Source organism: Brachypodium distachyon, chromosome 4, assembly GCF_000005505.3.
Source record: "Brachypodium distachyon strain Bd21 chromosome 4, Brachypodium_distachyon_v3.0, whole genome shotgun sequence".
NCBI lineage: Eukaryota > Viridiplantae > Streptophyta > Magnoliopsida > Poales > Poaceae > Brachypodium > Brachypodium distachyon.
Genome location: NC_016134.3, coordinates 16,259,984 through 16,331,739, shown reverse-complemented (window position 1 = coordinate 16,331,739; position 71,756 = coordinate 16,259,984). Strand labels below are relative to the sequence as shown.

General features: G+C 51.7%; 1 protein-coding gene across 1 annotated transcript; it reads right to left on the bottom strand.

The window, feature by feature from the left end:
- Nucleotides 1-34,284: 34,284 nt before the first annotated feature.
- Nucleotides 34,285-58,994, bottom strand: LOC112268646. The gene is made up of 4 exons (XM_024454562.1): nt 58,746-58,994; nt 50,973-51,075; nt 50,031-50,093; nt 34,285-35,378 (listed from the first exon to the last, which is right to left on the bottom strand). Exons 1-4 carry the CDS (start codon nt 58,992-58,994, stop codon nt 34,870-34,872), a joined length of 924 nt encoding a protein of 307 aa, XP_024310330.1. The 3' UTR covers nt 34,285-34,869.
- Between the last annotated feature and the right edge of the window lie 12,762 nt (nt 58,995-71,756).

Genomic DNA, 71,756 nt, shown 5'->3' with positions numbered 1-71,756 from the left:
TCTTCAATGTTTACTCTGGGAGAAACCGGCGGTGAGGGCTCAGGCGTTGAGTCAAACCGGTACCGTTCTTCTCTGTCAGAGTCATTGCTGGAGTGGGTAGAATCAGACATGGTGACACCTGTGAAGTAGAGGATACAAAGAATAGGCAAGAAGTACACAAATTCTCAGCAACAAAACGATTTTGGCAAAGGGTTTTTAGTTGAAACAGATTTACTACGTTTGGAAAGAATGACAGCTCTGTCCTTCAACGAAAACAGCTACACAGATCTAAACTGTAAAACTTCTAAAGCTTCAATCTAGATCTGTTTAGCTAGAACTTCCGAAATACGGAGCACATCAACCTACGCAAACATAGCGATCTACTGGAGTGAGAATTTATCTAATGAAGATTTGAAGTGTACCTAGGATGAGCTTGGTGAAGAACAGAGGAATCACCAAAACCCTAACCGCAAAGCCCTAACTCGGCGAGAGCGATCAATCTATTACAGCAAACGAGGATTTTAGATGCGTTTGCTACGCGGAATCGATCTAAGTGGGGAAAAACGACGCTTGCCTAGAATTCCCGACTTGAATCGATGTAGAACAGCGACGGCGCTGAAGATCCGAGCTTGAAGAATGCGTCCGGGCGTTTGCGGTGAGGAGGAGGTCGCGAAAGCTTTGAGCGCGAGAGCGGTGGATTTTGGGGGCTGAGGTGAGTTTACCGAGGAGGGGTGGAAATCCTTATATAGGGAGGTGAAAAAGGAGGATCTTACCGGTATCTTTTTATCCCAAAATTTCCGTTAGGATTTCCTCGTACGGTTTAAATTTCCTTAGGGATAAGATTTTACCGTTCGGAAAGATTCGTGAAGACTACGGCTAAAACAAAGATTCCGTGAAAGTTGTATTCTTCAGAACTTTGAAGACTAATGGTTTTACAGAAAACAAAACTCATTTTGAAGAATGAAAATTCTTGCATCACCGACAAAGATTTTGACGATACTTGAATTAAGATAAACAGATTTTGTGTACAGACAAGAAATAGATAAGATAGATAGGTTCTAAGGTGTCCTTAGGTTTCATTTTCATCTGTCAGCAAGAGGCAACAGTAGTGAAGAACAACTGTGCAGATGAATTTGAAGAAAGAGACAAATAACAGGCTTCTAAACCTACTGAAGACAAACGAAGAACGAAGAACAGATAGCACAAACTGAGGAATAGAAAAACTGAAGACAATGCAGGTGAAGTAAACATGAATGCGAGAGTATTCACAAGTATGCAAGTCTTCAAGAGACATTCCGGAAATCCAAGATGTTTAATTCACTCCTCAGCTTACAGAATCTGATTTTGTCAAGTGGTTTGGTGAAGATATCTGCGAGTTGTTTGTCTGTCCTCACATGGTTTAGGCTAATTTCTACTTTGGACACATGATCTCTGAGGAAATGGTGTCGAATGTCAATGTGCTTCGTGCGAGAATGTTGGACAGGATTGTTGGCAATCTTTATGGCGCTCTCATTGTCACACAGAAGAGGAACGGCATCCACTGAGATACCGAAGTCTTTGAGAGTTTGTCTCATCCAGAGAAGTTGGGCACAACAACTGCTTGCTGAAACATATTCTGCTTCAGCTGTCGACAAAGCAACAGAGTTCTGCTTCTTTGAAGACCAACTTACTAAGGATCTTCCGAGGAACTGGCAAGTGCTGGAAGTGGATTTTCTATCAACTTTGCAACCGGCATAATCTGAGTCAGAATAGCCAACAAGATCAATAGAAGCTCCTTTGGGATACCAGAGACCGAAGAATGGGGTGTGAACTAAATATCTGATGATTCTCTTCATAGCCATAAGATGACAGTCTCGGGGATCTGCTTGAAACCTTGCACACATGCAAACACTCAACATGATATCTGGCCTAGATGCACAAAGATAAAGCAATGAGCCGATCACTGTCGCACCAGCGGCACCAGGGGTACCACCGCTGCGCGACGCGTGGGCCCCTCCCCCGGGTTCCCGGGAAGGTCTCATCCCAGGGAGTGCCGACGAGCTTCCCGGCAAGCTACCAGCCCAAAAGGGGCTAGCGGGGCTTCGGGGAACATCCCCGCTTAGGCACCTCCCGGGAAGCGGCTTCCCCGGAGGAGGTTCCCGGGTGCGCTGGTGCCGGGTGCTCCCTGGGTCGACTTGCGGGGACTGGGGGTTCCCGGTCGTGTGCCCCCGCCTCGGGTCGTGGGGCCCACTGGACAGCGCCGCGCGGGCGCGTGGCGGGCGCGGAACGCGCGGTCCCACCAAGGCAAGGAGTAAGGCGCGCGGCTCAGTAAACGAGCCGACCGACGGGTAGTTACCCGTCCGATCCAAGAAACAGTGGTTGTCCAATCCTACCCTAGGGTCTTAGGCCCCTAGCAGCGGAGGTGGCACCCATGCATGCCCCCAGCTCACCGGGGAGAGTTGCGTGCCTTCCCGTTGGACACTTGTAGCCCATGCACCGTGGCACATGTGGCATCCCCTTGTGTATAAAAGAAGGACCCATGCCAACGGTCAAGGGGGTTAGAGGGTTGACGGGTCAGACAGTTGGGAGGATAGTGAGTTGGTCATTTGATTCCTGTAGACAGCAAGCAGAGAATAGTAAGAAGTACTAGACATTGGGAGGAAGCCCGGGAACTGGTCCGGAAAAAAACTTGTAAATGCTTGATCCGCAATCAGTATCAGTTCAGACAGGCAGGACGTAGGGTTTTACACCTCCGGGTGGCCCGAACCTGGAAAAAAGAACGGGTGTGCATTTCTTCTGGTACTAGCGCGTCCTCTTGGCACTTGGTCTCACCGCCCCCATAGGGCCTCGTCGGCCGTGCCGGCGATAACCGGGTCTCCGCCTCAGACGCCCCTACCGAACCTAAAAGGGGGACGTGGATGCACGCCCCCGGTGTCGGAGCACCGAGCGACGACATCTGACGCGCCAGGTAGGGGGCGCGGGAGTGGACAACGCCGGAGATCGCCGGTAGTAGAAATTCCCATCGGCATCGGCCTCACTCTCCTCCGTCGACGAGCCTTGTCACCATGCCCCCCAAGCGGGCTGGTGATTCACGCATAGACCCGCGTGAGGCCCCAGCGGTGCACACGCGGTCGCACGACGTGCGACCCGAGTCGGGAGCTCAAGAGAATCCCGAGCCCTCGAGGGTGCAGGAAACGCAGCTGCCTCCGCCGCCTCCCCGACCGTCGACCGACAATCGGCCGAGGGGACCACCTGCCCCCAGCACCGGGGGCAGTTGGGTGAGCACGCATGGCGTTGCCCAGGCGAGCCAACGGGTTGAGTCGCGACCCGAGGATGCCCCGCGGCAGCGGCACCAGGAGCACGCCACGTCACGGGCGACCCCTGGAGGTTCGCACCCTGCGCACCTGGAGGCGTCCGGGGCCAGGGCGGGAAGCAGCCGTTCAGGAAACCGGTTGCCCCCCGTGCGAACCACGGCTGAAGCCATCGTCGCCGCGTGCGTCATGGTGCGGTACGACCCGCAGCAGGGCACGCCGGCGCACGAGACGTGAGGCGAGGAGTTGGAAGGGCTTCTCGCCCTGGCCGCCCAGCAGCCGCAAGGCGAGGGCGCCCCGGGAGGCTCCGGCCACGGGCCGAACTCAGAGCGCGAAGGCACGCCGCCCGCCTCGCGACAGGGGGAGAACCCTCCCCCTCCTCAGCGGGGCCTGGTAGACAGGGGCCCGGAGGGGTCCTCAAGTTCATCGCCCATCGTCCCGGGGGGCGATGCGCGTGGCATCTTGAATGCCCGACAACAGGAGGATCTGCGCCCGCGCCTGGAGCGCCCGCGCAGGCGCGAGGTGGAGCACCAGCGCCCACTGGAGCGAGAAGACGCTCCCATGGGCCCAGACGACGGCTGCACCGCGTTCACACGCGAGCTGCGGCGGGTGATGTGGCCCCGTAAGTTCCGAGCGCCTACGCTCGGTACGTACGACGGGACCGCTAACCCCAAAGATTTTCTCCTGACCTATACGCTGGGCATGCATGCCATCGGCGCTGACGACAAGGTCAGGGCGAACTGGTTCCCGATGGTCCTGAAGGGATCAGCGCGAACCTGGTTGCTCAACCTGCCCGCCGGTTCCGTCGCCACCTGGGCAGACCTGCGCGAGCAGTTCGTGAGTGCGTTCTAGGGCGGCTATAAGCGCCCGGGGACCATGGCGGAGCTGCACACAATCGTGCAAAAACCAAGAGAGACGTTGCGGGCCTTCGTCAACCGCTTCTCCAATCTCTCCTATTTTATCCCGGAGGCGGAGGCGGCCGCCATCATCAACACCTTCGCCATCAACGTCCGCGATCCCAAGATGCGTGAGAAGCTGAGCACGCATCGGATCCGGACGACGTAGGACTTGTACGTCTTGGCGCACAAGTGCGCCATGGCCGAGGAGGGGCGCCTAGCACCCGAGCTGGCAGCCCAGGCTGCCGCGGGCCCTGGCGAGGGTTCGCAGAAGAAGGGTTCACGTAAGCGCAGCGGGAAGCAAGTTCTCGCTGCGGACTCGGGGGCTCCTGCCGCGAGGCCCACGAAGAAGGCCTTGCCAGGGGGAGAATCTGGCGGGAAGCAGGGCGACGTACCCCACTGCCCTATCCACAACAATTCCACCCACGACGCGCAGAGTTGCCGCGTCCTGCAAGGGATCAAGCAACGGCGGGAGCAGCGCCACGAGGAACGCCGTGCCGCCGGCGCCTGCTTCAATTGTGGCGACATTGGGCATCTCTTCCGAGATTGCCCGGACGACCCCAGAGCGGGTCCGAGTCCGGCCAACGGTGATGCCGGCAGGGTTGAACCCCAAGGGGGGCGCCGCCAGCCCCTCGCTGCGCGGGAACACCCTCCTCGGGGGCGTGACAGGGCGCGCGCCGAGGAGCAGCACGAGTCTGACTATTCCGGCGGCGACGAGCCGGGCTTCCAGGAGCCTCGTGGCGTTGCCTGCATCCATGGGGGAGCATACGCTCTCCCATCCCATGCCGCGGTGAAGCGCCTCACCCGCGACGTGTGCGCGCTGTTGCCCGATGCAGAGCCGCAACAGCCGCTGAGGTGGTCGCACGTGCCGATCACCTTCAACGCCGACGATCACCGACGCGACAGTTGGGTTCCGGGGTAATACCCTTCGTCGTCTCGCCGATCATTAGCAATATGACGGTGACCAAGGTGCTGGTGGACAACGGATCGGGGCTTAACCTCCTGTCCGCTAGGCTGGTGGAAAAGCTCCAGCTGCCGATGGAGCAGCTGCAGCCCACCGAACCTTTCCGGGGGGTGAAACCCGGGATCGTGCGCCCGCTAGGACGCATCACGCTGCCGGTCACCTTCGGGTCCCGGGAAGCGTTCAGGACCGAGCACATAGTGGTCGACGTGGCGCATACCCCGTTGCCCTACAACGGGATCCTTGGTTGGCCGGCGCTGATCAAGTTTATGGAAGCTACGCATTACGCCTACGGCGTGATGAAGATACCGTCCGTCTACGGAGTCCTCTCCATCTGGTACGATCTCAAAGACGCAGCTTGGTGCGTTGGCGAGGTCGTCCGAGCCGCTGCTGCAGCTGAAGCCGGCGACGAAGGTGTTGTCGAGGACGACGCCTTGCCGGGTGACGCCCCGGCAACGAAGAAGGCCCGCGCCACCCCGCAAGGGCTAGCCGGAGGAGGCGCAGCCTCGAGCTCGCGCCCCGGCAAGGGGCGGGGGTTCCGGGAGGAGTCCGCCAAGGTGAAGAAGCTGCCCTCCAAGCCGGTGACAAGGAGCGCACCGTTACCGTCGGTGCGAACCTGACCGCCGAATAGGAAAGCGCCCTCGTCACCTTCCTCCGGGAAAACGTCAACGTGTTCGCCTGGGAACCGTCGGACCTTCCCGGAGTCCCCAGGGAGGTGATTGAGCATCGGCTCACGGTGCGCCCGGACGCGCACCCCGCCAAGCAGAAGATCCGGGCAAGAGGTGGGCAAGCTCAGGGCTGCCGGGGCGATCAGGGAAGTTTTGTACCCCACTTGGCTGGCTAACCCTGTAGTAGTGCCCAAAGCAGGGACTAAGCTTCGCATGTGCGTAGATTTTACCGATCTCAATCGTGCATGCCCCAAGGATCCCTTCCCTGTATCCCGTATCGACCAGATAGTTGATTTTACTGCTGGTTGTGACCTGTTGAGTTTTCTGGATGCTTTCTCCGGTTACCACCAAATCAAGATGGCGGTCGAGGATGAGGAAAAGACAGCGTTTATCACCCCGGTTGGCTGCTACTGCTATACATGCACGCCTTTCGGGTTGAAGAACGCGGGCTCCACATTCCAGCGCGCCCTGCGAGAATGTTTAGGGCCCCAGCTAGGCCACAATGCGGAGGCCTACATGGATGACATCGTCATCAAATCAAAGCGTAGGGACTCGCTGATTGATGACCTGCGGGAGACATTTGACAACCTCCGTAGGATCAAGCTCAAGCTGAACCCTGATAAGTGCACCTTCAGTGTCAACTCCGGGCAGCTTCTAGATTTCTTGGTTTCACACCGGGGGATACAGGCCAACCCGACCAAAATAGAAGCCATCGAGAAGATGGAGGCCCCCCGCAAGGTGAAAGATGTCCAGCGCCTCAACCGCTGCGTTGCCGCACTGGGACGCTTCATCTCCAGGCTGGGCGAGCGTGCCCTGCCTTTCTTCCGGGTGATGAAGAAGAAGGGTCCAGTCGACTGGACTGCCGAGGCTGAGGCGGCGCTCCAGGAACTCAAGCGATACCTGAGGTCACCGCCCATCCTCGTCGCCCCCAAGTTGGGCGAGCCGTTGCTACTCTACTTAGCGGCGACTGACCAGGTGGTCAGCTCGGTGCTGGTTGCCGAGAGGGAGGAAGACGTCCCGGGGACTGGCGGCCGCCGCCAAGACAGGGGCCGCCGCCAAGGCACTCGCGGCCCTTGTTGCCGCGGAGGCCGTCGTGGTACCAACGGGCGCCCCAGGAGCGGCGGCCGCCGCCAAGTTGGGGGCCGCTGCCGGGGCGGACGTCGCGGTTGAGGAGGTGGCTGCGGCCGCCGCGAACGCTCTCGACCTCCTCACGATCAGGGGCGCGCTGTCGCTGCTTTCCTCATCGTCATCCTCTACGGCGACGACTTCCGGGGACGCAGCCACCTGGCCCGCCTCGTCTTCCAGCGACCGGAGGGAGGGCTAGCTGGGCTCGGACCCGCCCCCGCTCTCCTCGAGCACCTGCTTCCCACGGGGTGCTTGCGGGGGAGCGTGTGGGACATGGGTGGGGGTGTCGTCCATCAGCCCCCACTCGTTGCAGGGCGGGAAGGCGCCGATGATGTCGCTGAGCACCCTGACGCCGGCATGGAGAGCGGAGACCCCCGGCGGGAACTCCGTCGACTGGAAGACCTCACCAGAGATCCCCTTCACCCACGTCCTGAGGGACTCCAAATCCATGCCGTCCGCCTGGAGGCGTGTCCTGTCCCCGGAGCTCATGTACATCCACACAGGCCGGTAACGCAGCTACAGCGGGGCTATGCGCCGATGGACAAAGGCGCGCGCCACGTCGACATCTGTGAGCCACGCTAGCCGCAACGCCTTGATCTTCTCCACGATGGGGAGGAGGTCGGCATCGCGGTGGTACGTATCCTGCCAGCCGATCTGTGGCACCGGCAGCTCCGTCGGCGGCTGGATGAACTCCTCTACTCGGACCCAGCACCAGCCGCCCCGCCACTCCTTTTCGATCTTCTTCCCCGATCGGACGATGAACTCCGACTTCATCTGGTCGCGGGCGCGGAAAACCACCCCCGACGACATCGCCTTCGCGTTGTCGATGCGCGGGTACAAGTAATGCCGGAAGAGCCCCACCGACGGCATCACCCCCACGAACGCCTCGCAGAGGAACTAGAAGGTGGCGAGGAGGAAGAGCGAGGTGGGGTGGAGTTGCGCCACCCGCAACTGATAGGACTCCATCAGCGCGTGGAGGAACAGAGAGAAGGGCGGCACCATGCCGCAGAGGAGGAAGCACGCGAACACCCGGAAGTCGTTATCCTGGTGTTCGACACCCGCCGGGAAGATCCGCGTCTCCTCGTGCTCGTTGAAGTTGGAGGCGACGGCGTGCCGAAGCTTCCCCACCGCCTCGCCGTTGTAGCCGGGGCAGAAGAAGGCGACTGTGGCGCGCATCTCCCGCCTCTTCTGGTCCTTGGTGGCGGCCGCTTTGAGTGCCGCCTCGGTCTTGCTGGTCGCGGGCTTCTTCGAAGACTGGACCTCCTTCCCCTTCCTGGTGGTGGGGGGTGCCATGGGGAGCGAGGGCGAAAACTGGCAGGAGCGCAGGGATGCGAGATGCGGAAGAGGATGGAGGCGAAAGGGCAAAGTGTTGCTCCCCTGTTGGCAACAGTGGAAGATTTATGATGCCCGGTCGTTTGGTAACGGCCGGTTCCGTACCCTACGGGTGCGCGGGGATAACTCCTAATCACTGGGAGTAATGCGCGGAGTGGCCTTAACTACCCTATTTAGGGGGGGAGTTAGGGCGGAAATCTCGCGCCCACTACTCCGCTTTTAGCGGCGCCGTACACGGGGCAGCGAAGGGACGCAGGCCCGCAACTGATCAGGGGCCCATGCGTCGGTTAAGGGCGTAGCCCGGCAACCGACTAGAGGGAGACCCTTTTGGGAACAGGTGATGCCGGCCCACGCCCGGGGGCTACTGTCGCACCGGCGGCACCCGGGGTACCACCGCTGCGCGACGCGTGGGCCCCTCCCCCGGGTTCCCGGGAAGGTCTCATCCCGGGGAGCGCCGACGAGCTTCCCGGCAAGCTACCAGCCCGAAAGGGGCTAGCGGGGCTTCGGGGAACATTCCCGCTTAGGCACCTCCCGGGAAGCTGCTTCCCGGGAGGAGGTTCTCGGGTGCGCTGGTCCCGGGTGCTCCCCGGGTCGACTGGCGGGGACGGGGGGTTCCCGGTCGCGTGCCCCCGCCTCGGGTTGTGGGGCCCACTGGACAGCGCCGTGCGGGCGCGTGGCGGGCGCGGAACGCGCGGTCCCACCAAGGCAAGGAGTAAGGCGCGCGGCTCAGTAAACGAGCCGACCGACGGGTAGTTACCCGTCCGATGCAAGGAACAGTGGTTGTTCAATCCTACCCTAGGGTCTTAGGCCCCTAGCAGCGGAGGTGGCACCCATGCATGCCACCAGCTCACCGGGGAGAGTTGCGTGCCTCCCCTTTGGACACTTGTAGCCCATGCACCGTGGCACATGTGGCATCCCCTTGTGTATAAAAGGAGGACCCATGCCAACGGTCAAGGGGGTTAGAGGGTTGACGGGTCAGACAGTTGGGAGGATAGTGAGTTGGTCATTTGATTCCTGTAGACATCAAGCAGAGAATAGTAAGAAGTACTAGACATTGGGAGGAAGCCCGGGAACTGGTCCGGCAAAAAACTTGTAAATGCTTGATCCGCAATCAGTATCAGTTCAGATAGGCAGGACGTAGGGTTTTACACCTCCGGGTGGCCCGAACCTGGAAAAAAGAACGGGTGTGCATTTGTTCTGGTACTAGCGCGCCCTCTTGGCACTTGGTCTCACCGCCCCCATAGGGCCTCGTTGGCCGTGCCGGCGATAACCGGGTCTCTGCCCCAGACGCCCCTACCGAACCTAAAAGGGGGACGTGGATGCACGCCCCCGGTGTCGGAGCATCGAGCGACGACAATCATGGAACGAAAAACCTTTTGATCTACAGGTTTACCGGTGGTGTTGAGGTCTAGATGACCATTTGTGTGCATTGGAGTTTCAATTTCCTTAGCAGATTCCATCCCAAATTTCTTCAGCATGTCTCTGATGTACTTCGTTTGAGAGATGAAGATTCCATTCTTCATTTGCTTGATTTGAAGACCGAGGAAAAACTTCAATTCTCCCATCATAGACATCTCAAACTTCTCCGTCATTATCTTTCCAAATTCTTCGCTGAAATCAGGGTTAGTGGAACCAAACACAATATCGTCCACATATATTTGACACACAAAGAGATCATCATTCAATTTCTTTGTAAAAAGTGTTGGGTCAATTTTACCAATTTTGAAAGCCTTTTCTATTAAGAACTTTCTGGCTCGAGGTGCACTTTTCACATCCATTTGATATAAAGTTATGTCATGATGATTTGCATATGTAAGAAGAATTCTAATGAATTCAAGATGTGCAACGGGGGCATAGGTTTCACCAAAATCCAAACCTTCAACCTGAGTGAAGCCCTGTGCAACCAATCGTGTTTTGTTCCTCACAACGATTCCATCTTCATCTTGCTTATTCCTGAAGACCCACTTGGTGCCGATGACATTTTGTCTTGGCCTTTCCACAAGGGTCCAGACTTCATTTTTCTTGAAGTTGTTCAGTTCTTCATGCATAGCCATTACCCAATCCGGATCCGACAATGCTTCATCCGTCGTCTTCGGCTCAACTGAAGACACAAAAGAGAAGTGCTCACAAAAATTTGCAACACGTGAGCGAGTTTGAGTACCTCTTCTGATGTCTCCAAGAATTTGATCGACGGGATGATCCTTCTGAATTCTTTTGCAGATCTTTGGATGAGGTACGTCACCACCAGAAGTGCTAGGTTGTGCTTCATTTGAAGCAGCAGGTCGTTTTTTAGCTGGGGTGGAAGTTTCGGTTTGGTTAGGTTCTTCAGCTTGTGAAGCGCTTTCCTCATTGTTGTTTCCGGATTCACTTTGCTTGAATTCTTCTGGACGAATATCACCGATGGCCATCTTTTGGATATTTCCTGAAATTTCTTCGATATCTACAGACATTGGCAATTGCTCTTCTTGGGAGCCATTAGCTTCATCGAACTGCACATCCTTAGCAATTTTAACAACTTCGGTAGTGTTGTTGAAGACTCGATAAGCATGTGCATTCGAGGGATAACCCAAGAAGAAACCTTCGTCACATTTAGAATCAAACTTAGCTTGTCTATTCTTCTTGTTGAGGATGTAGCATTTGCTTCCGAAGACTCTGAAGTATGATACATCGGGCTTGCGGTAGGAAATGAGCTTGTATGGAGTTTTCTTCAAAAGTCGATGAAGATACAGGCGATTTGAAGCATGACAAGCGGTATTAATGGCTTCAGCCCAGAAGCGGTCAGGAGTCTTGTACTCGTTCAGCATTGTTCGGGCCATTTCGATCAATGTACGGTTCTTCCTCTCTACCACCCCATTTTGTTGAGGAACATGAGGTGCAGAGAACTCGTGCTTCATGCTGTACTCATCGAGGAATTCTTCCATTTGAAGATTCTTGAATTCTGTTCCATTGTCACTTCGCACGCCCTTGATGGATACTTCAAACTCATTTTGGGCTCTTCGTGCAAACTTCTTGAAGATCTCAACTACTGTGCTCTTATCATTCAAAAAGAACACCCAAGTGAAACGTGAATAATCATCAACAATCACAAAGTGAATAATCATCAATAATCATCAATAATCATCAATAATCATCAACATGAACACCCAAGAGAGGTCTTGAAGTAGACATGACGTTCTTCACAGGATGAGACGCTCCGATTTGCTTCCCAGCTTGGCACGCACTGCATAAACGATCTTTTTCAAAGGAAACGTTTTTCAAGCCTCGGATGTGGTCGCCTTTGACAAGCTTATTCAAATTCTTCATGCCCACATGACCGAGTCTTCTATGCCAGAGCCACCCTAGTGAGGATTTTGCAACTAGACACGTAGGGGGTGAGTATGCGGAGTCTTCAAAATTTACAAGATAGAGGTTACCCTTTCTTCGCCCTCTGAAGACAAAAGAGTTATCCTTTTCTGAAGTAACATACACATATGGTCTCGTGAAGCAAACGATTAGTCCATTATCACATAGTTAAGCAACTGATAGAAGATTATATCCAAGTGATTCAACAAGAAGTACTTCATTGATAGACAGGTCATTTTCCTTGGAAATAGCAATTTTGTCGAGACCGATTACCTTTCCCTTACCACTGTCACCAAAAGTGATGTTCTCATGATGTTGAGGACCAAGTTCTAAAGAGCTAAACATTTTCTTCTCACCGGTCATGATTCGTACATCCGGAGTCCATGACCTATTCTCTTCCTCCAGATGCATATGCCTACGAAGAAAGTTAGGCTCGTTTAGGAACCCATGTTTTCATGGGTTCCTGCATGTTAGTAGAACTTGAAGAACACAGGGCATTACGGAAAAATGTAATGACAGATTTTGGCACCCAGATTTAAGGTTTTGCATGTTCTCCACGCATTATGGTTCCAGTGAAATTAGCTCTCACTTTATTATCCTTAACCATCTTCAGAATGTAAGATTCATTAACATGGAATATCGGGTAAGCACGTGAAGTATTGGGACGCTTTGAAGCATCCTTACGGGGATTCAGATTTCCCACAAATGAAGACGGGGGCGCGGTCGGCGGTAGTCAGGGACGGCGGGGTCGGTGCCTAGGATGAAGACGGGCGGGCGGCGCGGTCGGCGGACGGCGGCGCGGCGTCGGGCGTTCGTCGGCGGGGAGCTACAGCGCACGAAAAGGAAAAAGAAGCACGTCATCTTGACCGCGAGGGAGAGAGAAGAAGAGAGAGATGGACGGCTTCGAGGAAGGCTCACCGAACGTCGTCGGTGAGAGAGAAAACGGCGGCGCGGGTGGTCGGACTCCGGTGAGAAATCGGGGCGGCCTGGCGGCGTGATAGCAAGGGGGAGCAGAAGGGAAGAAGAGAGGGGGTCGCGGGGCTTAAAAGGATGCACTCCAGCGTGCAAAAGGAAGGGCGGAGCGAGGGGAATCCGGCGGTGAGCGCGCGGCGGCGAAGAAGGAAGGCGCCCGGCGGACGCGGGGCTTTCCTTCCGGGGAAGAAGCCCCTGACAGGTGGGCCCCACCTGTCAGCAGGTGCGGGCGCGCGCGGGGCGGCCGGGCTGGCGGGGCCGGCTCGCGTGCGGTCGGGCGCGGTCGGACTGGGCCGGTTCGGCCCAAAGTGGCCGAGGCCGGTCCGGTTTACCCTTTTTTTTTCTTTTAGACCTTTTCTTTTTCTGTTTTTCTCATTCCTTTGACATCTTTTGAGTTTGAACTCCAAATTGGCCAAATAAATTCCAAAAAAATTGTAAAATCATGTTCTACCATGATACAACTTTTGGAAGTAGTTTCTCTTCAAAATAAAATATATAAAAATACATTTTCCCTATAAATGCTTTTAGGGCCATATATCTATTTAAATAAAATACTTTTTCAACTCCAAATAATTACCCAAAAATTATGGGATAGCTCATATGTGCAATAAACCCCTTTTATTTTAGAAACCTTAATGGTTTGAAGATCCAAAGCTCAAATAGGTGTAAACAAAATCTTTTAAAGTCTTTTATGATTCAAATTTGAATTCAAACATGCAATTGTGGCATGATGCTTATGGATGTAATGCTCATGTAAAAGTTTGAAATTTTGGGATGTTACAGACCTAACCCCCTTAAGATGTATCTTGTCCTCGAGATTCGGTGTGGCTAGCAAAGAGGTGTGGGTGGTCCTCTCGAAGATCATCTTCGCGTTCCCAAGTGGCTTCTTCTTCTGTATGATGGTCTCACTGGACTTTGCAAACTTGATGGTTTTGGATCGGGTTTGTCTCTCAGTTGTGTCCAAGATTCTGATCAGTTTCTCCTCATATGTGAGGTCACTCTGCAATTGGACTTCTTCTAGAGGTATCGTATCCCTCAGGGGTGTGTCGGCCATCTCGGGGTGACACTTCTTCAGCTGCGATACGTGGAAGACATTGTGGACATTCGACAGTGCTTCCGGTAAATCCAACTTGTTGGCTACCTCTCCTTGTCGCGACAAGATCTTGAAAGGTCCAATAAAACGGGGTGCTAGCTTTCCTTTTATACCAAATCTTTTGACACCGTGTATCGGTGAAACTCTGAGATACGCTCTATCTTCAGCCTCGTAGATGACTTCCCTACGTTTAGAATCTGCGTAGCTTTTCTGCCTTGACTGGGCTACTTTCAGCCGGTCTCGGATGAGTCTAACCTTTTCTTCGGCATCCTTTATCATATCCGGCCTGAATAGGCTACGGTCTCCTACACCATCCCATAACAATGGTGTTCTGCATTTCCTTCCATACAAGGCTTCAAACGGTGGCATTCCAATGCTGGTTTGGAAGCTGTTGTTGTATGAGAATTCTGCATACGGCAGATTGTTATCCCAACTAGACCCATAATCTAGAGCGCAAGCTCTCAACATATCTTCAAGGATCTGATTTACGCTCTCGGTCTGTCCATCCGTCTGCGGATGAAAAGCTGTGCTGAATTCTAGTCTCGTTCCTAGAGACTCATGTAGTTGTCCCCAAAATCTTGAGGTAAATTGAGTGTTGGGAATATGCCCTAGAGGCAATCATGTATGATGTAATTCCCAATGTATTCATAAATATTATTAAGTTGTCCTTGTTTGAACATCTGATATGTATCATTGAATATGTGATTTGATTGTGGAACTATGTATTCATGTTGTTCATACTAAATTGTCCTTAGTCATTGAGGTTGTGCTGGACACATAACCTAGACTAATGTGAAAGTTGGCTGATGACTCGGTTCCACTTGTCATGGGCATGGTGATGTCATTCCAGCTTACACGGACTCGGCTAAAGAGTTTAGCGAGTCGGACTGACCCATATTGAGATGCAACGAGTAGGTCGTCATTTGCATGTCTCAATCAATGTAATCCTTAGACCTGAGGTTATCGCACAATCCGAGTTGTGGATCACCAACTTAGGTTCTGTCAAACGTTGTTCCGTAACAGGGCAGTTATAAAGGCAGAGTTCGGGTTGACTGAGAATCAAGCTGTGTGATGTGGATAACCAAGATGGGATTTTGCCCCTCCGACTGGAGAGATATTCTCTGGGCCCTCTCGAGTGATATGATTCGGGAAGCATGGCCATGCGCGACTTGGTTAACTGTTAACCGGGTCGATCGACTAAGAGTTAGTCGGATGAATCGTATATCACGGATCGAGAAGAGAGTTGAACTATTAAAGGGATGACAATTAATCGCCTATAGTTCGACAAGGTATATCGTGAGGCAAAAGGGACTAAGACGTATGTCACATTGGAAGGTACGTCGTCATGACTCGATGGTACTTGGGAGTCGGCACGTTCTGCTAGGAGCCGCTACCGATTGATCGATTGTGAGTCGGACTCCAATCGTGTCCAAGTCGCCATGAGCCTGCGGGGTCACACACTTAAGAGCGGGAGCAAATATTTGGTCGGGTTGGACCCGAACTGGAATTGGGCTGACAATGCGAGTTGGACTCGCAGGGTGGATGGGCCACAAGGCTTGGAGCCCACTTCCACTCGATATATAAGCAGGGGCGTGGGATGCCTAAGGGGCACGGTTTTTCCACTCTCATGCGTTGAGAACCCTAGCCCGATTCAGTTCAACCGTCGCACCGGACCTAGCAGTCCGCCGCCGGAGCTCCTCCTCGCACGTGTGGATACCGGCAGAGGTGCTGTACGTTCAGCACTTCGACGATCGCGGGATTTGATCGGCTGGATCGGATCGAGGGACTGCACTGCATCAAGGCGCCGCATCGATAATCCGCAACTGCGCGTCTAGTGGTAATCCTCGTGGCCTTCTACCTCGGCTAGATCTTGGGAGTTCGCGTAGGAAAAGTTTTTTGTTTATCTCTACGCGCCCCTTCATTGAGTACCTCTGTCTGAAACTATTTCCTTGGGTACTCCGTGTAAACACACTATTCTGGATATGTAGTGCTTCGCTAACTGTGCACTGGTGTATGTAGTCTTCACCGGTATAAAGTGGGCAACCTTGGTCAAACGGTCAACCACTACCCAAATGGAATCAGATCCTGATCTGGTCCCGTGTAACCCGGTGATAAAATCCATGCCTACTTTATCCCACTTCCATTCCGGTATTGGCAGTGGTCTTAGCAATCCTGCTGGTTTCTGGTGTTCAACTTTAACTCTACTGCACACATCGCACAAGGCAATGAACTCAGCGATGTCTCGCTTCAATCCGGACCACCAAAATGTTTCCTTGAGGTCCATGTACATCTTTGTGTTTCCAGGGTGGATTGAGTACGGTGAATCATGGGCTTCTTGCAGAATCAACTTTCTGAGTCCTGGATCCTGCGGTACGCAAATGCGTCTTCCGAACCATATGGTACCCTGGCCGTCCTCTCGAAAATCCTTGGCCTTTCCTATAAGCATATTCTCTTTTATTTCTTTTATTTCTGAGTCATCCTTCTGTGCTTCTCTAATCTTATCTAGCAGTGTGGGTTGCACTTCCAAAGCGGCTAAGTAACCTTCTGGTACTATTTCCAGTCTGAGGTCTTTGAACTGTTCGCACAACTCTGGTGGTAATTTTCCAGCTGTTAGTTCATTTAAATAGCCCTTGCGGCTCAATGCATCGGCAACTACATTAGCCTTGCCTGCATGATTTTGTAAATTCAGGTCATAATCTTTTATCAGTTCTAACCATCTTCTCTGCCTCAGATTCAACTCCTTCTGAGTGAAAATGTACTTCAGACTCTTGTGGTCAGTAAACAGCTCACAATGCTTTCCCATCAGATAGTGCCTCCAAGGCTTCAGGGCATGCACTACCGATGCTAACTCCAAGTCATGAGTGGGATAGTTGCCTTCGTGGCTCTTTAGTTGCCGCGATGCGTACGCTACAACTCTTTCTCCTTGCATTAACACTCCTCCCAATCCTTGACGTGAGGCGTCACAGTATACTTGAAAATCCTCTTGTAGGTCAGGCAAAACAAGGATGGGCGCAGACACTAGTCTTTTCTTCAATTCCAGGAAGCTCTCTTCACAAAACTCATTCCAGGCAAACTTCTTCTCTTTCTTTAAAAGCTCTGTCATGGGTTTCGCTATTTTGGAGAAATTCTCAATGAATCTCCGATAGTAACCAGCAAGTCCAAGGAAGCTGCGGACTTCTCCGACATTCTTCGGTGCCTCCCATTCCGTAATTGCTGAAACCTTTGCTGGGTCAACGGCTACTCCGGCTCCTGACACCATGTGTCCAAGAAAGCTGACTTCTGATAACCAAAATTCACACTTACTGAATTTGGCGTACAGCTGGTGTGCTCTCAACTTCTCCAAAATCATGCGCAGATGCTGCTCATGCTCTTCCTTGCTCTTGGAATAGATCAATATGTCATCGATGAATACCATGACAAACTTGTCCAAGAATTCCATGAACACCTTGTCATCATGTTCATGAAGTATGCGGGTGCATTGGTCAAACCAAAAGGCATCACGGTGTACTCATACAGTCCATACCTAGTGGTGAATGCCGTCTTGGGTATATCCTTCTCTCGGATTTTCAACTGAAAATACCCTGATCGCAGATTGATCTTTGAGAACACTTGAGCTCCCTTCAATTGATCGAAAAGATCATTGATTATGGGTAAAGGATACTTATTCTTTATCGTCACTTCGTTTAGTGAGCGATAGTCAATGCACATCCATTGGCTCTTGTCCTTCTTTTCCACAAACAGGACAGGTGCTCCCCATGGTGATGAACTGGGGCGGATGAAGCCTTTCGCTAACTGTTCAGCTAGCTGCTTCTTCAATTCCTTTAATTCATCCACAGCCATCTTATATGGTCTCTTGGCTATGGGTCCACTTCCTGGCATTAACTCAATAAGAAACTCCACATCACGGTTCGGTGGCATGCCTGGTAATTCCTCTGGAAACACGTCCGGGTATTCCTTCACTATTGGTACATCGTCCACGCTAACCCCCTTAAGAGCATTAATCTTAGGTTTCTTAAGCTTGTGAGTTGACTTGTACCGGATGCGTCTCTTGTCTGGGGTTGTGAGTGTGACAGTCCTTTAGGCACAGTCTACTAATCCTTCATATAAGGTCAACCAGTCCATTCCCAGGATTAGGTCCAGTCCTCGGGAATCTATAACTATGAGATCAGAGGGAAAAGTGTGTCTCCCAATACTTAGGGGTAGTTGGCGACAGTGTCGGGTTGCTAGGATTGTTCCACCTGGTGAGTTCACTTTCATGGGTCGAGCCATGGTCTTAGAGGGTAATTTGCCTCTTTCTACTAATACTTTTGAAATGAATGAATGCGATGCTCCAGTGTCAAACAGAACTAGTACTTCAAAAGCATTATTGTGGAAGGTGCCAAGTATAATACCTGGTTCCTCGGTGATTTCTTCCACATCCACGTGATTCACGTGGCCCTTCTGGAATGGATTGGGCTTGTTCCCAGTGCCATCTTGGTTGTCCGGGCAGCTGGTGGCGTAGTGTCCCATCTTGTGACACTAAAAGCATTCCACCTTGCTGTAACACCCAAAATTTCATTTTGGCTGTAATAGCACCATGCCTCATGCATATTTAGTTTCTCATGCATTTTTGAATTTCTAGACATATTTTATTTCATTTCCAATTGTGTTTGAGAACGAGAAGAGGGTAACATGACATGACATCCTCAAAATGGGAATGATTTAATTTATGTCACCAATGCATATTTGGAGTTATAAAATATTTTGGGAAGTATAAACTCTATAAATTAATTTTTATAAGATACTTAAGCTCGTAGCGGAATATTTTGATACAAGAATTATTTTCACATGGTATGTATGGCTGGAAATAATTTTCCTAGGCCCAAAGCATTTTGTTTGCATCTCTGGAATTTTATGGACAAGGTTTGGTGTTATTTTGAATACCATAACCAAATCCAGAATTTATTAAAGAGGAAACAATTTGGAAAAACCAGAAAACAAATTATCGAAGCCCATCTCGGTGGCCCATCTCTCCCCGAGCGCCACAGCCCAGCCCAACCCCCACAGGTGCTCGTCTTCCTCCTTCTGCACGAACACGAACAGACACAGGCACAACGCCGTCGCCGGCGCAATCTCCTCCGGCTCCCCTCACCTGCCCTCACCGTTCCCCGTCCAGGTGCTCTGAATCGAATCCCACGAGCCTCCTCTCCCCAATCCCCTCCTCAGTTTCCCAAATTACAGCCCAATGGTCTCCCCACAGTTCTCCTCTCCATTAATGGCTAGAGCCATTGATTCCGACGAGATAATCTCTTGACCCTGCTCTCCCCTTCCCCTATAAAAGGCGCCCAGGTCCTCCTTTCTTCTCACCTCGCCACCCCACGGGCTACGCCCAAGCACTGCCCTATTCCCACGCTGTTTTCCTCAACTCCGGCGGACTTCCTCCGGTGAGAAACACTCAGCACGAGCAGTTTTGATTAGCCTTTTTCGATAGCTTGTAACTTTTGAACCGTAGAACATTTTTAGCCAATTCTTTCTGCTATTGTTAGGGCAAACATTTATCTACAGATTAGTTCACTAGGGATACCCCGTATCCATGATCTCCTGTAGTGCATCTTCGTTGGTATTAGCTATCCACAGCATGTGTCTTCTGGAGTAGTCACCTTCTAGAATTCGTATAGACTGTTTTGTAGAACCTGCTGGCGTAAAACCTCCTTTAGAGCGTAGAATAGATCTTTGTCCAAACATTAGTTCACTTGTTGCACAATATCAGATCGGTTCACACCAGTATATGATCTTTGGAAAACTGTATTCACAGCACCTCTAGTATAGGTTAGTCAACTTCTGAAAAGCATATCTTTTGATTTGTTAATCCAAACTTTGCAAGTTACACCTTTCTGGAAAGCCTAGAACGTGTAGGATTTAATGAACCTGTTAGATTCTAGTTTCTAAAAACTTTCTGCAGTGGTAATTACAGGTTAAGTTTCGGCCTAATCTGCCCATAACCTAGTTAAAACCAAACCCCTTTTTGGTGTAACTCTCGGTGAAGATATTTAGCAACAGTAAATCTTCAATAAAATTTGCTAGCACTTGTTTAGACATTGGAACAGTAAGTTGGTCTAAGCTTAGATTAAATAGGTGTAGTTGAGAAACCATCAAATTATTATTACTATGCTTATGTTGGTTTTGGAGTTTTTCTTTAGTAGTACCTTTGCACTCGAACGTGTTTACAATGGTTTGGAGTTTCATGCATGCATACCGACATCTTGCACTTGTGTTCTTGTGGAGTTGTTTATTTATTTCGGTATCGCTTCTTTTAACGTTAGATTGCACGGAGTGTGACGCGGAGTGCTATCAGGAGTGTGATTCTTGCTGCGAGTACTCAGAAGGCAAGTTGCTTTGACCATATTTATCCCATTATTTTCCTAAGCATGTTTTACTTATTTTCTTAGAAATGCATGTGTAGGAAAATGCTATATGCTTTTATATCCTAGTAGTGAACCATAGGTTCTTGCCATTTATCCTTGTAGCCCTATTATCTACTTCACAAAATATATATACTTAGCAGTGGTTGCATAAGGGATTATGGGGTTTTGAATAAAATTGTTTTATGAAATTATGAGCCCATTATGGGGCAGTTTTGTGAAAAGTATTTTCTAAAACAAAACCCAAAATGTTTTTCTCTAGGCGGAGTGGTATGACAAGAGCCACCAGTGATTGGTGTCTACAAGAGCTGCATCTAGTGATTGGCTCTGCGGATGCTCAGGATTTTGGTGGGGACCGCTGCCCAGGAACAAAGAGAACCTTTTAAGTTTCATTACCAGAAGCTTCATGTACAACCACATGCTACATGGGCTCTGGCTTGGTCAAGTAGGTGGATGAGAACTCGTGCATTGGCATGGCCCTAGGAGAGCGTTCTTCGGATCAGGGTCGTGGGCGTGCTGGCATTATGTACGGGGGACTCCATCAAAAGACCTCGGCACAATCTTTACCTGTTGCGCACGCTTGTCGTTAGGCAACACTTTGGACTGATTGTGTCATGTGGGAAAAGTGTACAACCTCTGCAGAGTGAAATCTAATCGATTAGCCGTGCTCCCGGTTATGAGCAATTTGAGCGACTGAAGATTCGAAGCCAGTGAAGGATCTCCTCTGTTTTCAAAATGTTTTAAAAAAAAAGGTTTTGGCAAGTTACGTCATCTGACTAGCGGTTGCCCGAAAAGCCTAAGCAGCTGGCTCTACCCAGTGATTGGCTGGAGTCAGTTTAGCTCGTATTTTGACATGGGGATGTACCATGGGAAGATTATTTTGACTTAAGAAATCCTTAAAAAAAAAGCTTTTGAAAATGTTTGCGAAAGAAAATTGGCTTTATGCAACAGAACCCCTCAGTCATCTCTTCCTTATCCATGCATATACATTTGTTATACTTCCCTTGGCAACTTGCGAGTACATTCCATGTACTCGCCTGCTACATATCACGTGCAGATGACGAGTGAAGACTTAGGGTTCACGGGGCCTATACTCAATAAAGCCATGTGGTGTTGATGGAGCCCAAGTTTTATTTGCTTTATTTTGCTTCCGTTGTAAAGTGAGCCAGTCACTATAGCTGTGCAGATTGTAATAATTAAAACTCTGGATTTGTCGTTGATTAATAAAGATGATATATGTTTTCTTGGTATCCACTTGTTACTGTGTGTGCTAGCTATGATCTAGGGATAGCGCTGTGAGCACAGAGATTCGAACCTTACCGGGTTCGGGTCGTTACACTTGCTCATGTCTTTGTTGGCATTGTGGTTCTGACCATTGTTGTTCTGGCCATTGCCGTTGTTCCTGCCATTGCCATTGCCATTGATGGGTCTTGGGCGAGCGAACTGATGCTGCTGCTGGTGTTGCTGATGGTGCCGGTTCACATTGCCACCCTGGTGATGGTGTCCTTGGTTTCCCTGGCGGTGGTTGTGACTATTACTTCCAGTGCGGTGGTTGCTTTGGTTCCCATTTCTGCTCAAGGAGGAACTGCCATTTCCATCATAGGAGGTGCGTTGCTTCTGGTGCGGTCCAGTGTGAGAGCCTCCTTGGTGAAATCTCTTCTTGCGGTTCTCCAACTGAGTGAGGTTACTCTCCAGAATGATGGCTTTGTCAATCAAAAACTGGTAAGTGGGGGTGTAAACAATAGCAAGTTGAACCGATAGCTCGTCGTTCAGACCGTCCAAAAACTTCTCCCTGCGCTTGGCGTCGGTGTTCACATCGTCCGGTGCATAGCGGGACAGTTGGTTGAAAACCTCTATATATTCTGACACAGAGCGGCTTCCCTGTCGCAGCCTGTGAAATTCTTTCATCTTCAAGTTGAGCACTCCCGCAGAGATGTGGGCAGTGCGAAAGGCTTCCTGGAACATGTCCCAGGTGACATCCTCGATGGGGGTGGTAATCTGAAAATTCTCCCACCAAGATGCTGCGGGTCCTTCTAGCAGATGAGCTGCAAACCGCACTTTCTCTTGTTCAGTGTAGTTGATGGTGACCAAGTTCTTGTTGACTGACCGGAGCCAACCGTCAGCCATAATAGGTTCAGTGGAGCTGGAAAAAGTGGGCGGGCGCAAACGCAGAAATCTGGTCAGCATATCCACTTGAGGTGGGTGGTGTTGCTGGTTGTTGTGGTTCTGCTAGTTGTTGTTGTTGTTGTTGGCCAACTGTTGGGTGATCATCTGGAAGAATTGGGTCTGGGCGGCCAATAACTGTTGCATGGTGGAAGAATTGGAGCGGGTGTTTGTAGCAGGGGTGTCCATCTCGTGGACCTCCTGGGGCTCCTCCTGGGCTCCATCTCCTGATCCTGTGGTGGAGGTGGGAACTGAACAGGCGCCGGTGCGGCAGCTGGTGCTGCTGCGGCTGCGATGAACGCCTGGAACTGCTCGCAGTAGTAGCTGTGAAACCCTGAGACTGAATTTATGCAATTTAGCCCCAAATGCTAACTCGCGCATAAATCAAGTCCCAGTGCCTCCCTACGACGAACACTTCACAACATACACGCAAGGTGTTCACCGCAGGTTAGAACAACAATGATATCATTACATCACTCTAAGACACAAGAATGAAGTCAAGCTCATACATGGAGCAAAATACCAAGTTATTACAACTCACGGACACATGTCCACAATCATCATTACACCAGTGGAAGCAAATTATGCCCGAGTACGGACAAATTACAAATAGTGCCTAAAAGGCTGAAACTGAAAAGGAGAGCTGCCACAAGTTCTCAGAACCCTGCTCTGGAATCTTCTGGCTAAACGTCGAAGCTTTAGTCGTCAAACTCCACGAAGTAACCACTCACCTGTTCCTCCGGAAACTCTGGGGAAAACAACGTTGCAAAGCAACCTGAGTACAAAGTACTCGCAGGACTTACGGGAGATCTATACTAGATATGCAACAAGTCTCAAAGGATGGGTAAAAGGTGGGTTATGCAGTAGCGATATATATCTGGAGAGACACACTAATGACATCGTCTAGATAGAAGATAAGGAGCGTCTACCAAGTGAGGTGATCTTCTATCAACTAACACCAAACAGAACACAACCTCTTATCACCCCCTCAACCCCTTGTGAGGAAATGATCCAAAGGCACTCACACTTAAGCAGTTTTAAGCATATCCATGATTCAGGCTAATTACTACTCAAGTCTTAAGAGATTAAGTTAATTAAAAGGTATGAGTTCTCTATGATCAAGTAATGACCAATCAAGTCGTCCATAACCGCGGACACGGCTTTCTGAAAGATTTATCCCTGCAGGGTGTGCCAATTTACCCGTGCACGTTCGTCCAACCCTTGATGCCACTAGCATGGAACACACGCAAAAGCATGTGCCGGCAGGATTGAGCGACACGACGTTTCCAAGCCCCACAACTAATCCAGGGGACCACCCAACTGAGTCTAATCCGAAACGAGAGCCCAGCCGAAGCGTCGTACGGACTCAAGAGTTGCGTGGACAGCTGGTAGTGGTTCAGTGTCCGCAGAATGACCACTCCAGACTAGTGCTGCAGTCCTATATGTATGCAAAGTAACAACAAGTCTCCAAACAACACCAGTGTATATGCGATATGCCAAAAGGAATGCCCGAACTATGTGGCCCCTGAAAGAGCTATGAAACGAGTACTAAGCCGAGGGGGAACTCATATATTCTCCCACGAGCGGTTAGCGCGAAGTTTCTTGGGTCGGCGAAAACGAGAACTCAGTCCTTAGGTCGGCGCCAATGGAACAAAACACCAATGCGTTAGCATGGCCTCCCATCGTTGCCTTGTGTAGGTAATAACAGGTCATAGTTTAATAATTGCAATTAAATACAGAAAATTGGCATGTGGATGTAGCAGTTGTATAACCCCAAGTAAGGACACTAGACGAGCAATCTAAGCAAGACTTCTAGTGACCAACTAGGGCAAAACAACATGTGACATGGTAATAGGATAAGGAACAAGACGACAGGCATTTTTAGTAGAGCTGACTAAAACTATGCAATCCTAGAGGCATCGTGACAAGAACTAAGAACGTAACTTAATGCAAGAATGAGAGAGAGGCATTGGTACAAACAACATGTTCAAGGAATGGCTGCTTGTGTAACATCCCAGAATTTTCCAATTCTGGAATGTTAAATAAAATAATTATTTTAATGAAAATATTGGCTTCGGAAATATTTTGGTTGTGAATTTCCGAAGGATTTGAAATTTTTAGGACTTATTTAAATTTTTCCACACCATGTTTGAATATTCAACAAAAGAGTGGATTAATATGACTATCCAAATTATACAACATGGTTCGGACATTTATGTAAGTTCAAAGTTATTCTATTTTGAACCCATATGCATCTTATGATTTCCACCGGATTATTCTTTGCATCCAAATAAATCCTATGTCCTATTTGAAGGATTTACTAACACACTAAGTTTCCAATTTGGATGCCATGACCATTTGAGAGCATCGTTGGAATATTTAAATTTATCAGAAATGTTCTCCAACATTTATCTAAAGGATAACGAGAGGGAATAATATGACTTTCCTAGTTATAAGGTTGGAAACATATTTAATGATGCACCTATGTTTTCTCGATTTTTATTTTGACATGTTAATTTTGTTTTCGAAAAGAAGTTATCAAATATTCGAGAAGAGGATAACGTGACATCCTCATGTGCAAATGTTATTCCAACATTTATTCCATTGTTGAGAGTGAGATAACGTGACTTCCCAAACATATATAGTTGGAAACATCTGTGATGGTTTACATGATTTGTGATTTGGTGTTATAAAGCTATTTGGGAATTTTGTGAACCATGTAATTAATATGAGATTTTATTTGGAGTTCAAACAAATGGGGTATTTATCTAAGAAAGGGTTTTAGTGCAAAGTATGCCAACCCAATATTTTGTTGGAGTTTAAAATAATTTATGAAACAAAGGTTTCATAATAGATTTCAAAACCTATTTTATGTATTACTTATAAAGCCCTAATGACATTTATATAAGCAAAAGTATTTTTACTTATTTTATTTTGAAAGGATTCGAGTCCCAAAAGTTCACACTTTGGAGGATTTAAATTTACAAATTTACTGGAGTTTATTTGGACTTATTTGGAGTTAGGAATCAAAAGTTATTAATAAAAACATAAATGGAAAAAAAAAGAAAAGAAAAACAAAAGAATGGACTGACCCAACTGGGCCGGCCCATCTCCACCGAGCGAGCACGAGCACGAGCACGAGCTCGTGTTCTTCCTCCTGTGCACGTAAGAAATCCTCTCCTTCCATATTTTCTTTCTTCGATTTCTTTCTTTCCCGCGCATCTCTCTCCGAAAAAAAACCACCCCATCAATCCTCACCATCCCGGGAATCTATTCAGGAAATCAATTTGAAATTTCCTCTCATAATCGCAGTTTCCAAAAAAGGTGCCCCGAATGTCGGCCGTCGACATCCGCGCCCGATCTCCCTCCTCGGCCACTGTAAAAGGATTCCACGCGCGTCACTTTGAGCCTTTGCCTCTCCTCTCCCATTCCTATGTACAAAGTTTGGCCTCAAAACTTCTGTACAGCCGGCTACGTTGACGTCTTCCTCCGCCGGTCACCGCCACCATTGTTGCCGGTGAGATCACTCCGAATCTCCGTTCTTCGATTCCTTTCACCGGTAGGCTCCTGTGACCCTTACCTACCCTTGTGACAAGGTTTCGTGACCTCTTGACGCCGTTGGCCGCGCCGTCCCCGATCCCATGCCAAAGCCGCGCCCGGAGCTCCGCCCGTCGCCGTCCGGAGACGCCCTCGACCCCGAAAACCGCATCACGGTGTCTGCCTTGACGTCTTCTAGTGCCCCATCGAACCCTATGTCGACATCATCACCATCCTCCTTCAACTCCGGCGAACTCCGTGTCTTTTCCGGTGAGCAACTTTTCAGCCGCAGCAGTTTTGATTAGCCATGTTTAGAAGCCCATATCTTTTGATCAGTGTATTATTTTTGGCCGAATCTTTCTGTTGTAGTTAGACCACATCCACCTCTCTAGACCAGACCAGATTGTATACCCCGTCTCCATGATCTTCAGTACGGCATCTTCATTGGAAATTGCTATTCACAGTATGCTGTTTCTGGATTAGCCAACTTTCGAAATTAATATAAATTGTTCCATTGATCCGTTTCGTTCCAAGACTTCTGTAGTTCATCAATTAGATCATGTTCTACACATTAGTGTACACCTTGCACAACTTAGGATTCATCTACGGAGGTGCATCTTCAATCAAATGTCGTATCTGTTAACACTGTCACATCAGTTAGCTATCTTCCGGAGCCTATATCTTTTGATCCATTACTTCAAATTAAATTATTCTTTCTGTCATGTCAAGATAAAATCCAAATCTACATCCTGGACCTATTTTAAAACCTTTCCAAGTTCATTCACACTAGTGCATCGTCATTGCAAAACAGTACCTTCAGCAGTTTTCCACACTTGGCCAATTCTAAGCCTTTAGTTACAGAAACTTTGTTATAGATTAGCCCTTTTTGTAAACCTGTTTATTTTGGCTCACAACTCCTATTTAGGTTTTACCAGTGGATTTTGAAATCTTGTTAGATCTGGTTTAATTTATCCCATTGGCCCTCTGTCTTTTGAAGCCATTAGCACCAGCACATTTTCAGTAGAAGTTAGTATCTTTAATCTATCAGAATCAGACTAGCCAGCTTTGCAAGCCAGTAGCTAATTCTCTGTAGATCCTTTTGGGATGAGACTTGTGGGGTTAGCAAGTAAAATCAATATACTATACAGTAGTATACTTTTCATCCCATGTTCTGCCATTTAGCACCATTTGTCAAACAGCCAAAGTATCTAAGTTGTAACAGTTCCTATAGACTTAAATCCTGGACTTAGCCACACTAGTCCATGCCCAACCAAACTTTGTATCTATTAACACTGTCTTATTGATTAGCAATGTTTCAAAGCCCATACATGTTGATACATATTTTCAAACCAGTTCATTCTTTCTGTTGTGACAAGAGTACACCAAACTCTAATTTCTGGACCACTTTGTGCACCTTTTTAAGTTCATCTACCATAGCCCATGACTCCTGGAAAATTGTATCTGTTAACAGCCAATGACTTCACCGTTTCAACTCTGATAGAACCCAAGCCTTGTTCCTACCTCTTAGATTTGTGCCTAGGACAACCTAACTGTAGTTAGGTACTATTTAATTTAAACTTTGTATATTGCTTTGGTTATTTATTTGGAGTTGTCGAATGGTTATTTATTATTGATTTTCGTTCTTCGTGATAGATTATACAGAGTGCGGTAACTATGAGTATCAAAAAGAAGAATACAAAGACACTAATCATGCAAGTTCACTTTGACCATCATCCTATTATTTTATTATGCACTAGATTTTATTAATTGCATTGTTAGGATTATTATTGTATCTATGCTTACTATGATCTGTCCTAGTAGTATAGGATACCTTTGCCATGACCTTACCACCAATTGCCATCGTAGTAGTAAATTGCTATGCTATGCTAATATACGAGGGTGGTATTATTACAATGTGATACTATTGAATTACAATATGATTTTCCTAGTGTATGGCAAAACAAGTAATTCAATGAATCGTCTTGGGTGGGCTGCTTTGAGTTTTCGGATGTCGTGACGTTAGGTCCATTTCTATGGGGCCCGCTAAGTCATCTCTTCGTGTGATTCGGGAGCGTCCATGGTCGTCTCCCCGTGCGATTCGGGGAGCGCCTGCGTCACAATGTGGGATGCCACCCGGGATAACCAGAGACTGGACTAGTTTCCTGTTTAGTAGCTTCCAGTACAACCACACGGTATTATGGGCTCTGCCAGGATGCATGTAAGAAATATGAACCTGGATCCGAGGTGACATCGGTATGTAGCAGTGTAGGTTGGAACGTGTCCCTCAGGTGGTTTGGGGGAATATGTTCTGAAAATTCCTGTAATCGATGCCATTGCTACTCTACCCTGAGGACAGCAAGGGATCAACACATCGATTTCTTGTGGGTAAAGTGTACCACCTCTCGAGAATGTCAAAGTAAGTACTTAGCCGTCTCACCGGTTACGGACAATTATGAGCAACTAGATATTGGGGCTGTAAAGAAAGTCTCACTCATTCCAACTTCTTAAATAAAATGAATGGTTTGAACAGGGTAGGGGCACTTGATGTAATCCACTCAATGTGCTCTAGGTTAATAGGAGCATGGGTGTTTCTACCCCGTGTCCATTAGTTAACAATAATGTATCATTCTTTATAGTAAGATAAACTATGTTTTGCTACCACGCCATAAAGCCTGAACCCCACCAAGCCAAATTCTGCATATACTTGATAGGATCTGTTATAACCCTTTTATGAACTTGCCAATACATTCAATGTTAGGGTTGCGAGTTTACATTCCAACATGTTTCAACTGTGGAGGTGTTATGGGACTCCTGTATCTTCTGCCTTCCGCTGCAAGATTTTCTTTTCTTTTGAGATAACCCATGAGGTTATGCAATATGTAAGTTACTACTAAATTCTGGATCAATGCGATGTAATATACTTTTGACCTTTGTATCTTGATATTACATCTTGAAACTGTGTGTGCTAGCGAGTCGATCCAGGAACTAGCACTATAAGCACAGAGATCGAACCCTTGGTGAAGGGGGGTCACTTCAGCTTGCCTGGATTCTCGGTCACTGGGCACCGAGAGAGGGGATCTGAAGAAGTGTAGGAACCCGGATCGTCGACGGAGTAAGACGGAGTCGCTATCGTAAAGATCCAAATCATATAATTTGCGAATAAGTAACACTTCATAGGTGCAATGCACAATACAACATGAGATGGCATGTGACAACATGATGCGACCATATGCAAGTGAAAAGGTTCTATCTAGGAACAAAGTTAACCATTAGGTGATTAGATCATGGTAAACAGCAGCTTTAAAATACACAAATGGCCTAACCAAGTATGCTACTGTGTTCTACTAGATAAGGGGATCAACTTTGATGTTTACATTATCCATAGAAGAGTTACCAATTTTTAACTAGAGACTAAACAAGTTCATACGTTTGAATTTCAAATCTAGAACAGATTTGAAATTTGAAACCTCAAAATGTAATTATAATTGCACAGTTAAATTCCTTGCATTTTTTTGATTCCAAAACATACATGGTTTGCCCAAATAGGACATAGCATGCATTTTCTAGGAATTAAACAAGACAAAACAATTTCTGGAATTTTACAACAAAGGAAAACATGCAAAGAACTAAAACTACGCGGGCGCAGCTAGCCTGTGTGGCTGACAGCGGGCCCGGACAAGCTAACGAGGCGGGGCGCGCTGAGCTGGCTGCCGCGGTCTCTGACCAGCGGGTCCCACCTGTCAGACGTGGCCAAAGAGTAAAAAGGTGGGGTTTTTACCCTACGACCACGGGAGATCGAACCCGGGTTGGTTTGACCGAGCGAACGGACGAGCGAGGTGGCCAGGCGGGCTGCGATTCGGATCTTACAAGATACAGGGCGCAAGCCCTCTTAACCCATCCCAAGCGGGCGGCCTGGGAGCACGCGCGGCGGCAACGGCGAGCATGGACGCCGGCGACCAAGCTAGCGGCAAAGGGACACTCTAACTCGGAAAAACGGAAGCGCGCGGAAACAACTAGCCTAGGTGGCACGAAGGCCACCAGTGTCCTTAAGGAGACGACGGCGCGGCGACGAGACGAAGCTCGTCGGCGGCACGGTGGGGCGCGCGGGCGGTGCTACAACGCTAGGGTGCATGAAAAACGGCGCGGAAAGAGGCAGGAGGAAGAGCAACTCACCCCGGTGACATGCGAGGAAGCTGACGAGGAATAGACGAGCGGTTTCGCCGGAATTTGGCCGGAGACGAGCGGCGGCCGGAGTTGGGGAAGACGACTTAGGCGTCGGTGTAGACGTCCGCGCTCCAATTCCTTGCACCCACGCGTAGAGGAAGGAGAGGCGCGCTTGACGACGCGGTTGGCTTGCCGCCGTTTGGCCGGAGACGGTGGCGCGTCGGCGACGAGCTCGCGGCCGAAGACGGGCGACGGCGCCGCGCGGAGAGAGAGGGAGCTGGGCTAGGGTTTTGCTGGCCTAGGGTTAGCAGGAGGGGTGCGGAGCAGCTTATAAAGGCCGCGTGGAGGCGTGGCTGTCGCTGTCGAAGAGGACGTGGCCGGGGGGCTCACCAGTCGGGAGGGAGAAAAGGTGAGGAGGAAGACGGGCGTGTGAGAGGTGGCGTATTTCGCAGAATGCGCTTTCGCTGTGGGGAAACGGCTCGTGGGTGCTGCGTGAAGGAAACTGGGCCGCGGGCGCTGGCGGGCCGCGCGCGCGAGGAGAGAAACTGGGCCGCGTTGCTGGGCTGGCTCGGGCCAAGTGAGCAGGTAAGGTTTTCTTTTCCCTTTTCTTTTTCTGTTTTTGCAAATAGTTTTTGGATTCAAATTTCAAACAACTTTTTGAATTCCTAAGAAGTAGGAGAAAAAAAATATGGTACTAGTATTTGGAAAATATTCAAATGGGGTCAAAGGTTTAAAACAAAACCCATTTGAATCTCATTTGAAAAATAGAGGGAAAAGAATTCAAACTCAAAGGAGGGTGATTCATATTTGAATCTTCTACCAAATTACACAACAAGCATTCAAACCACAATTTGAGATGCAAGTTTAAAACTCATGTGACACAAATAATAGACATGGCATGGCATGGATGAAAATGTAATTGTCATGCAGCATTTAAATAAATTACAAACAGGTCCAAACGAGGGCTTAAATGTAAAAGTTGCTCTCGGGCTGTTACAGTACCGAGCCTGGTCCCTCTCATACTGCAGCTGCTCGATGGCGTCTCCCATGTTGAGGACAGTGTTCTCCAACACGGCCTTGTCCTCCAGCCACTGGGTCTTCTCTCCCATCAGGTTACCAACCTGTTCCTCAGCTAGGTCGGCCCTGGTCATCTCATGCTCGAGGCAAGACTCCAAGTCCACGGTGTTTATCTCCATGTTCTCGAAGTGGGTCGTCACTGGGGTTGCATCCTCGTCGTTGGTAGTAGCCACTGCCGAGCATGCATGGTTCCGCCTTCCAAAGAGGAGGAAGGGGGAGTCCTCGGGGAACTCGGGCCGATAGTCCCGGCACACCTGTGCGAAACCGCACTGCATGACGAACTGAAGGCCCTGCTCGAAAGTGGGGTAGCGGCTGATGAAGGTGATATCCGGCGTAGTTGGCGCGATCTCACGCCCCCGGATCTTCGCCTCGATCTCCCACCGTGGCTGTCATCCCTCGGGTGCGACGGTCTCAACTTGGCCTCTGAACCTGGGTGGTGGCAGGTCGAGGAACGCACACAGTGCCACAAAAGGGGCACTGAACAACTGGTCGTCGTCCGTGGAGGGGTAGTAGACGCGGGTGAACGGCGGTACGTTGCCGAACGGTGTTGGGCTTCCCATTTATAGAAAGTAAAGAAGGTAGATAAGGGAGTATCAGTGACTTGATCAAATGGTCGAATGTAAGTAAAATAAAATAAAATAAAAGTGGTACAGTGAGAATCAAGTGATGAACATTTATATCAAGGGTGGAAATGTAATTATAAATTGGATGCATAATATCATGTGAAATAATCCTAAGGTTTGGTCTTTGGTCTGTCTTATCCTAATCCAAACTAGGGTCACGTTCCTACAGGCAACACATTGCTCTGATACAATCTGAAGCGATCCTCCCCTTTACTAGGGTTCGATCTCTGTGCTTACTGTGCTAGTCCCTGGATCGACTCACTAGCGCACACAGTTTCATGATGAAGTATGCAGAAACAAAGGTCAAAAGTACTTTATTACATCGCATCATCCAGAATTTAAATAGTACTTACAACCTCGCATGACCTCTTGGGCTAGCATAAAACAAATACTGTTTCATCATCATAAAACAAGGTTTCAAAACTGCAGCGGAAAAGGGTAGAACATAAGGGCCACACTACTCCAAGGTGAGAGCATGTTGGAATGTAAGCACATGACCCACAACAAAACGACGAACCTCACTCATCGTTGGATCCACCTGCATTGTTAATTGCAGCCACTACGTGGTCAATACATTTGAATATATTGGCAAGTTCACCAGACATATAACAGATCCTATCAAGTATATGTAATATTTGGCTAGGTGGGGTTTGGCTATTTGCATAAAAGCATCATTATTCAAATCCTATCATTTTTACACAAGTAGTTTTGAATTCTATTGGACACGGGGTAGAAACACCCAATGCTTCTATTAGCCTAAGCACATTGAGTAGAAACATCAATGCTCCTATCCAGTTCAAACCATTCATTTTATTAGGAAATTGGAATGAGTGAGACTTTCCTTACAGCCCCAATATCTAGTTGCTCATAATTGTCCGTAACCGGGGACACGGTTAAGTACTTAGTTTGACACTCTCGAGAGGTGGTACACTTTACCCACAAGAAATCGACGTGTTAATCCCTTGCTGGCCTCAGGGTAGAGTAGCGACGGCATCGACTACAGGAATTTTCAGAACATAATCCCCCAGACCACCTGAGGGACGCGCCCCCACCTACACCGCTACATACCGATGTCACTTCGGATCCGGGTTCATATTTCTTACATCCATCCCGGCAGAGCCCATAATACCATGTGGTTGTACTGGAAGATACTAAACAGGAAACTAGTCCAGTCTCTGGTTACCCTTGGTGGCATTCCTCGGTTGCAACGCAGGCGCTCCCATAGAAATGGCCAGACGATTCATAGAAATGGACCCATAGAAATGGACCTGACGCTGCATACATCTCCACTTCCTCAAAGCAGCCCACTCAGGACGGTTCATTGAATTACTTGTTTTGCCATACACTAGGAAAACTATATTTGTAATTCAATAGTATCACATTGTAATAATACCGCCCTTGTTTATTATCATAGCATAGCATTTTACCTCTACGATGGCAATGGGTGGTGAGGTCATGGCAAAGGTATCCTATACTATTAAGAGAATCATAGCATAGCATAGATACAATAGTAATCCAAACAATGCAACTAATAAAAACTAGTGCATAATAAAATAATAAGATGATGGTCAAAGTGAACTTGCCTTGATAGGAGTTGGTACTCAAACACTCTTCGCAATCACACAGTTCGCTCTCCGAGAAAACTATACAATCAAGCAAACATACACATACATAAACACACCATACAAGGAAAAGAATATGTATGTCATGATGCAATGCATAACATGTGACATGAGTTTGGTTTATTTTATTTGGGTGATCTACTGATCCAATGCCCTGAGAATGAAACACATGTAATTAGGGTTTTAAACAAAAAGCAAAAGTTAGGGTTTAAACCCTAAAATGAGGTTTTATTTGCATCTGAAAGCAATTTAATTCAAAATATTTATTTCTCTCTCCCATTGGACAGAGGATATTAAAACAAAATTTTGGGCACTGGTTTCATTCAAAAAGGACTTCTAAATAATTAGTTATGATTTAAATGGCATAAAACCCTAATCTGTAATTTGATTGTGATTCAAATATTCAAATTTGAATTTGGACAGGGCCAAAAGATTTTACACTTCCTAAGGATTTCAAAAAGGTGTGGATCATTAAATTTGGCCAAACAGATTTAAAGTTATAATCATTTGAAGTTACAGGGGCCTATCTGCAAAATGCCATTTAATTATTCCGGGGGATTAAAAATTAGATTTTCATTTTATAAACTAGGTGATCAAAGAAAGATCTAATCTACACCGTTGATCAAAGATCGGACGGACGAGGGGCTAGGGTTTTACCGGGCGGCGGCTGCGGTCACCGGAGACGGAGGGGACGGCGGCGCGGGCATGGGCGTGGCGGCGCGCGGTGCGCCGGCGGGGCGGGCGACGTGGGGAGGGCCGGGGACGGCGCGGCGCGGCACGGCGGAGACGGGGGCGCGGTCGGCGGCGGTCAGGGACGGCGGGGTCGGCGCCTAGGACGAAGACGGGCGGGCGGCGCGGTCGGCGGTCATATATAAAAATACATTTGCCCTATAAATGCCTTTAGGGCCATATATCTATTTAAATAAAATACTTTTTCAACTCCAAATAATTACCCAAAAATTATGGAATAGCTCATATGTGCAATAAACCACTTTTATTTTAGAAACCTTAATGGTTTGAAGATCCAAAGCTCAAATGGGTGTAAACAAAATCTATTAAAGTCTTTTGTGATTTAAATTTGAATTCAAACATGCAATTGTGGCATGATGCTTATGGATGTAATGCTCATGTAAAACTTTGAAATTTTGGGATGTTACACCACATGACCGAGTCTTCTATGCCAGAGCCACCCTAGTGAGGATTTTGCAACTAGACACGTAGGGGGTGAGTATGCGGAGTCTTCAAAATTTACAAGATAGAGGTTACCCTTTCTTCGCCCTCTGAAGACAAAAGAGTTATCCTTTTCTGAAGTAACATAGACATATTGTCTTGTGAAGCAAACGATTAGTCCATTATCACATAGTTAAGCAACTGATAGAAGATTATATCCAAGTGATTCAACAAGAAGTACTTCATTGATAGCCAGGTCATTTTCCTTGGAAATAGCAATTTTGCCGAGAACGATTACCTTTCCCTTACCATTGTCATCAAAAGTGATGTTCTCATGATGTTGAGGACCAAGTTCTAAAGAGCTAAACATTTTCTTCTCACCGGTCATGTGATTCGTACATCCGGAGTCCATGACCCATTCTCTTCCTCCAGATGCATATGCCTACGAAGAAAGTTAGGCTCGTTTAGGCACCCATGTTTTCATGGGTTCCTGCATGTTAGTAGAACTTGAAGAACACAGGGCATTACGGAAAAATGTAATGACAGATTTTGGCACCCAGATTTGAGGTTTTGCATGTTCTCCACGCATTATGGTTCCAGTGAAATTAGCTCTCACTTTATTATCCTTACCCATCTTCAGAATGTAAGATTCATCAACATGGAATATCGGGTAAGCACGTGAACTATTGGGACGCTTTGAAGCATCCTTACGGGGATTCAGATTTCCCACAAATGGAGGAACCTCAGTGTACTTCCCTCTTCCCTGGACAAACTTTGTAGGGGGATATTGCTTAGGGAGCCAAGCATCACCATTAACATTGTACTTCCTCTGAAAACCGATACCATCCTTGCGTCGGCGAGGAATTTGAAGACCAAGAATCTGGTTCAAGGTTTCAATCCCTTGGTGACACTTGAGTATACCAGCCTCAGTCTGCTTCTTCAACTTAGCATTTTCTTCAGCCACTGAAAGATCACTAGGTGAAGGATTAGTGACAACAGAGTAAAATTCACCAATAGTAGTAAAGCTAGAAGCGATATCGGGTGAATCAGGGAAATCAGTTTGAGTCACAGCATGTGAAGTAGTGATTTGAGGAATGTTGTTCAATGAAGAATTGCATTTAGGGCATACTTCAGAGGAATTGCTCAAACCTTTACATGAGCATTGCATTCATAAGCATCATGCCACAATTGCATGTTTGAATTCGAATTTGAATCTCAAAAGGCTTTAAAAGATTTTGTTTACACCTATTTGGGCTTTAGAATTTTTCAAACCAATAGGGTTTATGCATAAAAGAGGTTTAATGCATATATAAGCTATCCCATAATTTTTGGATAATTGTTTGGAGTTGGAAAAGTATTTTATTTAAATAGATATATGACCCTAAAGGCATTTATAGGGCAAATGTATTTTTATATATTTTATTTTGAGGGGAAACTACTGGTAGAACATGATTTTACAAATTTTTCTGGGATTTATTTGGACAAATTTGGAGTTCAAAATCAAAAGATATCAAAGGAATAAGAAAAACAGAAAAAGAAAAGGGTAAAAGAAAAAAAAAGGAGCAAGCGGACCGGCCCGGCCGAATTGGGCCGAACCGGCCCAACTCCTCGCGCGCACCCGCCGCCCAGCCAGCCCAACGGCCGCGCCCGCGCGCCCGCACTCGCTGACAGGTGGGGCCCACCTGTCAGGGCTTTCGTTCCCGAAGGAATGCGCTCGCGCCGCCGCCGCGATTCCCGGCCGCCGTCCCCGCGCGCTCGCCGCCGCAATCTCCTCCTCCGCCTTTCCTTTTGCAGCCCCGAGCGCGTCCTTTTAAGCCCCGCGACCCCCTCTCTCTTTCCCCCTTACTTCCCCAGCCAATCGCGCGACCACGCCGCCGGAATCCTTCGCCGGCGCCACACCCGCGCCGCCGTCTTTCTCCTTCGTCGCCGGTGAACCCTAAGGGTAAGCGCCGCCATTTTTCCCCCCCTCTTCTTCTACTCATCCTTGCGCTTCATTTGACACACGCCATTTCTTCTCTCGTGCACCGCCGCGCCGCCCGTCGCGCCCGAAGACTCACCGGAGTTCGCCGCCCGCGCCGCCGCGTCTTCCTCGACCTAGGCGACGACCCCGACCGCCCGAGCCCACACCGACCCCGTCACCGAGCGCGCCGCGCCTCCCCGTGAACTCCCCGCGTTGCCAGCCTCGTCGGAACACCCCGCGCCGCTGCGCCCGTGCCCGCGCCGCCATCCCCTCCATCTCCGGTGACCGCCGCCGCCGCCCGGTAAAAACCCTAGCCCCTCGTCCGTCCGATCGTTGATCAACGGTGTAGATTAGATCGTCCTTTTTCACTTAAACCGAACCGGTACCAATGAATAGGAACGCGCCACGTGGCATCTATTTTTATAAAATAAAAATCAAATTTTAATCCCCCGGATTAATTAAAAGGCACTTTTGCAGATAGGCCCCTGTAACTTCAAAGGATCATAACTTTAAATCTGTTTGGCCAAATGTAATGATCCACACCTTTTTGGAATCCTTAGGAAGTGTAGAATCTTTTGGCATGGTCCAAATTCAATTTTGAATATTTGAATCACATTCAAATTACAGAATAGGGATTTATGCCATTTAAATCATAACTAATTATCTAGAAGTCCTTTTTGAGTGAAACCAGTGCCCAAAATTTTGTTTTATTGTCCTCTGTCCAATGTGACAGAGAAATAAATATTTTGAATTAATCTATTTGGCTGATGCCAATAAAACCTCATTTTAGGGTTTAAACCCTAGCCTTTGCTTTTGCTTAAAAACCCTAATTGCATGTGCTTAATAAAATAAACCTTTAATTATCAATGCTTTGGATCAGTAGATCACCCAAATAAAATAAACCAAACTCATGTCACATGTTTTGCATTGCATCATAGCATACATAATCTTTTGCTTATATCGTGTGTTTATGTATGTGTATGTTTGCTTGATTGTATGGTTTTCTCGGAGAGCGAACTGTGTGATTGCGAAGAGTGTTTGAATACCAACTACTATCAAGGCAAGTTCACTTTGATCATTTATCCATTATTTTATTATGCACTAGATTTTTTATTAGTTGCATTGTTAGGATTATTACTGTATCTATGCTAGCTATGATTTGTCCTAGTAGTATAGGATACCCTTTGTCATGACTTCACCACCAATTGCCATCGTAGTAGTAAAATGCTATGCTATGCTAATATACGAGGGTGGTATTATTACAATGTGACACTATTGAATTACAATATGATTTTCCTAGTGTATGGCAAAACAAGTAATTCAATGAATCGTCCTGGGTGGGCTGCTTTGAGTTTTTGCATGTAGTGACGTTAGGTCCATTTCTATAGGGCCCGCTGACTCGTCTCTCCGTGTGATTCGGGAGCGTCCATGGTCTTCTCCCCGTGCGATTCGGGGAGCGCCTGCATCACAATGTGGGATGCCACCCGGATAACTAGAGACTGGACTAGTTTCCTGTTTAGTAGCTTCCAGTACGACCACATGGTATTATGGGCTCTGCCAGGATGGATGTAAGAAATATGAACCTGGATCCGAGGTGACATCGGTATATAGCAGTGTAGGTTGGAACGCGTCCCTCAGGTGGTTTGGGGGAATATGTTCTGAAAATTCCTGTAATCGATGCCGTTGCTACTCTACCCTGAGGACAGCAAGGGATTAACACGTCGATTTCTTGTGGGTAAAGTGTACCACCTCTCAAGAGTGTCGAACTAAGTACTTAGCCGTGTCCCCGGTTACGGACAATTATGAGTAACTAGATAGTGGAGCTGTAAGGAAAGTCTCACTCATTCCAATTTCATAATAAAACGAATGGATTGAACTGGGTAGGAGCATTGATGTTTCTACTCAATGTGCCTAGGTTAATAGGAGCATGGGTGTTTCTACCCCGTGTCCAATAGAATTCAAAACTATTTGTCTACAAATAATAGGATTTGAATAATGATGCTTTTATGCAAAATAGTCAAACCCCACTTAGCCAAATTATGCATGTACTTGGTAGGTCCTTTATAACTCTAGTGAACTTGCCAATACATTCAAATGTATTGACCACGTAGTGGCTGCAATTAACAATGCAGGTGGATCCGACGATGAGTGAGGTTCGTCGTTTTGTCATGGGTCATGTGCCTACATTCCAACATGTTCTCACTTTGGAGTAGTGTGGCCCTTATGTTCTACCCTTTTCCGCTGCAGTATTTTGAAACATTGTTTTATGATGTTGAAACAGTATTGGTTTTATGCTGGCCCCAGAGGTCATGCGAGGTTGTAAGTACTATTTAAATTCTGGATGATGCGATGTAACAAAGTACTTTTGACCTTTGTTTCTGTATACTTCATCATGAAACTGTGTGTGCTAGTGAGTCGATCCAGAGACTAGCACAGTAAGCACAGAGATCAAACCCTAGGAAGGGAGAGGATCGCTTCACAAGTTCACTTTGATCATATCCAATTATTGTTGTTGTTTTAAAATACTTATGCATTAGTGTTGTTGGTAGAGATGCATTGATAGGACCATTACTCGTACCTCTATGCTAGCTATAAATCTCAGGTAGTATAGTTTACCCTCGCCATTACCTTGCTACCAAATTGCCATCGATTGTAGTTGAATGCTAAGCTATGGTAGTATCGTGGGGGAAATAACTACATTATGATATTGTTATGCCTTTGGCTATATGAAAAGTTTCTGTTAGATGTAAGGCAAAACAACTAATTCAATGAACCATCCTGAGTGGGCTGCTTTGAGGATTTTGAGGATTAGCGGCGTCAGGTCCATTTCTATGGGTCCCTCTGAATCGAGTTCCTGTGGATTCAGGAATGGATCGTCCATGGACGTTTCTCCCGTGGATTCGGGGAGCGCCTACGTTGCAAATGTGGAATGCCACCTGGGATAACAGAGACTAGACTAGTTTCCTATTTAGAAGCTTCTAGTACAACCACAATGCTATATGGGCTCTGGCGAGACAAGAGTAAGTTGTATGAACCTAGACCCGAGGAATTGTATTGAGGTAGCCGTGTAGGGGGAGCGTGATTCTCTCGTGGTTTAGGGAATTACCTCTGAAATCTCGTAATCGATGTCGTTGCTACTCTACCCTGGGGACAGTAAGGGATTAACACGTCGGTTTTTTGTGGGGAATGTGTACAAACTCTCGAGAGCGACAAAACTAAGTACTTAGCCGTGTCCCCGGCAACGGACAATTTGAGCAACTAGATGTGGAGCTGTAAGGAAAGTCTCGCTCATTCCAATTTCTTAAATAAAATGAATGGTTTGAACAGGGTAGGAGCACTTGAAGAATCCACTTCAATGTGCTCTAGGTTAATACGAGCATGGGTGTGTCTACCCCGTGTCCAATAGTTAACATTATTATAAAATTCCTTTGTAGTAGGGTAATTTATGTTCTGCTTCCACGCAAATAGCCTTGAACCCCACTTTGCCACATTATGCATATACTTGGTAAGCTCTGATATAACTCTTAGTGAATCTTGCCAATACATTCAATGTATTGATCCTACTGGCTGCATCGTTTAATGATGCAGGAAGCTCCGACGACAAGTAAGATGTACGTTCTGCTTGTTTGGGTTACGGGCCTACATTCCAACACGCTCTCACCGTGGTGTTGATGTGCCCTTATATCTTTCGCTTTCCGCTGCTAAATAGTTGTTTTATTTCCAGCTAACCCGTGAGGTTATGCGAGTTGTAAGTACCTTTTATATTCTGGATGATTCGTTGTAATATTGAGACCTTTGTTCTATGATATTACATCTTGAAACTGTGTGTGCTAATGAGTCGATCCAGGGACTAGCACTAAAGCACAGAGATCGAACCCGTGTACGGGGGCGGTCGCTTTAGATGGTATCAGTGCATTGTGTTGCCTGTAGGAACGTGACCCTAGCTTGGATTAGGATAAGACTAAACCATGAGACCAAACCTTAGGATAAATTCTTATCCCTATCTGATCTTTATAAGTATTTTACTCCTTATCTATATTCTTCTAAATCTTTGCATTTATATCTTACATATGCATGACATGTTTGTTGATTTATTTTACATATACACCAAACACTATGCTTTATACCACATATGCATGTTTATTTTATTATACCACAGATGCATATTTATTTTATTATACCAACTACCACTATAATCATGTTGTCATGTTATGCACATATCATCATGCATCCAATTTTGTCCTTGCAATTCCACCCTTAATTATAATTCTTGTCATTTTATCCACCCTTCTACTTTTATCTTTTATTCTACTTACACCCGACCATTTAATCATGTCACTGATACTTCCCTACCTTTCCTTCTTTGTTTTCTATAGATGGAAAGCCCACCACCACCCTTTGGGAACGTACCGCCGTTTACCCGCGTCTACTACCCCTCCACCGACGACAAGCAGTTGTTCAGTGCCCTTTTGGCGGCACTGTGTGCGTTCCTCGACCTGCCACCTCCCAGGTTCAGAGGCCGAGTCGAGCCCGCCGTGCTAGAAGGATGGCAGCCACGGTGGGAGATTGAGGCAAAGATCCGCGAGCGTGAGATCGCGCCAGCGACTCCGGATATCACCTTCATCGCCCGCTACCCCACCTTCGAGCAGGGCCTTCAGTTCGCCATGCAGTGCGCCTTCGCGCAGGTGTGCCGCACAGAGTCAAACAATGAAGTCTTCTCTCTGTCAGATGTAATAGCTATGGCCAAGCCGGCGACACCGTCTTCAGACTCCGAGTAAGATGATTCTTCAGATGATGAAGAATCTGAGTTCCATTCACCAACATGTGCTCTACAGTAGCACTTGCCCTTCTTGTGAGCAGAGTCCTTTTTTCAATCCTTCTTCTTGTGACGATCACGGTTCTTCTTGTGAGAGTGCTTCTTGAAGCTTTTCTTCTCCTTGTCTTTATTAGCTTTCTCGGGGCACTCAGCAATGAAATGGCCTTTCTTGCCACAGTTGAAGCAAGCTCTCTTGGCCATGTCAGACTTCTTCCGATGAGCTGATTTCCGAAACTTGGAGGAGCTGGATTCACCTTGATACTTCAGTTTGTTTCCAAACTTACTTCCAAACTTCTTATTGAACCTCTTCACAAAAAGAGCAAGCTCGTCATTGGATTCTTCATCAGACGAAGATGATTCTTCATATTCTTCACTGGAGCTGACAATTTTCTTGGACGATTTCTTGGCCTTGAGTGCAACATTGTTCTTCTTTGAACTGGATCCCGAACCATGGATCAATCTCTTCTCTTCTTGGTCAAGTTCATAGGACACGATTCTTCCAAGAACCCAGGTGGGAGTTAATTCCTTGAAGTCTGGCCTATGCTTGATCAGCTCACAAACGGTAGTGTATTCCATGGGGAGAGCTCGAAGAAACCTTCTGTTTTGCATCAAGTCAGTGATATTGTGATCATCGAGAGTATTCAGCTCATTCACGATTGTGTTCATGCGATCGAAGAGTGAAGAAACGGTCTCATTGGGATCAAGCATAAGACGGTCAAACTGACTGATGAGGCGAGTAACTCTAGAATCTTTGACAGTAGTTGTCCCTTCATGGACTTCAGCGAGAAGATCCCAAATCTTCTTTGCATCAGTAACATTGCTAATCTTGTTGAACTCACCATCACTAACAGTTGAGAAGATGATATCACAAGCTTTGGCATTTGCTTGATAATTCTTCAGAGAGATAGAGTCATATCCAGAGATGGGTCCCTAAGGAACAACAAGGCCATTTGTGACTGCTTCCCAAGCACAAGGGTCAGTAGATATGATGTGAGTCTTAATGCGATTTTTCCAAAAAGCATAATTGGTACTGCTAAGAACAGGTAACTTCCCTTCCTTAGACATACTTCTTTCTCAGGTGGTTAAACCAAAACAAAAAAGCCTTGCTCTGATACCAAGTGAAAGATCGACTATGTCACAGAGAGGGGGGGGTAAATGTGACCAGTTTTAATTCTTTCTTCAAAATGAAGACTGACGACTGAAGACAGTCACAGTACTTCAACAATTTTTAGAGTACCAACGGAAAGAAGAAAGATGAACAGGCTTATAGCAGCGATGAAGACAGAACACAATGAATCAGTTATACTTCACAAAGTAACAGTTGAGGAATGAAATCACCAAGACTGAAGACACAGGGATTTTTTTCCGAAGTTCAAATTGTTGGCACAATCCTACGTCTCCGTTGAGGGGGCTGAGTCACACAAGACTCGCGGACACACAAGTCCACCCAATCCTCCTGACCTAAGACCGAAGTCTCGCCCAGTTACTCGCGGCAGATCTTAAGGTGATCTCCGGACCTTCGCAGACTGGTTGATGGAAAATCACAATCTTCGATTGCTCTTCAACACTGACTCCTAGCCGTCTAGGTGATGCCAATCACCAAGAGTAACAAGCTTCAAGTGCTCGGCTAGAGAGGGGATCCCATTCTTCACGCTCAGTTCAGCTCTAAGGGTTTTATCAGGTGTTTTTCAAAACAACTCACTCAGGATCACCACCGAATTCTTCGGGGTGGGTCGTCTTATATAGCCTTGGCCACGGCTGATCTAGCCATCGTGACCCGTTGGATAAAGTGAATTTGAGCCTCCAGCTCACACTTTATCACTTCGTTTCACAACGGTTAGATTAGGTAGTCAAGCACGAAAGCGACAGATTTTCAAACACATTTGAACTCAGAGTGAAGACTTCACGCGGAAGTTGCTGTGAAGCCTGAAATGCTTCATTCTTCACTCCGACGAAAAACATACACATAAAATAGTTTTCGCCTAAGCTGAACATGAAGATTAAGGTTTCACCTAAACCAGCCCCACACTTCAAACCCCCCTTAATAGTACGGCGTTCCTATACTCAAGTGAAGAAAAAAGCTACGGAAAGACCTATGAAGAATGCTATGCTTCACGTTCTTCACTGAGTTCTTCATACTTCACGCCAGTACCTGTACTTCAATTTTTAGGGGTCATTGATGCTGGTTAAACCAATTCTTCCGAGGAACTAAAACCTGAAACACTCAGTGTAACTCATTAGTTCCTCAACCATGTTGTCATCATTCATCAAAACCCATATAGGGGCAAGGTTTCCCTTTCACCTTCCAATTCCTCTGCGAAGCGTTCGTGGGGGTGATGCCGTCGGTGGCGCTCTTCCACCACTATTTCTACCCCTGGATCGACAACGCGAAAGCGATGTCGTCAGGGGTGGTATTCCGCGCCCGCGACCAGATGAAATCCGAGTTCATCGTCCGGTCGGGGAAGAAGATCGAGAAGGAGTGCCAGGGCGATTGGTGTTGGGTCTGAGTGGAAGACCCCCAAGAATTCATCCTCTCGCCCACGGAGCTGCCACAACCCCACAGTGGCTCGCAGGACAAATACCACCGCGACGCCGACCTCCTCCCCATCGTGGAGAAGATCAAGGCACTGCGGCTCGCGGGGCTCATCGACGTGGACGTGGCGCGCACCTTCGTCCACCGGCGCATCGCGCCGCTCCAGCTGTGCTCCCGGCCCGCGTGGATGTACACGGGTCCCGGGGACAGGACACGCCTCCATCAGGAGTGGGTGAGGGGAATCTCTGGCAAAACCTTCCAAACAACGAAGTTCCCGCCGGGGGTCTTTTCCCTCCATGCCGGCGTTGCGGCGCTCAACGATATCGTCGCCGCCTTCCCGCCCTGTAACGAGTGGGGTTGATGGACGACACCCCCACTCGGGCCCCGCGCGCTCCCCTGCCGGCACCTCGCGAGAAGCAGGTGCTCGAGGAGAGCGGGAGCGAATCCGAGACCAGCTGGCCCTCCCTCCAGTCGCTGGATGACGAGGTGGGCCAGGCTGCAGCGTCCCCAGAAGTCGTCCCCGTGGACGACGACGACGAGGACAGCGACAACGCGCCCCTGATCGTGCGAAGATCAAGGACGTTCACAGCGGCCGCGGCTGTCTCCTCGGCAGCGACATCCGCCCCAGCAGCGGCCACCAGCCCCGCGGCAGTAGCCGCTTCAGGGGCGCCCGTCGGTACTTCGGCGGCGTCCACGTCCGCGGGGGTCGCCGGAGTCACACCGGGAGAGACGTTGCGGAGCTTCGTCAATCGCTTCTCAAATCTCTCCTATTCTATCCCGAAGGCGGAGGCGGCTGCCATCGTCAACACCTTCGCCATCAACGTCCGCGATCCCAAGATGTGCGAGAAGCTGAGCACGCATCGGATCCGGACGACGCAGGATCTGTACGCTTTGCACCCTCTCATGCCACGGTGAAGCGCCTTACCCGCGACATGTGCGCGCTGTTGCCGGACGCGGAGCCACAACAACCGCTGAGGTGGTCGCATGTGCCGATCACCTTCAGCGCTGACGATCACCCGGCGTGGCAGCTGGGTTCAGGGGTAATACCCTTCGTCGTCTCACCGATCTTTAGCAATATGACGGTGACCAAGGTATTGGGGGACAACGGAGCGGGGCTTAACCTCCTGTCCGCCAGGCTGGTGGAGAAACTCCAGTCGCCGGTGGAGCAGCTAAAGCCCACCGACCCGTTCCGGGGGGTGAACCCCGGGATCGTGCGCCCGCTGGGGCGCATCACGCTGCCGGTCACCTTCGGGTCCCGGGAAGCGTTCAGGACCGAACACAAAGTGTTCGACGTGGCACACACCCCGTTGCCCTACAACGGGATCCTTGGTCGGCCAGCGCTGATCAAGTTCATGGTGGCTACGCATTGCGCTTACGGCGTGATGAAGATGTCGTCCGTATATGGAGTTCTGTTGGGAATATGCCCTAGAGGCAATCATGTATGATGTAATTCCCAATGTATTCATAAATATTATTAAGTTGTCCTTGTTTGAACATCTGATATGTATCATTGAATATGTGATTTGATTGTGGAACTATGTATTCATGTTGTTCATACTAAATTGTCCTTAGTCATTGAGGTTGTGCTGGACACATAACCTAGACTAATGTGAAAGTTGGCTGATGACTCGGTTCCACTTGTCATGGGCATGGTGATGTCATTCCAGCTTACACGGACTCGGCTAAAGAGTTTAGCAAGTCGGACTGACCCATATTGAGATGCAACGAGTAGGTCGTCATTTGCATGTCTCAATCAATGTAATCCTTAGACCTGAGGTTATCGCACAATCCGAGTTGTGGATCACCAACTTAGGTTCTGTCAAACGTTGTTCCGTAACAGGGCAGTTATAAAGGCAGAGTTCGGGTTGACTGAGAATCAAGCTGTGTGATGTGGATAACCAAGATGGGATTTTGTCCCTCCGACTGGAGAGATATTCTCTGGGCCCTCTCGAGTGATATGATTCGGGAAGCATGGCCATGCGCGACTTGGTTAACTGTTAACCGGGTCGATCGACTAAGAGTTAGTCGGATGAATCGTATATCACGGATCGAGAAGAGAGTTGAACTATTAAAGGGATGACGATTAATCGCCTATAGTTCGACAAGGTATATCGTGAGGCAAAAGGGACTAAGACGTATGTCACATTGGAAGGTACGTCGTCATGACTCGATGGTACTTGGGAGTCGGCACGTTCTGCTAGGAGCCGCTACCGATTGATCGATTGTGAGTCGGACTCCAATCGTGTCCAAGTCGCCATGAGCCTGCGGGGTCACACACTTAAGAGCGGGAGCAAGTATTTGGTCGGGTTGGACCCGAACTGGAATTGGGCTGACAATGCGAGTTGGACTCGCAGGGTGGATGGGCCACAAGGCTTGGAGCCCACTTCCACTCGATATATAAGCAGGGGCGTGGGATGCCTAAGTGGCACGGTTTTTCCACTCTCATGCGTTGAGAACCCTAGCCCGATTCAGTTCAACCATCGCACCGGACCTAGCAGTCCGCCGCCGGAGCTCCTCCTCGCACGTGTGGATACCGGCAGAGGTGCTGTACGTTCAGCACTTCGACGATCGCGGGATTGGATCGGCTGGATCGGATCGAGGGACTGCACTGCATCAAGGCGCCGCATCAATAATCCGCAACTGCGCGTCTAGTGGTAATCCTCGTGGCCTTCTACCTCGGCTAGATTTTGGGAGTTCGCGTAGGAAAAGTTTTTGTTTATCTCTACGCGCCCCTTCATATATGGAGTTCTCTCCATCAGGTGTGACCTCAAGGACGCGGCCTAGTGCGTGGGCGAGGTCGTCAGGGCCGCCGCCGCAGCTGACGCCGGTGACGAAGACGCTTCTGGAGACGACAGCTCACTGGGCGATGCCCCGGCAACGAAGAAGGCCCGCGCTACCCCTCAAGAGCTTGCCCGGGGAAGCGCAAGCTCGAGCTCGCGCCCCGGCAAGGGGCAGAAGCTCCGGGAGGAATGCCACGGGTGCTGCGCTGATCCGTCGCGCGCGGTGGCAAGCCCCTCCACTTCACCAACTCTAAGAGCATCAAGAGTACGGCCTAGGCGGACTTCGTCACGGAATGGACGTCAACGAGCGTGGAAGAGAATGAGCCGGAGAGCAGCTTGCCTGGCAAGCTGGACGAGAACCACTGGGTCCTTTACTTCGACGGCGCGTTCAGTCTCCAAGGAGCTGACGCCGGGGTCGTCATCGAGTCACCGACAGGGGACCAGTTGAGGTTCGCTGCCCAGCTCGATTTCCCGAACTCCACCAATAACACGGCGGAGTACGAGGGCTTGCTCGCCGGGTTGCGGGCGGCGATCGCCCTCGACATCAAGCGCCTAGTTGTTCGCGAGGATTCCCAGCTCGTGATCAACCAAGTGAACAAGGACTACGACTGCCCGCAGATGGCACCGTACGTGGAGGAAGTCCGCAAGCTAGAACGTAAGTTCAGAGGTTTGCGATTCGAGCACGTCAAGCGGAAGGATAACTTCACTGCTGATGAGCTGGCCAAGATGGCAGCCGAGCGCCAGAAGCCTCCGGCGGGGCTGTTCTGCCAGAAGCAAGCGGCTCCTTCAGTCGCCCCCGAGCCAGCTGCCGTTGACTCCACTCCAGCAACCGAAGGAACCCCGGTGACAGCAGGGGTCCATGCTGCTGATATAGCGGCATGCGTTGGCAGGGAGATCCCTCCCTGGGCGGAGGAAATCGCCCGCTACTTGAAAGGGGAGGCTCTCCCTGAAGATGACATTGCCGCAGAGCGAGTAGCGCGGCAAGCCAAAATGTACACTGTGGTGGATGGAAACCTCTACCGCAGGCGGGCAAACGGGGTCAAGCTCATCTGCGTGCCGAAAGACGAAAGGCGCGCACTGTTGGAGGAAATACACCGGGGCACGTGTTCACACCATGTGGCCTCCCGGACTTTAGCCGGCAAGTCGTTTCGGCACGGTTTCTACTGGCCCACGGCCCTTGCCGACGTGGAGCAGCTGCTGAAGACGTGCAAAGCGTGTCAGTTCCACTCGAAGAAGAGCAACCAACCCGCGCAGGCCCTACATGTCATCCCTTCCTTGTGGCCGTTCGCGGTCTGGGGGCTCGACATCGTCGGCAAGCTACCGAGAGCGGTTGGTGGGGACGAATATCTGTTCGTGGCCATCGACAAGTTCTCCAAGTGGGTAGAAGTGGAACCAGTGCGGAAGGGGACCGCCCAGGCGGCCATCAAGTTCTTCAAAAGCATTGTGTGCCGGTTTGGTGTGCCTAACAGCATCATCACCGACAACGGCACACAGTTCACGAGCGCAGTGTTCCAGGCCTATTGTGAGGGCATGGGCACTAAGTTGCGCTTCGCGTCCGTCGCTCATCCGAGGAGGAACGGGCAGGCAGAGCGAGCCGACGCAGAAGTGCTGCGGGGGCTCAAGACGAGAACCTTTGATAAGCTCAAGGGCCACAGGAAACACTGGGTTGAAGAACTCCAGCCCGTGCTGTGGTCAATCAGGACCACACCTAGTCGGGCAACGGGCGAAACTCCTTTCGCCCTTGTCTACGGGGCAAAAGCGGTGCTGCCCCTCGAGCTCAAGCACGGATCTCCTCGGGTACGCGCGTATGGCAACACCAGCCTACACGAGCAAAGGGTCGACGATCTAAACTTCATCGAAGAGCTTCGATGCCGGGCTGCTGTGCGAGCCGCGCGCTACTAGCAGGGACTCCGTCGTTACCACGACAGGCGAGTCCGTCCCCGGGGGCTCGAGAACGGAAACCTTGTCCTGCGCCGGATACAAGGAATGAAGGCCGGGAACAAGTTGACTCCGAAATGGGAGGGGCCCTTCCGGGTAGTGCAGGTGACCAGACCGGGGGCTGTCCGGCTGGAAACCGAAGACGGCTTGCCGGTGCCAAATAGTTGGAATATTGAGCCGTTGCGCAAATTCTACCCGTGAAGCGGCGGAGCCTGACCCTCAGGTGATGCCGCCGATGCATACCTCTCGAACTAGTGTAGCCGGGCAGCCCCCGTGTGCATACCGCTAGTTATTGTGAATAAAGATAAGTGTTTCATTCCTGAGCTTTAAAGTTGCCTTGCTTATTTGTGTGTCCCCTTCTTCTTCTGTCTCCTGCTTGTGGTGCACGGAAGTGTCTTTCCGAACTTGGTTGTGAGCAAGGGGCTGCTGCAGCCTCAAAAGCAAAAACCACGTTGCCGGATCACTCCGCCACGGGGCATGCAGTCGCCGGGTCAACCGAGACGTGCATCAAGGGACATGCAGTTGCCAGGTCCCCCGCAACGTGCATCACGGGGCGTGTGGTTGCTGGGCTCCTCGCAACGTGCACCTCGGCTGGGGAATAGAGTGCCCACATCCAAGTTTGGCATCGACCCTTCCGTGCCTGGGGGCTGGGAGGCAGGAGAGATAAGATTACTCATGTTGCTTTATGTATTTTCGTGAATTTCGAAATAAAATTGCAGCACCTCGGGCCTGGTAAGAATCTAACCTGCAGGAAAAGGTGGAATCTTACACACTGTAATACCCATGGGCTAGCCATGGGTTGCGGCATGTAGCAGTGCCTTGTGGTGCGGGACGACCGCAACACAAGGGACTCACCGCACTCATAACCGGGAGCACGGCTAATCGATTAGATTTCACTCTGCAGAGGTTGTACACTTTCCCCACATGACACAATCAGTCCAAAATGTTGCCTAACGACAAGCGTGCGCAACAGGTAAAGATTGTGCCGAGGTCTTTTGATGGAGTCCCCCGTACATAATGCCAGCACGCCCACGACCCTGATCCGAAGAACGCTCTCCTAGGGCTATGCCAATGCACGAGTTCTCATCCACCTACTTGACCAAGCCAGAGCCCATGTAGCATGTGGTTGTACAGGAAGCTTCTGGGACTGAAACTTAAAAGGTTCTCTTTGTTCCTGGGCGGCGGTCCCCACCAAAATCGTGAGCATCTGCAGAGCCAATCGCTAGATGCAGCTCTTGTAGACACCAATCTGTGGCTCTCATCATACCACTCCGCCCAGAGAAAAACATTTTGAGTTTTGGTTTAGAAAATACTTTTCACAAAACTGCCCCATAAAACTGCCCCATAATGGGCTCATAATTTCATAAAACCATTTTATCGAAAACACTATAACCCTTATGCAAGCATTGCTAAGTACATAGATTTTGTAAAGTATAAAATAAGGCTACAAGGATAAATGGCATGGAACCTATGGCTATCTACTGTAGGATATAGAAACATATAGCATTTTCCTACACATGCATTTCTACAAAAATAAATAAAACATGCATAGCAAAATAATGGGATAAATATGGTCAAAGCAACTTGCCTTCTGAGTACTCGCAGCAAGAATCACACTCCTGATAGCACTCAGCGTCACACTCCGTGCAATCTAACGTTAAAAGAAACGATACCGAAATAAATAAACAACTCCACAAGAACACAAGTGCAAGATGTCGGTATGCATGCATGAAACTCCAAACCATTGTAAACACGTTCGAGTGCAAAGGTACTACTAAAGAAAAACTCCAAAACCAACATAAGCATAGTAATAATAATTTGATGGTTTCTCAACTACACCTATTTAATCTAAGCTTAGACCAACTTACTGTTCCAATGTCTAAACAAGTGCTAGCAAATTTTATTGAAGATTTACTGTTGCTAAATAGCTTCACCGAGAGTTACACCAAAAAGGGGTTTGGTTTTAACTAGGTTATGGGCAGATTAGGCCGAAACTTAACCTGTAATTACCACTGCAGAAAGTTTCTAGAAACTAGAATCTAACAGGTTCATTAAATCCTACACGTTCTAGGCTTTCCAGAAAGGTCTAACTTGCAAAGTTTGGATTAACAAATCAAAAGATATGCTTTTCAGAAGTTGACTAACCTATACTAGAGGTGCTGTGAATACAGTTTTCCAAAGATCATATACTGGTGTGAACCGATCTGATATTGTGCAACAAGTGAACTAATGTTTGGACAAAGATCTATTCTACGCTCTAAAGGAGGTTTTACGCCAGCAGGTTCTACAAAACAGTCTATACGAATTCTAGAAGGTGACTACTCCAGAAGACACATGCTGTGGATAGCTAATACCAACGAAGATGCACTACAGGAGATCATGGATACGGGGTATCCCTAGTGAACTAATCTGTAGATAAATGTTTGTCCTAACAATAGCAAAAAGAATTGGCTAAAAATGTTCTACGGTTCAAAAGTTACAAGCTATCGAAAAAGGCTAATCAAAACTGCTCGTGCTGAGTGTTTCTCACCGGAGGAAGTCCGCCGGAGTTGAGGAAAACAGCAAGGGAACAGGGCAGCGCTTGGGCGTAGCCCGTGGGGTGGCGAGGTGAGAAGAAAGGAGGACGTGGGCGCCTTTTATAGGGGAAGGGGAGAGCAGGTTCGAGAGATTATCTCGTCGGAATCAATGGCTCTAGCCATTAATGGAGAGGAGAGCCGTGGGGAGACCATTGGGCTCTAATTTGGGAAACTGAGGAGGGGATTGGGGAGAGGAGGCTCGTGGGATTCGATTCAGAGCATCTGGACGGGGAACGGTGAGGGAAGGTGAGGGGAGCCGGAGGAGATTGCGCCGGCGACGGCGCTGTACCTGTGTCTGTTCGTGCTCGTGCAGAAGGAGGAAGACGAGCACCTATGGGGGTTGGGCTGGGCTGTGGCGCTCGGGGAGAGATGGGCCACCGAGATGGGCTTCGGTAATTTGTTTTCTGGTTTTTCCAAATTGTTTCCTCTTTAATAAATTCTGGATTTGGTTATGGTATTCAAAATAACACCAAACCTTATCCATAAAATTCCAGAGATGCAAACAAAATGCTTTGGGCCTAGGAAAATTATTTCCAGCCATACATGCCATGTGAAAATAATTCTTGTATCAAAATATTCCGCTACGAGCTTATGTATCTTATAAAAATTAATTTATAGAGTTTATACTTCCCAAAATATCTTATAACTCCAAATATGCATTGGTGACATAAATTAAATCATTCTCATTTTGACGATGTCATGTTACCCTCTTTTCGTTCTCAAACACACTTGGAAATGAAATAAAATATGTCTAGAAATTCAAAAATGCATGAGAAACTAAATATGCATGAGGCATGATGCTATTACAGCCAAAATGAAATTTTGGGTGTTACACGAATAGGAAAGCGCCCTCATCACCTTCCTCCGGGATAATGCCGACGTGTTCGCCTGGCAACCGTCGGACCTTCCCGGAGTCCCCAGGGAGGTGATTGAGCATCGGCTCGCGGTGCGCCCGGATGCGCACCCCGTCAAGCAGAAGATCCGGCGGCAAACGCAAGAGCGGAAAGATTTCATCAAGCAAGAGGTGGGCAAGCTCAGGGCTGCCGGGGCGATCACGGAAGTTTTGTACCCCACTTGGCTAGCTAACCCTGTAGTAGTGCCCAAAGCAGGGAATAAGCTTCGCATGTGCGTAGATTTTACCGATCTTAATCGTGCGTGCCCCAAGGATCCCTTCCCTGTACCCCAGATAGTTGATTCTACCGCTGGTTGTGACTTGCTGAGTTTTCTGGATGCTTTCTCCGGCTACCATCAAATCAAGATGGCGGTCGAGGATGAGTAAAAGACAGCGTTTATCACCCCGGTTGGCTGCTATTGCTATACATGCATGCCTTTCGGGTTGAAAAACACGGGCTCCACATTCCAGCGCGCCCTGCGCGAATGTTTGGGGCCCCAGCTAGGCCGCAACGCGGAGGCCTACATGGACGACATCGTCATCAAATCGAAGCGTAGGGACTCGCTGGTTGATGACTTGCGGGAGACGTTTGACAACCTCCGCAGGATCAAGCTCAAGCTGAACCCTGATAAGTGCACCTTCGGTGTAAACTCCGGGCAGCTTCTGGGTTTCTTGGTTTCACACAGGGGGATACAGGCCAACCCGACCAAAATAGAAGCTATCGAGAAGATGGAGGCCCCCCGTAAGGTGAAAGATGTCCAACGCCTCAACGGCTGTGTGGCCGCGCTGGGACGTTTCATCTCCAGGCTGGGCGAGCGTGCCTTGCCTTTCTTCCGGGTAATGAAGAAAAAGGGTCCAGTCGACTGGACTCCCGAGGCTGAGGTGGCGTTCCAGGAACTCAAGCAGTACCTGAAGTCACCGCCCATCCTCGTCGCCCCCAAGCTGGGCGAGCCGCTGCTACTCTACCTAGCGGCGACTGACCGGGTGGTCAGCTCGGTGCTGATTGCCGAGAGGGAGGAAGACGTCCCGGGGACTGGGGCGGCGGGGCAGGAGGCTGAGCGGCCTCCGGCAACCGCCTCAGACCCGGGGACCGCCCCCGAGTCGGCAACCTCGGCACCGCGGAAGCGGTTGGTGCAGCGCCCGGTGTACTTCGTTAGTACGGTGCTACGCGACGCGCGGACAAGGTACCCACAAGTACAGAAGCTCCTTCTAGGGATTCTCCTTACGTCCCGCAAGCTGCGCCACTATTTCCAGGCGCACCGCGTCACGGTGGTGTCCGGGTTCTGTCTCGAGCGAGCCCTCACCAACCGTGAAGCCACCGGGAGGGTGGCCGAATGGAGGATGGAGCTGTCGGAGTTCGACCTCCGCTTCGCCAACTCCAAAAGCATTAAGAGCATGGCCCTGGCGGACTTCGTCGCGGAGTGGACGTCCACAGGCGTAGAAGAAAGCGAGCCGGAGACAGCCTTCCCGGCAAGTTGGACGAGGGCCACTGGGTCCTCTACTTCGATGGTGCGTTTAGTCTCCACGAAGCGGGGCCGGGGTCGTCATTGAGTCACCAACAGGGGACCAGTTGAGGTTCACTGTTCAACTCAACTTTGCTAACTCCACCAATAACATGGCGGAGTACGAGGGCCTGCTTGCCGGGTTGCGGGCAGCGGTCGCCCTCGACATTAAGCACCTGGTTGTTCGCGGCGATTCCCAGCTCGTGATCAACCAGGTGAACAAGGACTACGATTGCCCTCAAATGGCGCCGTACATGGAGGAGGTCCGCAAGCTGGAAGGAAAGTTCAAGGGTTTGCGCTTCGAGCACGTCAAGCGGAAGGATAACTTCGCTGCTGACGAGCTGGCCAAGATGGCAGCAGAGCGCCGGAAGCCTCCGGCGGGGGTGTTCTGTCAGAAGCAAGTGGCTCCTTCAGTCGCCCCCCAGCCGGCTGCCGGGGACGCCCCTCCGGCAACCGAAGGAACCCCTGCAGCAGCGGGGGTCCATGCCGCTGATACGATGGCATGCGTTGGCAGGGAGATTCCCCCCTAGGTGGAAGAAATCGCCCGCTATTTGAAAGGGGAGGCTCTCTCGGAGGATGACGTCGTCGCGGAGCGTGTAGCGCGGCAAGCCAAGATGTACACTGTGGTAGATGGTAACATCTACCGCAGGCATGTGAATGGTGTCAAACTCATCTGCGTGCCGCAGGAAGAAGGGTGCGCACTGTTGGAGGACATACATCGAGGCACATGTTCACACCATGTGGCCTCCCGAACTCTAGCCGGCAAGGCGTCTACTGGCCCACGGCCCTGGCCGACGCAGTGCGGCTGGTGAGGACGTGCGAGGCGTGCCAGTTCCACTCGAAGAAGAGCAACCAACCAGCGCAGGCCCTGCATGTCATCCCGTCCTCATGGCCGTTCGCGGTCTGGGTACTGGACATCGTCGGCAAGCTACCAAGGGCGGTTGGCGGTTACGAATATTTGTTCGTGGCCATCGACAAGTTCTCCAAATGGGTGGAGGTGGAACCAGTGCGGAAGGTGACCCCCCAGGCGGCCGTCAAGTTCTTCAAGGGCATTGTGTGCCGGTTTGGTGTTCCTAACAGCATCATCACCGATAACGGCACGCAATTCATGAGCGCGGCGTTTCAAGCCTACTGCGAAGACATGGGCACTAAGCTGCGCTTCACGTCCGTTGCTCACCTGAGGAGTAACGGACAAGCGGAGCGAGCCAACGCAGAGGTACTGCAGGGGCTCAAGACGAGAACCTTTCACAAGCTCAAAGGCCACGGGAAGCACTGGATCGAAGAACTCCAGCCCGTGCTGTGGTCCATCCGGACCACACCTAGTTGGGCAACGGGCGAAACTCCTTTCGCCCATGTCTACGGGGCAGAAGCGGTGCTGCCCCTCAAGCTCAAGTACGGATCTCCTCGGGTACGCGCGTACGGCGACACCAGCCAACACGAGCAAAGGGTCAACGATCTAAACTTCATCGAAGAGCTTCGATGTCGGGCTGCTGTGCGAGCCGCGCGCTACCAGTAGGGACTCCGTCGTTATCACGACCGACGAGTTCGTCCCCGCGGGCTCGAGAATGGAGACCTTGTCCTGCGCCGGATACAAGAAACGAAGGCCGGGAACAAGTTGACTGCGAAATGGGAGGGCCCCTTCCGGGTAGTGCAGGTGACCAGGCCGGGGGCTGTCCGCCTGGAAACCGAAGACGGCTTGCCGGTGCCCAATAGTTGGAATATTGAGCACTTGCGCAGGCTCTACCCGTGAAGCGGCGGAGCCCGACCCTCAGGTGATGCCTCCGATGCATACCTCTCGAACTAGTGTAACCGGGGAGCCCCCGTGTGTAAACCGCTAGTTAATCGTGAATAAAGATAAGTGTTTTGCCCCTGAGCTTTCAGTTTGCCTTGTTTATTCGCGTGTTTTTTCTTCTGTTTCCTGCTTTAAATGCACAAAGGTGCCTTTCCATACTTGGTTGTGAGCAGGGGGCTGTTGTGGCCTCGAAACGTAAACCCGTTGCCGGATCGTTCCGGCACGTGACATGCCGTTGACGGGCTCCCTGCAACGTGCATCACTGGACATGCCGTTGGCGGGCTTCCCGCAACGTGCACCACTGGCCGAGCAGTTGCCAGCCCCCACCCGCAGCTCGCACCACACAGTCGCTGCGCCTGGGAAAAGAAATGCTCACATCCAAGTTTGGCATCGACCCCTTTGTGCCCGGGGGCTGGGAAGTAGGAGGGATTTATCTGATTTACCTGTGTTTCTTGTTTTCGTGAGTTTCGAAATTTTTTGCAGCACCTCGGGCCTGGTAAGAGTCTAATCTACAGGAAAGGGTGGAATCTTGTACACTGTGGTGCCCGTGAGCTGCCCACGGGTCGCACCATACACCGGTGCCTTGTGGTGCGGGAGGACCGCAACACAAGGGGCTCACCGCACTCCGAGGCTTCTGAGTTGACAGGTTGCCGCCACGTGTGCCACGGTTGCCTGGTAAACCTGGCGGCGGAAACTGCGCCGCGTTCGAGGGAAGGGCGCCACGATGCTGCGCAGGTCCGTCGCGCGCGGTGGCAAACCCCCCTCTCGCGCCTATAAAAGGCGCGCCCCAACCATAGAACGGCTCAGAGTAAAGCCGGGTTCGGGGCCGTTAGGGCGGGTGGTGCCACGGAGGCGCGGAGGTGGTGCTTCCTGCCAACGCCTAGCGCTGGCGGGTTCGCTGCCATCGCGCCCCTGCTGCATCGCCCCATCGAGCCAGCCCCGAGGGACGCTCTAGAGGCACGATGGTAGTGCATGCCATCGGTGTCCCCCACCGACGGGTGCACTGCCGTTGTGCCCCTGCCGCGCTTCCTCAAGTGGACGGCTCCTGGGCGAGGGTCGCCGCAGAGGCACTGTGGTGGTGCATCCCATCAGCGTCCGGCGCTGACGGGGTGCATTGCCACAGTGCCCTTGTCGCCCCCCTCCATAGTACACCTCCGCAAGGAGCAGGGGCTGCCGCGGAGACTTTATGGTAGTGCATGCCATCCGTGCCTTGTGCCGACGGGTGCACTATCATAGAGACCCGGCCGCATTCCCTTTGAGAGAGCCTTTTCGGGCGCGGGTCGTTGCGAGGACGCTGTGATGGCGCCGGTGCCGACGCTCGTCGCCCGTTCCGGCCCACCATCGCGTCCCTGCCGCGGCCCTCGAGCAGTTTAGCTCCCGGGCAACAAGGGCTGTCACATCCCTTGGGACTAGTTCCCCAAAAAAACCCAGGTCTCCCCAGTTGCGGGGGCTGTCGCTGGGAGGCTATAACTTCCTCGCAACCCGTGCCCGCCGTTCGGGGTGGGGCGAAGCCGGCGGCGAGGACGTTATAGCCGTCTCGCGGCTGCTCCCGGGGCGGAGTCCTCCTAAGCCAGGGTTCCTCCCTAAAAGCCAGGGCCAGTCCCTGAAGGCGAGGGTTGCCGCGTGAGCGTAGTGGTAGCATCGTCGGCGGCGGTTGCTGCTGGCGGCGATCTTGCCCCCGCGCTCCTGCTGCATCCCTCAGAGATCGTCTCCCTTGAACAGGTACCCAAGGTGGTTTCCTACCAAGGCAGTGCCCCGTCTGCACTCGACCGCCAAGCGTCACGAAGCATTGGACCGAACGGAAAAGCTAAGTGTCTGAACAAGAACACTGAATTCGCTAAGAGCTGAACGAAACTGAGCACTGTCCCGCTGGGTGCGGCCCCAGATCCCGCGCGTAGCCGTCGTGTTAAAAGGGACGCTTGCGGGGGGAGTGCGCTCCCCATGTGGCTTCGCGGGTCCGTCCCGGAGGGGCACGGCTTGGAGTAGTTACTCTGCAAGTGGAGTGGCTCCTCGCTACCGCTTGGCCCCAGGTCGGCACCACGGGTCCGTCCCGGGTCCCTGGACTGGTCAAAGGTGAGGCGCGCGCGAGTCCTCCGCAACACAAGGCAAAATACGCAAGGGTTAAAAGGGGCCACCCCGCTAGACAACATCGGGAACAACGAACTTGTCGCACCAGTGGCACCAGAGGGACCACCGCTGCGCGACACGTGGGCCCCTCTCCCGGGTTCCCGGGAAGGTCTCATCCCGGGGAGCGTCTATGAGCTCCCCGGCAAGCTACCAGCCTGAAAGGGGCTAGCAGGGCTTCAGGGAATATTCCCGCTTGGGCACCTCCCGGGAAGCGGCTTCCCGGGAGGGGGTTCCCGGGCGCGTTGGGCCCGGGTGCTTCCCGGGGTCGACTTGCCGGGACTGGGGGTCCCGGGCGCGTGCCCCACCTCGGGTCGTGGGGCCCAGTGGACAGCGCCACGCGGGCGCGTGTCGGGCGCGGGACGCGCGGTCCCACCAAGGCAAGGAGTAAGGCGCGCGGCTCAGTAAACGAGCCGACCGACGGGTAGTTACCCGTCCGATCCAAGGAATAGTGGTTGTCTAATCCTACCCTAGGGTCTTAGGCCCCTAGCAGCGGAGGTGGCACCCATGCACGCCACCAGCTCACCGGGGAGAGTTGGATGTCTCCCCATTGGAAACTTGTAGCTCATGCACCGTGGCACATGTGGCACCCCCTTGTGTATAAAAGGAGGACCCATGCCGACAGTCAAAGGGGTTAGACAGTTGGTAGGTTAGTGAGTTGGTCAGTTGGTTCCAGTAGACAGCCAACAGAGAGCAGTAAGGAGTACTTAGACATTGACAGGAAGCCCGGGAACTTGTAAACGTTTGATCCGCAATCAATATCAGTTCAGACAGGCAGGACGTAGGGTTTTACACCTCCGGGTTGCCCGAACCTGGGTAAAAAACGTGTGCGCACTTGTTCTTGTACTAGCACGCACCCCTAGCACCTTGTATCACCGGCCCCGTAGGGCCTCATCGGCCATGCCGGCGATCACCGGGTCTCCGCCCCAGACGCCCTACTGAACCTAAAAGGGGGACGTAGCCGCACACCCCCGGTGTCGGAGCACCGAGCGACGAGAACTGCCATCGCGCCCTTGCAGCATCGCCCCATCGAGCCCGCTCCGAGGGGCGTCGTAGAGACACGGTGGGGGTGCATGCCATCAGCGCTCCACGCCCGCGGGTGCACCGCCGCCGTGCCCTTGCTGCGCCCCCTCAGGCGAGCAGCTCCTAGGCGAGGGCTGACGCGGAGGCACTGTGGTGGTGCATTCCATCGGCGCCCGGCGCCGACGGGTGCACTACCGCAGTGCCCCTGCCGCATCCCTCTAGAGGACACCTCCGCAAGGAGCAGGGGCTACCGCGGAGACACTATGGTGGTGAGTGCCATCAGCGCCTCGCACCGACGGGTGCACCATCATAGTGTCCCTGCCGCATTCCCCTAAGAGAGCCCCCCTATAGGCGCGGGTCGTTGCGAGGACGCTGTGATGGCGTCGGTGCTGACGTTCGCCGTCCGCTTCGGCCCATCACGGCGTCCCTGCCACGGCCCTCGAGCAGTTCTGCTCCCAGGTAGCGAGGGCTGCCGCGAGAACATCGTGGCATCCTTGCCGCCTGCTTTCGGCGGTGGCGGCGAGGAAGCCATGATGTCCCTACTGCGGCCCTCAGACGGGTTTGTTCCAAGCAGCAAGAGCCGCTGTGGGGACGCCGTGACATCCTCGTCGCCCGCGGTCAGCGGCGGTGCCGAGGAAGTCATGGCGTCCCTGCCGCGTCCCTCGGAGAAGGCTCTCCCAAGGACGAGGGTTGCTGCGGCGTCCCCGCTGCTTCCCTTTTTCAGGCACTTTGCAGGGATAACGAGCTAGGAGTGCTCCATCGGTGAACGCTTCAGGCGCAAGACTGAACGAAAAGCTAAGTACCGACACCTAAATGGCGAACCCACTAAGAATTGAACGTAATTGAGTGCTATCTCGCCGGGTGTGGCCCCGGACCCTGCGCGTAGCTGGACTGTTAGAAGGACGCTTGCGGGGAGAGTGCGCTCCCCATGTGGCTTCCCGGGTCCGTCCCGAAAGGGGGTCACCCCGTGAGACAGCACCGGGAACATAGAACAAGAATTTGAACAAGTTAAAGAGCTTGATTATCTAAGTGTTGAACGATTACATAAGCTAATGAAAAATAATTGTTCGAACGGCACCAAGCGCCACACTTGCAGGAAAAAGCAAACAAAGAAGGTACATCGTAAAGCGGCAACGACGGCTAGGGGCTGCGGCAACTAGTTGTCGGCGTCTTCAGCCGGGGGCTCGGCGGACGGCTCAGGCTCCGACTTCCGCTGCATCCGCTCGACCACCTCGTCGACGAACCCGCGCACTGCTTGTGGGTGCGTGGGCTCGTCCTCGCTGTCTGACCAAGCGTCCAACAGGGACTCGAAGGGAAACTCCGGGTCCCGAAGATGTATCCTCGGGAGGATTGTCCTGGAACCTCCCGGGCGCAGTTGGCGACCTTGTTGGCGCCGTACTGAGTGATCCAGACGTCGAGCGCCCCAAGCTTCCCCACCAAGTCGGAGAAGAAGGGGATCAACGTCGTGACATCCGTGCCGTCCACCTCCACCGCCTGCAGCTCAAACTTGGGCAGCAGATCGCGCAGCGCCTAGGCAATCTTGAGCAGCTTATCGGTCTCGATCTTCCGCTGACTGATCAGCGTGCCGTGGTGAAGCCGAGCGGTGACGGTAGCCTCCTTGGCCTTGCTGAGGCGGCCCGCCAGCTCCACGAGCTCTGTGGCCTTGGCCGCATTGTCCTCGCCGGCCTTGGCGAGCTCCTCCCGAACAGCGGCCAGTTCGGTCTCGAGCCTGGCCGCTCTGTCCTTGACGGATGCGAGCTGGGTCTGGTGCCGGGCCGCTGCTCCCACCGCGTCCTCGGTGGCCTTGACCTGCACCTCCAGCTTGACGCGAAGGCCCTGAATCTCGCCGCGGTAGTTGGCGATCAGGTCGCTCTTCTCGTCCAGCCGAGCCTGGGCCGCCGCAAGCACCCCGGCGTGCTCCTTCTTGGTCGCCTCGAGGGTTGCCGCCATCGAGTCCAGCTCCCCCTGAAGCTTCGTGCGCTGGGCCTCCAGCTACCGGTGGAGTTCGGCCTCCGGATCCACCGGTTCCTCGGCGTCCTCCAAGGCTTGCCGGGCAAGACGTGCCTCCTCCTTGGCGAGGCGCGTCTCCTCGCGCAGCCGGGAGAGTTCTTGCCTTTCCCTCTCCCCGGCTTCCCGCACCTCGCCAAGTTGGTTCTTGGCAACGGCGTGGTGCTCCCTCACCTCGTTGAAAGAGGTGACGAAGGATTGCTGTTGGTCCCTGACAGCGTCCAGGAACCGGTGCCCCCGCTCGAAGATGCTTGGATCCCAAGTGATGGGATTCCAAGCTAGCCCGGCGAGGGTGCCGAGGTTAGTGTTGGGGAGGGCAGCCGAGAACGACGAAGCCCCCGCTGCTGACGTAGGGCTATGCGGGGGATCGCCCGCCTGCTCCAGGGGATCCTGTCGTCCTGCCTCGGCAGCTTCCCCCGCATCTGCGCTCGGGGACCTTGAGGCTGGAGAAGCTTCCATGCCCCCTGCTGGACGGCAGGTGAGTCCGTGCCAGTCACGTCCGCGCCTGCAGGCGCGTCGCCCAGAACCGTCCTAGTGGTGACGGTGGCCACCACTGCCGCTGGCGCTGGCGTGGCAGGGCTTGGTGCGAGAGCCGGCTCCGACTCTTCTGCCGCCCCCGTGATCTCAACGACAGAGTCGAGGTCAATCACGGTAGCGCCCGCTTCCGGTGCGGGCACACTTGTGCCTACGGCAATAAGAAGTGTGAGGATCGACAAGTAAGAGAGCTACTGGAAGAGTGCAAGGGAGGCCGAGGTGGTTACCTGGCGCGGCAGGTGGACTTGCGAGGGGGGCCTCCCCCGCCTCGCCTGTGCCGGCGGGAGCCTCCGGAAGGCTTGCCGCGGGCGAGCTGCCGCTTACTGAAAAAGAAGGTACGTTTGTGTGATTAACTAACAACTGAAAGAATGCAGCAAAGGAGAAGCAAAGGAGCCCTACCGGTTCCGGCCCTGCCCCCGTAGGGGCTGGGTCGTCGGCGGGCGTTATGACGGCACCGCTGACCCCTGGGACGGTCGGGTCAGCGACGCCACCGGCATTCGCGCGCGCCCTCTTGCTTGGCGTGGCAGGCGGGGAGTCGCTCCTCCCCCTTTTGCTGGCACCCGCCGGCGAATTGGACTTCAGGGGGTTGCGTCGAAGCGCGAAGCCCCGGAAGACCCCCCGAGCGGGCGACACCGCAGGTGCCCGCTGGGTCACCGCGTCCCGGGGCGTCACGGGAGACAGTGGCGAAGTCGCCGCGGAGTCAGGGACCGACCCCGGGAAGGCTGCTGGCACATCCCCGGCGGTTGTCGCTGCTAAGGCCGTTGCCGGGCCGCTCATGGCCCCCACCAAGGCATTGGCGGGTGCTACCGGAGCAGCTGCCGACGCGGTGCCGGCGGCCGCTGCTAGAGCGGATGTCGCTGCTGTGGCTCCGGCGACCCCCACGGACGCGGACGCTGCTGAAGTACCGACGGGCGCCTCTGGTTGGCGGGGTTGGCGGCCGCTGCCGGGGCGAATGTCGCTTTCGAGGAGGCAACCGCAGCCGCTGCAAACACCCTTGATCTCCGCATGATCAGGGGCGCGTTGTCGCTGTCCTCGTTGTCGTCGTCATCCAGCGACTGGAGGGAGGGCCAGCTAGTCTCGGATTCACCCCCGCTCTCCTCGAGCACCTGTTTCTCGCGAGGTGTTGGGACGGGAGCGCGCGGGGCTCGAGTGGGGGTGTCGTCCATCAACCCCCACTCGTTGCAGGGCGGGAAGGCGCCGACGATGTCGTTGAGCGCCGCAACGCCGGCATGAAGGGAAAAGACCCCCGGCGGGAACTTCGTAGATTGGAAGGTTTCGCCGGAGATTCCCCTCACCCACGTCCTGAGGGTCTCCAAATTCATGCCGTCCTGTTGGAGGCGTGTCCTATCCTCGGGACCTGTGTACATCCACGCGGGCCGGGAGCGCAGTTGGAGCGGCGCTATACGTCGGTTGACGAAGGTGCGCGCCCCGTCCACGTCGGCGAGCCCCGCTAGCCACAACGCCTTGATCTTCTCCACGATGGGGAGGAGACCGGCGTCACGGTGGTACCTGTCTTGCCAGCCGTTTTCGGGTTGCGGCAGCTCCGTGGGTGAGAGGATGAACTCCTGTGGCTCTTCCACTCGGACCCAGCACCAATCGCCCCGCCACTCCTTTTCAATCTTTTTCCCCAAACGGACGATGAACTCGGACTTCATCTGGTCGCGGGCGCGGAACATCACCCCCGACGACATCGCCTTCGCGTTGTCAATGCGGGGGTAGAAGTAGTGGCGGAAGAGCCCCACCGACAGCATCACCCCCACGAACGCTTCGCAGAGGAATTGGAAGGTGGGGAGGAGGAACAACGACGTGGGGTGGAGCTGCGCCACCCGCAGCTGGTACGACTCCATCAGTGCGTGGAGGAATAGCGAGAATGGCGGCACCAGTCCGGTGAGGAGGAAGTGCGTGAACACCCGGAAGTCATTGTCCTGGTGCTCGGCGCCCGCCGGGAAGATCAGCGTCTCCCCGCGCTCATTAAAATTGGAGGCGACGGCATGCCGGACCTTGTCCAGCGCCTCGCTGTTGTAACCAGGGCGGTAGAAGGCGAGCGTGGCCCGCATCTCCCGCTTCTTCTGGTCTTTGGCGCTGGCCGCCTTGGTTGCCGCCTCGCTCTTGCTGGTCGCCGCTTTTTTCGAGACCTGCACCTCCTTTCCCTTCCAGGTGGTGGGGGGCGCCATGGGGGACGAAGGTGGAAGCTAGCAAGAACACTTGGGTGCGAGATGTGAAGGAGGGTGAAGACGAAGGCTGCGAGGAATAGAGTGCTTTCCCCTTTTGGGCAGCGGTAAAATCTTTAGAACACCCGGCCGTTTGGTAACGGCCGGTTCCGTACCCTACGGGTGCGTGGGGATAACTCCTAATCATAAGGAGTAATGCGCGGGGAGGCCTTAACATCCCTGTTTAAGGGGGGAGTTAGGGCGGAAATCACGCACCCACTACTCCGTCTGTGATGGCGTGGTACTAGGGGCAATGAAGGGACGCGGGCCCGAGGCGAATCGGGACCCATGCATCGGTTGTGGGCGTAGCCCGGCAACCGACCTGGAAAAGACTCGCCCGAGAACAGGTGATGCCGGCCCACGCCCGGGGGCTACTATCGCACCAGTGGCACCCGAGGTACCGCCGCTAAGCGACACGTGGGCCCCGTCTTCGAGTTCCCAGGAGGATATCGTCCCGGGCGGCAGCCACGAGCGGCCCGGTGGGCTACTAGCCCGGAAGGGCTAGCGGGGCTTCGAGGAATATTCCCGCCTGGGCACCTCCCGGAAGCCGCTTCCCGGGAGGGGGGGTTCCCGGGTGTGTTGGACCTGGGCGCTTCCCGGGGAGTAACTTGCCGAGAGAAGGAGATCCCGAGCGCAGGCTCCCGCCACATGGGCGGGGCCCAGCGGACAGAGCAACAGCCACACGTGGGCGCGTGGCGGGCGTCAGGCACGTGGTCTCGCCAGGGCGAGGAGGGTGGCGCAAGGTGCATTAAATGAGGCGACAGGAGGGGCGTTACCCGTCCAAATCAGGTGAACAGTGACTGTCCAATCCTACTTTTAGGGTTTTAGACCCTTGGCAGCGGAGGTGGCGTCCATGCGTGCCACCAGCTCACCGAGGGGGAGTGGTATGCCTCCCTGTGCGACACTTGTAATGCATGCGCCGCGGCACCTGTGGTATCCCCTTGGGTATAAAAGGAGGACCGGCACCAACGGTCAAAGGGTTCGGGGCATTCGTTCTGTCCGGTTAAGTTTTCGACTAGTCCTAGTCCAAGGATAGCAAGTAGCACTTAGCAAGAAAAGAGAGAGCGCCCGGGGACCCTCCCCCGGCAACGTGTAAACACTTGACCTACTGTCAATACCAGTTCAGACAGGCAGGACGTAGGGTTTTACACCTCCGGGTGGCCCGAACCTGGGTAAAAACGTGCGTGCTTGTGTTCTTGGCTTGCGTGTACCTTGGGTTTGAAAGACAAACGAGACGAGTAGATTTGTTGGAACGACACAGCTCCCAATCGGGCCAGCCCAATCTTTTATATAGCTCGAGACTAGCTCGGCAGAGATTACAACAATACAATCTTTCGGTTTGAACCACCGAGTATGAGATAGACTAGAAAGGTTAGGATACTAACAACTCTAACTATAGTTAGTTTATATCACGTATGTGCAAAGCTAACTTATTCCTGAATTCTGACATCCTCCCACAATCGAAACCGTCGGAGGGCTAAGGTTGAGATTGCGCCTGCAATTCAGGAACAACTGAGCAGACAATGGCTTGGTGAAGATGTCAGCGATCTGATCCTTTGAGGAGATAAACCTGATCTGAAGTCGTTTTTGAGCAACTCTCTCTCGGACGAAATGAAAGTCCACCTCAATGTGCTTCGTCCGTGCGTGAAACACAGGATTTGCAGAGAGATACTTTGCCCCTAAGTTGTCACACCAAAGTACAAGAATTCTGTTTGGAAGAATTCCCAATTCAGATAAGAGTGACTCAATCCATACTAGTTCAACAGTAGCGTTTGCCAATGACTTGTACTCTGATTCTGTACTGGACCGTGATACTATAGCTTGCTTTCGTGCACTCCAGGCAACAAGGTTACTTCCATAGAAAATAGCACGCCCTCCAGTTGATCTACGGTCGTCGATGTCTCCTGCCCAATCTGCATCAGAGAAGGCTGACAGCAGTGTTGAATCTGATTTGGTTAATGTCAGACCAAGTGAAACTGTATCTCGAATGTATCTAAGAATTCTTTTCACTGCTTCCCAATGCACAGTCTTTGGTGCATGAAGAAATTGACAGACCTTGTTAACCGCAAAGGATATATCCGGTCTGGTGATCGTGAGGTATTGTAAGCCCCCAACGATACTTCTGTAGTGTGTAGGTTCATCAGGTGAGAAAAGACTCCCATCTTCACGACTCAAGTGCTCACTTGATGACATGGGTGTTGCAGAAGGTTTGCTCTTGTCCATCTTGGCACGCTTTAGCAATTCTTCTGCATACTTCTTTTGCGTCAGGGTCAGGGACGGTTTGTCAGGGTCAGGGACGGTTTGTGCATATGAACCTCAATGCCCAGAAAATAATGCAGTTGCCCTAGATCCTTTATTGCAAAAGCCTTGCCCAACTGGACTATCAGTTCATCGGCAGCTTGAGACGACGAGCTGATTATGATGATATCATCAACGTATACTAGTAAAAACATTGTGATACCTTGTTGATGCTTGAAGAACAGCGAAGTGTCAGCTTGGGAGGCCTTGAAGCCGAGCCCCTCAAGAGTAGCACTCAATCGTGCATGCCAGGCACGAGGTGCCTGCTTAAGCCCATATAGAGCTTTCACCAAATAGCAAAGATTCGATGGATATCGTTGATCATGAAACCCAGGAGGTTGCCTCATATACACTTCCTCTTCAAGGTAGCCATGCAGGAACGCATTATGAACATCAAGTTGCCGCAGATGCCACCCCTGAGACACTGCCAACGAGAGCAACAGACGGATGGTTGTAGGCTTGACCACTGGACTGAACGTGTCCTCATAGTCGAGACCGTATCTCTGCTTGAAGCCTTTCGCAACTAATCTTGCTTTATAGCGTTCAATTGATCCATCCGCTTTCCGCTTGGTCTTGAATACCCAATTACAATCAATGATGTTGACCCCCGGTCGAGGAGGAACCAGACGCCAAGTTTTGTTCTGAAGGAGAGCATGATACTCAGCCAGCATAGCATCGCACCAGTGTGGCATGGTGAGAGCATCCTCAACCGAGGCCGGCTCCTGGGCAGGGTCAGTCGTGGCAAGGTATGTGACCGTCCCGTCCGTACGAACGTACGGTTTGCGGATGTTGTTCTGAAGCCTGGTGCGTGGACGAGGCGGAGACGGCGGCGCTGGTGGAGGTGAGCCAGCCGGCGATCCTGCCGCGGCAGAAGCGTCAGGAGATCCTGCCGCGACAGGCATGGCAGGAGATTCTGCTGCGGGAGAGAACTCAGTCCCCGCACCGCTCGATTGTGGAGTGCTAGGAGGTGATGGATCCTGGTCATCTGCCGGTGTAAGATCATGAAGCCTCGTACCACGAACACCACCTGCACCATGGTTAGGCAATAACAGTGGAGAATATGCGACATCTGCAAGTTGGTCACTAGATGCAATATAAGGAGCAGAAGTGGAAGATGAGACGGGGTGTGGCAGTGTTGAAAACGGAAACACCATCTCATCAAAAACAACATCCCGGGAAATATAGACTTGACTAGAGGGTACATGGAGATGCTTGTAACCTTTATGTGATGGACTATATCCTAGGAAGACACATTTGTGAGATCGAAAAGCCAGTTTACGAGTGTTACGGACGAAGGTTAGGCCAACACGCACAACCAAAAACCTTGAGAAAGCTATAGTCAGGATCCTGACCAAGGAGGCGCATGAGTGGGGTTTGCATGTCAATGACCCGACTAGGTGTTCTATTGATAAGAAAACACGCAGTGGTAAAGGCATCGCTCCAGTAACGAAGAGGAACAGAGGCGTGTGCAAGGAATGTGAGACCTATGTCTACCACATGACGGTGTTTGTGCTCAGCTGTACCGTTTCACTGATGTGTGTGGGGACAAGATACTCGATGTGAAATTCCTAACTTGTTAAAGAAAGGATGAAGTTTCTGGTACTCCGCTCCCCAATCAGTGTGGACATGTATGATTTTCCGATTAAGTAGACGTTCTACATGATGCTGAAATTGGCGAAAAACAGAAAACACCTCAGATTTGTGTTTGAGTAGGTATAACCAGGTGAATCTACTATAAGCATCAATAAAACTGACATAGAAACAATGACCACTCACTGAAGTTTGGGCAGGGCCCCATACATCTGAAAATATGAGCTCCAAAGGAGCGTTTATTACATGATCTAAGTTTGAAAAAGGAAGTTGATGACTCTTTCCCTGTTGGCATGCATCACAAATTTTATTCGAGTTCCTAACTGACTCAATTGGAAGCTAGCTATGACTCAAGACATGCTGCACAATGGGCAGCGCTGGATGACCTAAACGGCAGTGCCATTGATCTGGAGAGGTTCTAACACCGCTGGAAGCTGACTTGATTGAAGAAGTAGATCCGATGGGGTAGAGTCCACCACGACACCGACCGCTAAGAAGAGTGTCCCTCGTGTCCAGATCCTTAACAAGAAGATGATTAGGAAAGAATTCCATGGAAACATGATTATAAGTTGTGAACTTATGAACAGAAAGTAGATTTCATGTGATAGACGGGACATGTAGAACATCTTTAAGATGAACGGATTTACGAAACGAAGGAGACAAAATGGAAGATTGACCAACGTGCATAATTCGCATACCTGAACCACTAGCGGTGTTCACTTGATCCTTTCCTGTATAGTTCTCCTTCGTGGTGAGCTTGTCCAGTTCGTCGGTGTGGTGGTCGGTGGAACCGGAGTCCGCATACCATGCGGAATCGATGGAGTATGATGGCGTGTTTCCTCGCTGTGCAGTGGCAGCGACAAGGCCATCACGACCATCGTTCATGTCATACCAGTGGCCCACGGGGTCCCACTGATACATGACGCGTGGGTCGCCAGTAACGAAGTCCCGTCAGGAAGGTCACCCGGGAAGCGGCAAGTCCGGGAAGCCTGCCTTAAGGAGACGGCCTTTGGCGAAGTTAAGGCTAAGGGCCGAATACAAGAGGCTCCCGGGAACACCGGTCCTGGGAAGCCGAAGGAATGCCTCCCGGCAACTAGCAGGTGCGCTAGCCGGGAGGGCGCACCCCAACAACCTGCGCTCAGGCATGCAGGCGGGACACGCAGAACAGTGAAGACAGGACAGGACGGCGAGCGTAGTGCATTTAATGCACCGATAGGAGTCTTATCGGCAGGCCTAGGCTTGCTGAGCAAGGCTAGGGCGACTACTCTATGAACCATTTTTTCTACCGTCTACAGTAGACAGGGCGCTGCATGGCGTCCAGCGCGGATCAACCAAAGTGTATTCAATGTGGCCGTGACACGCGTCTAGGAAACGTGTCACGCTGCATGCTTGGGCACCTGTGGTATCCCCTTGTTTATAAAAGGAGGACCAACGCCACCGGTCAAAGGGTTCAGCTCGGTTCCAACCCGAGTGAGTAAAACCTAGCATAGCATTCACCAGAGTAGCAAACCCAGGAGCTCCCCGGACGATCTGGACGCACTCAAACTTGTGAATACAACTCAAAGCAGGGTATTACACCCCCGGGTGGCCCGAACCTGGGTAAACTCTTGTATCTACACTTCGTGTCTATCGTCGCGCCGGCGATCACCGGAGCGATTGCCTCGCCCTCCACCAAACCAAAAAGGGGGTGCTCGGCATCCTCGGTGCCGGAGACCGTGCTCCGACATCTGGCGTGCCAGGTAGGGGGGCGTGCAGAAAACTCTGGTTGACCGCTGGCGTCATCGTCGTCAACACTGGCTTCTTCGTCTACGACATCTTCAACGACTAGCTCGCCATGCCGCCTAAGAAGGCAGACGAGCCTCGGGTCGACTTGCGCGACACTCTCGCCGTGCGCATTCGGTCCCATGATGCGGCGCGTGCGTCACAAGCACAAGGGGACCAGGGGTCGCCTCCACAGCAGGAGAAGGAGTCGCAGCTGCCACCTCCACCTCCTTGGCCATCGGCAGACAACCGGCTGAGGGGGCCTGCGGCGCCTAGCGCCGGAGCCAGTCGCGCGAGCGGCCACAATGCTGCCCGCGCCGGCCAGCGAGCCCACTCGTGGGCCAAAGACGGGCAGCGACAGCTACGTCACGAGCACAGCGCGTCGCGTGCGACGCCGACAGAGTCTCGCCCCACACATCCGAGGGCACCGGGTGACAAGGCGGAGGGCAGCCGGTCGAAGAATCGGCAGCCTCCCGCCCAGACCCTGGCGGAAGCCATTATAGCCACGCATGGCATGGTGCGCTACGAGCCACTGTAAGGCACGCCGGCGCATGAAGCATGGAGGGCGGAGCTTAATGCGCTCCTTGCACTCGCCGCCTAGCAGAAGCAAGGCGAGGGCGCCCCGGCTGGTTCAGGCTAGGGGCAGAACCCGAGACGCGGAGACACGCCCCGCATCTCGGGACACGGAGAACACCCTCCCCTGCCGGGAGGGCAAGGAGGCAAGGATCCCGTGGGGTCCTCGGATTCGTCACCGACCGTTACACGGGGTGACGCGCGAGGCGTCCTGAACGCCCGCCAGCAGGAAGATCTCTGCCCACGTCTGGAGCGCCGGCACCGGCATGAAGCAGAACGCTAGCGCCCAGAGGAGCAGGAAGATGCTCCCATGGACGCCAAGGACGGCTGCGCCGCGTTCACTCGCGAGCTGTGCCGGGTGACCTGGCCCCGCAAGTTCCGAGCGCCGGCGCTCGTGACGTACGACGGGACCGTGAACCCCAAAGACTTTCTCCTGACCTACACGTTGGGGATGCACGCCATCAGCGCCGACGACAAGGTCAGGGCCAACTGGTTCCCGATGGTCCTCAAAGGATCAGCGAGGACCTGGTTGCTCTACCTGCCCGCCGGGTCCATAGCCTCCTGGGCTGACCTGCACGAACAGTTTGTGAACGCGTTCCAGGGCGGCTACAAGCACCCGGGAACCATGGCGGAGCTTCACACGGTCATGCAGAAACTAGGGGAGACATTGCGGGACTTCACTAACGGGTTCTCCAACCTCTCCTACTCCATCCCTGAGGCGGAAGCGGCCGCCATCATCAACACGTACGAAATCAACGTCCGGGACCTGAAGATGTGTGAAAAGCTCAACACGCACCGGATCCGGACCACCAGGGATCTCTACACTCTCGCGCACAAGTGCGCGATGGCCGAGGAAGGGCACCTGGCGCCCGAACTTGCCGCCAAAGCAGCGGCAAACCCACCAGAGGGCTTCGGGAAGAAGAGCTCCCGGAAACACGGCGGGAAGCAAGTGCTTGCCACGGAGCCGAGCACTCCCAGAGGCCCTCAAATAAGGCGGCGGCGGCGGGAGCATCGGGTAGCAAGCCAGCAGCGGCCGCGCGCTACCCCATCCACACCAACGCCACCCACGTCGTGCAGGACTGCCGCACTATCCAGACCATCAAGGAGAAGCGCGAGCAGCGCCACGAGGAGCGCCGCGTTGCCGGGGCATGCTTCAACTGCAGGGACATCGGGCACCTCTCCCTGGACTGCCCGAACAACCCCCGCGGTGGAGCAGGCCGGGGTGCAGCCGGCGGCGACAAAGGAGAACCCGCGGGGGGTCGCGGTCAGGCCCGCGGCGGCAAGGACCGGCCTCCCCGGGGACGCGACAAGCCTCGCGCTGAGCAGCAAGGGGATGTCAACAGCGATGACGACGCCGGCGAGCCCGGCTTCCAGGAGCCTCGCGACGTCGCCTGCATCCACGGGGGAGCGTATGCTCTCACGTCTCACGCCGCCGTAAAGCGGCTCACACGTGAGGTTTGCGCCCTCCTCCCCAGCGTGGAGGCGCACCAGCCGTTGAGGTGGTTGCACGTGCCGATCACCTTCAACTCGGACGATCACCCGATCCGTCCCTTGGGTTCAGGGGTGCTCCCCCTCGTAGTGTCGCCGATCATAAACAACGTGACGGTGACCGAGGTACTGGTGGACAGCGGGGCAAGCCTCAACCTGCTGTCCGCCTAGCTGGTGGAAAAGCTTTAGCTGCCCCTGGAGCAGATGAAGCCCACCGACCCGTTCCGGGGATCAACCCCGGAGTGGTGCAGCCCATGGGGCGAATCACGCTCCCGGTGACCTTCGGTTCTCGGGAAGCGTTCCGGACCGAGCACACCATCTTCGATGTGGCTCACAACCCGTTCCCATACAACGGGACCATTGGTCGGCCAGCGCTGATCAAGTTCATGGCGGCAACCCATTACGCCTATGGCACGATGAAGATGCCGTCAACCTACACGTTTTCTCCATCAAGTGCGACCTGAAGGATGCTGCTTGGTGCGAGGGCGAGGTCGTGAAGACCTCTGCAGTGGCGGATCCCGGCGACTACGATGTTGCCGGGAATGAGGATCCACTGGCGGTTGAACAACCCGCATGGAAGAAGGCGCGAGCCGCTCCCGGGCAGGATGCCGGGGGCCGCTCCAGCTCCAGCCCGTGCGTAAGCAAGGGCAAGAAGCTGAAGGAGGAGGGCACCAAGGTCAAGAAGGTGCCCCTGCATGCCGGCAACGAGGCACGCACCGTCTCCATCGGTGCGAGCCTCGGTGACAAATAGGAAAGCGCCCTCGTCGCCTTCCTACGGAAAAAGTGTGACGTGTTCGCTTGGGAACCGTCAGATCTTCTCGGAATCCCTAGGGAGGTGATCGAGCATCGGCTGGCGGTGCGGCCGGCCGCGCGGCCCATCAAGCAGAAGGTTCGCCGGCAAGTGCAAGAACGCAAGAACTTCATCCAGCAGAAAGTGGACAAGC

What these genes read in the sequence shown, in the direction of transcription:
- LOC112268646 (XM_024454562.1), bottom strand. Translation starts at nt 58,994, where the DNA reads ATGACTTCCTCGGCACCGCCGCTGACCGCGGGCGACGAGGATGTCACG. An exon ending in GGCCGAAGCGGACGGCGAAC is followed by an intron (nt 51,076 to 58,745) that starts GTCAGCACCGAC and finishes CCCCTATAAAAG; the next exon opens with GCGCCCACGTCCTCCTTTCT. An exon ending in ACTCCGGCGGACTTCCTCCG is followed by an intron (nt 50,094 to 50,972) that starts GTGAGAAACACT and finishes TTTTAACGTTAG; the next exon opens with ATTGCACGGAGTGTGACGCT.